This window comes from Dysidea avara, chromosome 4 (assembly GCF_963678975.1).
Source record: "Dysidea avara chromosome 4, odDysAvar1.4, whole genome shotgun sequence".
NCBI classification, from domain to species: Eukaryota; Metazoa; Porifera; class Demospongiae; order Dictyoceratida; family Dysideidae; genus Dysidea; species Dysidea avara.
In genome coordinates, this window is record NC_089275.1 from 43,939,269 (window position 1) to 44,011,357 (window position 72,089).

At 38.3% G+C, this 72,089-nt stretch overlaps 3 protein-coding genes and 3 long non-coding RNA genes across 12 annotated transcripts; 5 read left to right on the forward strand and 1 right to left on the reverse strand.

Annotated features, from left to right (window-relative positions):
* The first annotated feature begins 6,007 nt into the window (after positions 1-6,007).
* On the forward strand, positions 6,008-10,865 carry LOC136252301 (uncharacterized). Its single transcript, XM_066044711.1, has 5 exons — positions 6,008-6,084; positions 9,421-9,494; positions 9,656-9,741; positions 9,789-10,073; positions 10,126-10,865. The coding sequence occupies exons 3-5, from the start codon at positions 9,702-9,704 to the stop codon at positions 10,194-10,196; spliced, it is 396 nt and encodes a 131-aa protein (XP_065900783.1). The 5' UTR covers positions 6,008-6,084; positions 9,421-9,494; positions 9,656-9,701; the 3' UTR covers positions 10,197-10,865.
* Positions 10,866-13,147: 2,282 nt separating this feature from the next.
* On the forward strand, positions 13,148-28,798 carry LOC136252299 (NACHT, LRR and PYD domains-containing protein 3-like). Of its 4 annotated transcripts, none has more exons than XM_066044707.1 (6): positions 13,148-13,329; positions 14,531-14,593; positions 18,375-20,279; positions 27,357-27,433; positions 27,923-28,079; positions 28,325-28,798. In XM_066044707.1, exons 3-4 carry the CDS (start codon positions 19,278-19,280, stop codon positions 27,423-27,425), a joined length of 1,071 nt encoding a protein of 356 aa, XP_065900779.1. In that variant the 5' UTR covers positions 13,148-13,329; positions 14,531-14,593; positions 18,375-19,277; the 3' UTR covers positions 27,426-27,433; positions 27,923-28,079; positions 28,325-28,798. The 4 variants fall into 3 exon arrangements, with proteins under 4 accessions (XP_065900779.1, XP_065900780.1, XP_065900781.1 ...); XM_066044709.1 differs by lacking the exon at positions 27,357-27,433; XM_066044706.1 differs by lacking the exons at positions 27,357-27,433; positions 27,923-28,079; positions 28,325-28,798 and having other exon boundaries at positions 18,375-20,972.
* A 6,621-nt stretch (positions 28,799-35,419) lies between these two features.
* Positions 35,420-48,434, forward strand: LOC136252300 (WSCD family member CG9164-like). Its single transcript, XM_066044710.1, has 2 exons — positions 35,420-36,504; positions 47,998-48,434. Exons 1-2 carry the CDS (start codon positions 35,724-35,726, stop codon positions 48,327-48,329), a joined length of 1,113 nt encoding a protein of 370 aa, XP_065900782.1. The 5' UTR covers positions 35,420-35,723; the 3' UTR covers positions 48,330-48,434.
* Positions 48,435-62,595: 14,161 nt separating this feature from the next.
* LOC136254161 (uncharacterized) lies at positions 62,596-65,675 on the forward strand. 2 transcript variants are annotated; one of them, XR_010700343.1, is made up of 4 exons: positions 62,597-63,076; positions 64,110-64,167; positions 64,226-64,320; positions 65,394-65,675. It is a non-coding gene; the product is annotated as an uncharacterized lncRNA (long non-coding RNA). The 2 variants fall into 2 exon arrangements; XR_010700342.1 differs by having other exon boundaries at positions 62,596-63,076; positions 64,110-64,320.
* A 57-nt stretch (positions 65,676-65,732) lies between these two features.
* Positions 65,733-68,460, reverse strand: LOC136252297 (uncharacterized). The gene is made up of 4 exons (XR_010699453.1): positions 68,182-68,460; positions 68,015-68,132; positions 66,069-66,108; positions 65,733-66,019 (listed from the first exon to the last, which is right to left on the reverse strand). It is a non-coding gene; the product is annotated as an uncharacterized lncRNA (long non-coding RNA).
* Positions 68,274-69,696, forward strand: LOC136252298 (uncharacterized). 3 transcript variants are annotated; one of them, XR_010699456.1, is made up of 8 exons: positions 68,274-68,518; positions 68,572-68,800; positions 68,845-68,956; positions 69,009-69,087; positions 69,148-69,214; positions 69,266-69,414; positions 69,464-69,511; positions 69,566-69,696. It is a non-coding gene; the product is annotated as an uncharacterized lncRNA (long non-coding RNA). The 3 variants fall into 3 exon arrangements; XR_010699455.1 differs by having other exon boundaries at positions 68,572-68,956; positions 69,009-69,098; XR_010699454.1 differs by having other exon boundaries at positions 68,572-68,956.
* Positions 69,697-72,089: the final 2,393 nt, after the last annotated feature.

Consider the following 72,089-nt stretch of genomic DNA (forward strand, 5'->3'; position numbering starts at 1 on the left):
CAAAAGAATAACATAAACATGAGACTAAATAAACAGAAGTTAGCAGCTAAATTATTTTGATTTAAATTGAAGAATTTTGGTCACTATCACTGTGAAAAAGGTGGGATATAAGATGGTATTTCCAGTGGCTTATTGAATACAAATAAGCCTTAATATAAATCCTGTATTATACTCATGTTATACTTTAGTATAATACATGCTATACTATTACATATATGGTTTCAGTTTATTTACCACATTACCTGAAATAGCTTATATCTAGTATAATGTCCACACTATACCATCACATATATGGTTTCAGTATGTTTAACACATTAACTAAAGCCTTACATGAGATTGTTAGTATAATACAGGTTATATCAAGCTTTTTTGTATTCAATAAGCCACTGGAAATACCATCTTATATCCCTCTTTTTTCACAGTGTATCTGATCAGCCATAAACCATATTTGACATTTTATGATCATGACTTATAAGGGGAACATGTATTATGGTAACCCGGATCTGGTAACTTTTAAATCTGTCAGTGGCTGGGACTGCACCAATAATTTTACTACCAAATTTGGAAAGCACCCTGGAAAAATCCTGGATATGCCTCTGTTCCATTCTATATTCGATCAATTAAGCTCCACACAAATCTAAATTGTCCTCTTATTAAATTAAAATAACTATGGTAAGGTATACTATGACTGTCTGTATAACAATGACTATATTACATGTTTCAGTGTACCTGACAGTCTGGCATCAGTAATGCAGCATAACTTTCCTAGCCCTTTCCTTGTATAATATTTTCTATGACAACGATTCATTCGATGCAGAAAGGTTGAATGAAACTCAGGAAATTACATCTACCAGGCATAAAATAAACTGAATGTGTATCTGGATTTGCATTCAAACTTTAACTTTACTGACATAAATTATATTACTATTGTGTTATGTAACTGTAGTAGCTATGATATAATTCTTATAGCATTTCTGATAGCTATGCACTGGACGCTTCTGTCTTACCAGCTGCCAACAGTGCTTAGCTACAAATCCAGAATTGAGTAATTTCTGTAATAACTTTTATCACTAACAGTGATCATTAAATAAGTTTGATGACCTAGCCTCTTAAATGCAAATTATTGACAACTCTCTAGATTACTATTTTAATGATCAAATTTAACTGTCGTGGTATTGTAATCTATACAGTATGTATCCAACATGTTAAATGCTACTTTGATAAATAATCAATTTAAATAACATCTGTGGGTGTCAATCTCCTTAATAAAAAAATTGATTCTTTTAGAATTGGATGTATTTATAGCAGTCCTACATTTAATTTGGATGCCAGTGCAAAATCCCAGTGTGATTTACTTAGTGCAGCAACTGAATCTAGCTATCACCTGTTAATCTGTGGTGACTTATTATGCTAACATCAACAACATACGTTGGTGACTCTCATGCCCAACAGGTTATTATGATCTTTTCTTGTTGCCAACATGTTAATGAATCTACAAGATATAGACACAATCAGACACCTAACTCCTTAGATCTAGTTATCACTAACGAATATCAACCATATATGACTGGATTTGCAAAAAGCCACACATTTTAAATACCAACAAACAAAATGATGTTAACACTTCACTCCTTATACTGATAAACTTGCTCTTATTATCAACAGGTTATGTAGCTGTACAAAAGTTATGAAGCTTCAAAGCTCAAAAATGGGTCAAATTTTAAAAGGTACCTTTTTTTCAGATCCAGTCACATGTTGTATCAACCAAGACTTGGTCTCAGTGACTAAATTTTATGAACTCATAGAGGTGCAACAGACCAATCCCCAGATATACCATGTTGATTTTAACCTGCTTAACAGTTTAGCTTCTTCATTCAGTTGATTTGGAAGTATCAATAGTGTTATTTTTCTAATATGTTTAGGGATCATCCATTGTTTTCAGCACTTTCACAAGAGTACAGAGAGTATGCTAAGGGAGAGGGGGTAAATTCACCTGTATGCATTTTAAAATGTTGGTCTTAGTAGCACTGCATAAACTTTAGTGTTAGTGTTTTGTTAGCATGTTTAAGGTGCACGTGGCGAAAGCTCAGTTGTAGCTGGACTCTGAATCACTGTTTCATGCAGGAGCTGGCTATACAGCAGTGTACACAAGGCTATACATAAAAACAATCAGTATTCTTACAATGCATATGCCTAATGTTCTGAGAAGTAACAGGCGTATATATTGAAGAAAACTACAAAAAGATTAACACTGATCATACAGTAACTACCACATCAACATCTTCCATTGGGTAGGAGGGAAGGGGTATAAGCAAAAAGAGCACTCTGTGTATTTACTTGTAACAACACTGAAAATTATGGATGATCCCTTAGTACCGTTATATACCTATGCATGCTGGTGCTAAGAAAAAAACAAAACAAAATTCAGTATACATCACTCAAGAAGTTAAATCTTTAAAGAATAAAAGAACCATCTGTGGAATAGATATACCAGATCAAATCTCGTGCTGATCACTTATCATTAATTTTTGGAATTATACAAGAAACAGGATAAGGGCATGTCCAGCTATTGATCAAATAAAGATTAATGTTTTCCTTAGTCATGAAGATTGTAAGTTCCCTACAAAGCACTGGTAAAGCACATGGATGGCCAGCACAGGTTTTCAAACAGTGTGCATGTGCAGATCAGTTATGTGTCCCTAACCAGCATGGGTTTTTTCAACAAACCCATGCTGGTTAGGGACACATAACTGATACTTTGTTCCTGGAATGTCATGTTGTGCTCAACTACTACAAGCTTTAAATGATTGAACTCTATCTCTTCTCTTTACTGATATTGATTTTTGAAAAGCATTTGACAGCATCCTGCATGCTACCAGACTTTTACTGAAATGTTAAGTTCAAGCATCATTGCTCAGATATTAAACTGGCCATGGTTTGAGAGTTTTCTTACAGGAGATGTCAACTTGTAAAAATTAATGGTGCTTTGTCATCTTTGGCACAGGTTTCCAGTGGTGTCCCTTAGTGTCCAGCATATTGCTCTCCTGAGGACTATCCTATACTACAAAATGACATCAATATCTTGTTTGACTTTTGACTCATCAAGACATTGACTGTTTTATTTTTTTTAAATGTATGGTTTTACATATGTATTGGTAATGCTCCATACACTAGCAACTATATGCTTTAGAAGGAATTCAATTGGAGCTATTGAATAAGGGCAGCTCCAGGAATTTTGGTGACAGGTTTCCAAATTTCTGTTGCATGCACACTGAAATCTGGGGGCTCTGGGGGCATGCCTTCCCCCTCCCCCCTGAAAATTATACATTGTGAGATTGAATTTGATAACAGTTTTCATCCAAAATATTTAAAGCTGTCATTTTAAACACAATTATGTTACTTCTGCTGATACAGTATCAGAAGCAGGCTCAAGAGTTATATATAAGAGGTATGGAGTAATGTAAAAGTTGAAGCATTTGACGTACATATGTGGATCAATGGATGCCATTCTGGGTCATGCCCCCTGCCATGAAAAGCTTAAGGTGTTAGACACACTGACATGATTTTATACTATTTTACTCTAGTAAATAAAAAATAATACTAAAAATGCTGAATTTGATGATGTTTAGTCGTTAATAATAACAACAAATTTTAGTTTGGACTTTCTCTAAGGATTGATTATTATGATTATTATTATGATTATGATGTGATTTGGGTTGAGGCTTAGAAGCCTGTACACCCATTCAATTACATACATATAAATGTACATAAATTAGATGCAATAAACAAAAATTGAATGATTTGTTATTTTATACTCACAACAATTGGCACAATTATTATATCTTTCCTCTTTGTTGGAGTGATACTAAAAACGATAACAACAAACTAAACAAACATGCATATATAAACACAAAGCAAGACAATAGCAAACAATACACCAAATACACCACGCATACAAATAACACGGAATTACATAGATGACAAGAAATGGCTTTTTGTGTAGTCTCAAAAGTCTCTAAAAGAGTGAAGTTCTTTAATGTCGGCTGGCAAGTAATTTCACAAATGAGTTGTTTTGTACCAAAAAATCCTTAAATTAGCTACATCTGACCAGGTTGGCATAATATGATGTTCTGGTAAATCTTATTGCCAAATTGAATCACAGGGAGAAGTGGAATTCCTCTTGTGGAGTGGTACTGTAGTACAGAAAGAGCTGAAGTTGACAAGGTGAGGTCCTGAGGGAACTTCAACTAATGTAAAATAATGATTAATAATATTCTGCAATGTGGTCATATTTGTGTACACAATAGATTAAATGAATGGCACAATTTTGTAATCACTCATTAAATTAAAGCAAGGAGGGAAGTAAAGCATAATATAAGTGAGATGATACATATACATGAAACTGACAAGGAGAAAACATCCTGACTGTCTGGCAGACTCCTGTAAGTGTTCGAGCATTAATCGGATGGCTGCAGCCGCCTAGGTCCAGTAATGGATTTTTCTCCTTTCTCCACCTTTTCAAACACACTTTTTGTAACAACTTTAACCAGGCAGTAGGACCAGCTGTCCTACAGACCTTCAGCACTTGTGCTGTAAAGCCTTAATAAATTTAAAAAATAAATAAATAAAAGTGAGTTCATTAAAAGCTTGCTGCAGTTTACAAGGTGGATACAATTATACGAGATCTTCTCACATACTTTTGAAACTTAATTGTTCACACCACCTTAGCTGGCTAACACTAACTCAAGATATTTTTGTTTATTAGTAGTACATAATGTGATGTTACCAAATTTAATACCTGGAAAGGGCCATGAGTGTCTATGTCAAACCACATAACACAGGATTCTTGATATTAAGTTATCTGTCAACCAAGTATCAATAACTGAAATTGCAGTTGATGATTAAATTTATAAGCAGCTTTCACTGGGGTTCTACCAGAACAAATTAGTGTGGTGCACTAAAAAATTAAGGACCCAGTTTTTCACTAAAACTGTGTACCTTTTTCAAGAGGGGAACCCCCTTCCTACAGGTTGGTGATCAGCTCAGTCAGATCAAGATCCGTTGTCAGTTGTTTTGTATCATCAAAGATGTGTTCAGGAGCATGGTTGACAATGAGCTGGCTGCTTTGCTGACTGACTTATTGAGTCAATAGCTAGTTATGATCATAAGCTTTTAAGATTTTTTAATAGCTACATTTCCCAATGCCAGGGTTTACACAGCACCAAATATAGTGCAGCCACAAAGTTTCATTGAAATGATAGCTACCATGTTGTCTCGCTTTATTAAAATACGCTGTTGCCATTGTTCCGGCAGTCACATGAATAAAAATACAACTTAGACAAAAAAGGGTACTGAAACAAAACTGGCAAAAAAAAGGACAAAATCGGCAATCGAACCCACAACCTCCAGTTCATGAGCCCAGAGTTTTAGCCATTGTGCTACATGGCTCCCAGCTACCCAAGTCTCTTAGTTTCACTTTATATGTCTCCGAGTAGAGTAACCGCCGGCTTCTACTATATATTGAAGACAAAGGTGAAGAAGAAACCAAAGCTGAACCCGACCCTAACCCTAACCCTAACCCCAACCCTTAACCCCAACCCTAACCTAGTACTACTTTTCGCGTCCCCTAAAGTTGAATGCTCGGGACAACCTACTAGATGCGTGCCGGTCTATTGAATAGTTCTACTCGGGGCATAGCATACAACTAGTGTGCTTGATGGTGAGAGAAATCTAGTGGACTACCGGAACAATAACCCTGACAAAATACTTCCGGCTGCCGGAACAATAGCAACTTCGATTAGCTAAATTTGCATTCCTTTTAATATCTAAAGATTCTCAGATGTAGAGATTCATGCTGTAGCTAGTTAAGTAGCTAAATGCATTATCACTGAATACGTATACAGTAGCATGATAATGGCAGAAGCTGCTCACATTCCAGCCTTAACTGAGCATACAAATTAACCGGTGACCGTGGGAGTATCCGAAATAATTTAGTATAGCTAATATTATTTTGTTTGGGCAGTGGCGTGGCTTTCTGGTAAAAAGATGAATGCAACCAATTGGCTGTTTTGGAAGATTTTCTAGGTATGCACTATGAAGCATATATGTATGAAGTATGATACACTTGTGCTAAGACTCTAGTGCCGTGTCTATTTTAGGCGGCTTTTGTATATTTTTCTCTGTGTTTGTTTCAGTCAGACACACGCATTGCACGTGTGACGCACGAATTCAACCTTTTTCTCACGCTCACACGCACAGTCATCAATCTCACGCAATTCAAAAGTTTCCTCAGCAGTGGGTGCTTGGTGCTAACTACGAAACCTTCGAGATGTGCATTATTTAGAGTAATTTATTACCCGTATCATGTGATCCACTGATTTAAATATGGATGTTACCGTACAGTCTATTTCTGGTTGGTTGACAAGAGAAACGAAGTGTTAAAAGTCACGTGCTTGAAAGTAGCCAATGAGATCAGTAGCCTTCAGTTTAAACTAGCGCCGTCCGCCTGGCTTGAAATTTCATTGGTTATTTCTATTCACGTGATATTTTTGCATTTGACTTACGTGGACAACCAACCTGAAATAGACTGTAATGTAGCATGAAGTAACTGAAGCACAAGTTATCAGACAGGAGACTTGATTCATAGTTTTGGGTTACCTCAAAATGTCATTATTTTATGGTAGTAGTTACTGAACCAAAAGGTTTTTTATTTTCGTGTCTAGTAGTTTCCCCGAGCATTTGACTTTAGGGGACACGAAAAGTAACATTAGCATTAGGGTTAGGCTTGGGTTCAGCTTTGGTTTCTTCTTCACCATTAGGTTACATTCTTCTTACTGTATTATAGTGTATATAGTGAGACTACTACGCAAGTGGCATTTATAAGGTAGAAAAGTAGAGGTAGTGGGTAGCTAGCAGCGGTAGCACAGTGGTAAGCCCACCGCCTACAGTTCCAATAGTCCAGGGATTGAGCCCAGGTTGAGTTTTGTAGGTTTTGTTTTTTTGTTTAGTGACCCTTTTTTGTGTAAGTTTTACTGTCGGTTCAATAGCGAGTCCGGCTTATTGAACTAACTTTCGGTTCAGTAACCACTGCCTTATTTTATGCAGTTTTCAAATAGTTTTCTGAAGTTGAGATTAGTTGCACATGATCCGGTGGCATGGGATCGTGAAACGATTGCAGACAGGAATGAATACGTTCAGAGATGTCTATGGATATATAATTGTACAAGGATTGTATGCAGTTCTCAGTGAATGGGATTATGCTAGTGCACATGAGACCAACCAGAAAGTAGGTAGGATTCTCGATAAAGCTCTACACATGTAGGAATCATGTTCCTACACAAGTGTAAAATTCCTTCTTTGCACTTTACCTCAAAATTATGATCTTATTTAATTTGGAATATGTTATACATAGAAGGTTAAAAAAGAAGGAAAAAATCATGTGCCCACATACCCTGTTTTTGCAGGCTGGTCACATATGTTTAACTTTAGGCTACTTGATAACTTGACCAAAGTCTCACACTATTAATTCAATCGTTAGTAGCCAGCAACTCCTGTACACTCGTACACTACAGTGAGACTGCCCTCTTTGATCTGTTACTATACCTTTGAGGTAAATCTTTTCCATCACGTACTGTAATGCCATGGATGTGTCATTCTTTCAACTGTTTAAACTTCTCATGATCACTGCACAGGTTCCTATAACAGATATCATGTGCCAGGACTAAACAGAAAAAAACCTACAGGTGCCAGGTGTGGATCCAAGGGGTAGTAGCAGAGGGTCTGGGGGGGGGGCAGCTCTCCAGAAGCTAAAGATGTTTCATGACTGAAAATTTTGATGTAGAGTAGTCTTATGAATAATATATTTTCTAAGCACGGGTTTTGGAAAAGGGGCGGGGAGCACCAGGGTAGTACGTATATGGAGCAGTGGGTCTGGGGGTTGCAGCAGCTCCCCAGAAGCTAAAGCTGTTTCATATATTTCAGACTAAATTTTGATGTACAGTGGTTTATGCACAAATGTCTAAATCATATACTGCTTTCTACTGTAAGTGGACTACATTAATCAAGAGTTGTATAGGATTAAGTGATGGTCATAAGTATTAAGCTTGCTATAGTATAGTATAGCAAGCTATAGTATATAGTGCTGTAGATTTTAGTTTTCATATTTGAGGACTCTCAAAATTGTTATGCGTGGTGATTGTTCTATTAGAGTATTTGACTGACTGCTTTATTAGAATATTTCAATCTTGTTTTACTTTTTTTGGGGGGGAGAGGGGGGCTGTGCCCCTCACTATTACCTAAGGAACCAATTTTTACAATTCTAGTGTATAGGGTTTGGGTTCAGTAGTCTCAAATTAGGGTTAGGGTTTGCATTCAGCGTTCGCTAGTAAATCTAGTTGGGGATTGGGTTCAGCTGTATTTTATATAGACCACCAAATTTTGTATTTAAAATTCATGATTCTGGCAGCTAGTACTGTGGTTGGGACTCTGATGCATTATGAAAAAATGAGTCAAATCTCTACAGTTTTTTACAAGCTTCATCACAAAATTTATCAGATCTCTAATAATTATATGCAATCCTTAATACAGTGGATTACTTGAAAGTTGTGGTGCAGTCACAAGAGACCCCTTTTCATTGTGCAATATTAACACCAGCTCAAATAACTACGAGACAATTATTCAACCACAAAAAATGTGAAAACCACAAAAACTTAAGGTAGCTAGTTATTAGTGCCTGGGCGGTATTGAAAAATAGCAAACGGTATACCTTCCATAAAAAGTATCATGGTATTACTAAATATCACGGTATTAATGTTAAAAGCCATTGGTATTAAAGTAACTTCCATTTACCTCAACAGAAGTACCAAATAACCATGGTAGCTCAGCAAACCTCAGGTACAAATTACCACAGACAAACTTGTTTACATAGTTTGGTTAGCTGACTACATCAACACCTGCCTACAAACATTGTCACATGTCTGGTTACCTTCTAAATATGGGATGAACAAGCCCACAGGGAGGTCAGACGGTATGTGACGGTATTAAAAAGAAAACAAGTGATATCAAAACTGGTATGACTTAAATATCACAGATTCCTAACAATACCAGTATATCGCCCAGCTCTACTAACTATGTGATACATAAGAAAATAAAACCATGTAAAATTCTGTTTTCACTTGTAACTGAAAATCAAATCATGATAATTCTGTTTTAGCTTTCAACCAAGACAATTTCATAACCACTAAAATTTCTGTGCTTACACTGTTTTGCTCTGTATCAATTGGCTCTTTCCTAGTCTTGCATGCCAGACCATTAAATTTTATTTTGTGTGTGTGGATAGGTAACCCCCTACAGAAAAGAGGAGGTAGTGGTCTGGCTAGCTCTTTTTTACTGTAAAGTTATAATTTCATGTATATTTATTAGAGCTCATTTCATAGCAAGAAAAGATTGCAGCGAGTGTCTCCCTATCTGTTTCACAGCAACCAAAAGCCAACAGTGTGAGTCTTATTGCCCAATAGCAGATGCTGAGCTACTGCCACTAGTTGTATTACATAAACCACAGAACAGTTCATGGTGTAAATAAATGTACGTTTAAGCATTAATTTTAGCTTTATAGCATTCTAACTCTTATCAATGTGTATTTATTATTTTATCAAAGCTTTAGGGATTCAGTGCACTGTTCTATTGTATCTTAATTTATACTAATGACAATGGCTACCTCTGGAGTGAGGATTGATGCAAGTGGTAAGTAGTATGACATGATCATTTAGACATTATCTATGATACTGTAGGTTGTGATCGTCCTGTACTGAGAGATCTAGTAAATCACGTGGTGCCATCAGTAGCGAACCACTGGTATGACCTAGGACTACAGTTACTGGACCCAAAATATGAAAATGAACTGGACATCATTGAAGCAGCTGATATGAAGAATGACACCAAAACATGTTGTAGGAAAATGTTTAGTAAATGGCTGAACACTGATGAGCTAGCTAGTTGGGATAAAGTGATAGAAGCTCTTACACTTATTGGACTGAACAATGTGGCCAGTAACATAAAACAATTGTTAGGACAAGGTGAGAAGAATTGTGTAAACTACAAAAACCACCTATTACCTTATGTGTACAGTGGGATATTCTTGGATTGTGGATAACTTCTCTATAAAGGACATCTATCTAGGCTCCGTATCAACAGTATAGTTTCACCCTTAAAAGCCTCAAGTTCAGTATCGACATTTTCCATATTTAGACACCACAAATTCATTTAAAGCATTCACTGAGATATTACTGGTAGACAGTTGGTAGACACTGTACCTGCATGATAGGACCTTTTGCAAATTAGCTGACTGGGTGACATGCCCCTTCATGATTTAGCTGGACCAGTAATGATTGAGGGACATTATAGCCTTTAATGATCTAGCTGTACTTATGGTGATTGATCATAAAGTAAACGCCTCTTATTAGTTAGCACAGTGAATAACAAATATGAATATGAGCTGTATAGTCCAGTTGTCTGAGGCCCACTTGAGTTGTTCTAATAAGACAGTCACCCTAATACAACAGCCATGTTTGATATTACAGGTTTTTGCAATTGAATTCATCGCCTTTGTGATTAATTTTGTCCCGGTTGCATTATAATTTGTCATAAATAAAACGGCTCCAAGAAACCAACTATTCATTAAGAGATGAATTATTTATGCCATGGAGAGTTACACTTGAGACACTATAAGGAAATTGGAGCTGGTAGTACGTGAAGCTGATAGCTGTCTAACAAGTTAATTAGCTTGCTCGCGAGTGACCACACCCATCACGAATGGCATATATAGTAGAGTTTGGAATGTTGTTGGATAGGCTGTAGAGGAAGAATGATTGCACCTTATAAAGAGTTGTTTACTACTGTTGTACTTGAACAAGCAGCTGCTACACCATGTTTTCATGTTTTCTCCAGCTGTCATTCTTGTTACGGATGAATTTAAGGCCACTCCAAATAAATTCTCTGTTTCCCGTCCTGGACTCAAGCATATTTGCATGCGGGCGGTCCATTTCCATTATTTCATTATAAGATGGGCAGCTTTTCAAGCCATTACTTGCCTGGCACAACCATAAAAAGCTGCATAAAAGCATGCTTAAGCTTGTTCCTTCCCTTTTAAGTTGCAAAAGTAGCACAAACGTGAAGTTTGTGCCGACTTCGTAACACTGCTGACACATGAGCTGACCCTGTTTCAAGATGGCTTTCACTGAGCCTGTCAGTATGCCAGAATAACCGGAAAATAATGGAAGAATACGGGATAATGGAATATTTAGAGCTGACAGTAACTAGATGCGGGCGGTGGACGGGAAACAGAGAATTTATTTGGAGTGGCCTAACTGCAAAACCGAATTTTATTGCAAAACGGACAAATTCTATTGCAAACGGGATGAATTCAGTTGCAAAACCGACGAATTCATTTGCAAACGGGACAAATTCAATTGCAAAAGTGACGAACTCAATTGCAAACAGGATGAATTCAATTGCAAAAACCTGTATAATAGAGAGCAGTCACACGTGTATATCACAGCTTAGCTATAACAAAAAAACTAAACAAACTAATAACAATGTAGTTAAAATTAATTAAAATGCCAAAGTAGGGATCGCTACATGTGTTTGTGTGTTATAATACCATCATTCATATATGACATATCTTGTATCTTGTTCCACTACTTTTTATCACTTGGATCACTACTTCATTTTAAACATAATGTAATGTACTGGGAATGTATGGGTTGTATCAAACAGATGGTACAGTTTAGTAGGCTAAAATGTCAATTAAGTGTTGCCCAAACTGCTGCCATTAAAATTTTTTGGAGAAACATCACTCATCAAAAGTTACTTTGAATACCTTCATACAGACAGCAAAAGACATTATACGTTTATATTGTGCTTATCATACCTATAAAATTAGGGTGGGATTTAGCTTTATTTTATATACCCTGTAGCTAACCTTACATTTATATAATATATATTATGATGGAAATAGCCATGTACATAATTGGGTCAGAAATGAGTTATACCAAAGTGTGCTAATCCTGGGGTCATGCATGGTTCGATTCCATGATTTAACTGTTTTTGCTGTAACTGAAAATTTTCAGGGGTAACATTTGTTTCTTCAGTTGTGTTACTGTACATTGCTTCTTACTGTTGTCCAATGCATAGGCGGTGGAGATGGGGGGCCATGGACCCCCCACTTTTATGAGACACTGTTTGCAAGAAAAGATCGAGATACTCTAACAGAACAGTCAGGATCTGGATACTCTAATAGAGCAGTCACAGTATTCAGAGAAGCAGTGTAGCAAGCTACTTAGCTACATTTGTGTAGTTAAGGACATATAATTGGTGGAGAGCAGCTATAGTCAGCAGGTAGTGACCTCTTTTTTTCTCTTTTTTTTGTTCCTCATTTTTTGGCCTGTTCTACTGCCCCTGGTCCAATGCATAATACAAATAGGAGCCTATTAATATGCAGTATATGTGACTGGATATTACGGGAAAACCGGTCTTAACTCCCATTTCAGCAGATTCAATATTTCACCAAGAACACGCAGCTACATGAATAAACTATCTAATGTCATAATCAAAATCGAGCTAGATTTGAGTGGTCTGCTTTTGCTGACTGCTTTTCCCAAGCCCAGTGGCGATCCTTACTTGTGGTGTGGGGCCTTAATGGAGCTCTGGTCAGCCTGAGGATGGCTGTATGTGTGTGGCTGTACAGCTACGTGGTGTTGAATATACACCTGTGTTATGAATTTCCTTTCATTTAAGCCTGTTTTGAGACTTGAATGACCCATAACTTGCCTAATTCATCCTTACACTTTCCTTTTCAATTTTTAAACAGCCTCTTGTCTTCCTTTTGGGCCCCTGCCTCCCTTCCCTCTTGGAGATCGCTTGATACAGCCAACCTCAGTTTAAAAAGTATCTAAAATGGTAGGAAACTCAGCTATTGGCTACTTGCACAGTGGATGCTCTGGAAGGTAAGAAATTGGTGTGAATGTGTGAAAATTTGGTACACATAGCTTCAACCATTGGTGAGCTACAATACACTGAATACTTAAAACCAGCATTTCTTAAATAGGCGACAAAGCCATTTTTCCCACATTGGGTCACATATACTGCATGTCTGACTTTATATATCACTGATTACACCAGTTAACCATCCGTCATCTACTGATGACTCAACTGATGAACCAGTAGCTACTGAGAGAGGAAAGAAGACGAAAACTATGAAGACCAAGAAGAAAATTATGAAGACCAAGAACGAAGGGACTGCAAGAATGCCAAGATTAGTCAGTGGTGAATCAGGTAACTAAATTAATTTTATAGCATTATACATAGTTGTCAGTGCTGACTATATCATATAGTATGATAGTACTGTATCATGCAGTACAATAATACTGTATAGTAGGGACCACAAAGGAGTGGACGTGGCCCACGAAATAACATCACTCAAAAACCAGCCTCAATTTTCCCAGATGACGATGAGGCAGTATTGGTTAGGATAAACTAACCCAAACAAGCTTTCAGATTGACCCGAAATGCTTTCAACAAGTTGTTATAGAATTTTAAAAAATTATTTAACAGAAGTTTCTACTGACTGACTGATGCCTTCAGACAAGCATAACTCGATAACTGCTAAGGCTATGGGCTTGGTTTTTTCACTGTTCAACGTCGCTTCGACCTGAGAGGTGCCTTTGGCATACCGCAATACATATAATGCATACTTACCAGTGTCCTCCTTTGTGTCCCATTCATCTTTGCTGACAGCGAAAAGTGTCAACTTGGTGGTAGCACATGATGGCTTCCCTTTGTAACGGAAATCATCCGTATTTTTCATAGTGACTATTTTGATTGCAGAGGTGCTTTTTGAACAGTTCAATGGGTTGAACATAGCTGACAACGAAGCGTAATGGATACTTCACTTTTCAGACGATGATTGATATAGCTGGGGCGCATGGCGCCATTTCAGTTGTGGAATGCGTGGGTTCACCAGTCATAATAATTATTTACAAAAAAAGTTAACAAACAAGTACACAAAAAATTTTGGAATATTCAACTAGAGTAGGGACTATAGCACATCAATAAAAATATTGAAACAAGCTGGAGTAGTGCATGATATTAAATCACAGTAAAACAATAAGAAGTATTATATCCCTACTGTGCTTTTCCGTTATGGTATCTTGAGCACAGTAGGGATATAACACTTCTTATTGTTTTACTGTGATTTCGTATCTTGAGCACAGTAGGGATATAACACTTCTTATTGTTTTACTGTGATTTAATACCATGCACTACTCCAGTTTGTTTCAGTACTTTTATCGATGTGCTATGGTCCCTACTCTAGTTTGAAAATTCCTAATTTTTTGTGTACTTGTATATTTTATAGTACAATTATTACTAATAGTGGCAGTGGCCAACATTAATAGGTCTGAACTTGTGCTGGTCAGTCATGTCAGTAGATATATAGTTGTATGTTGGTGGCTTGTGATGATGCTACATCTTGCAGGTTTTGGCATGGAGAAAAGAAGTGGCAATGAAACAGAGAAGTCACAAGAAGCCCATCAAACAGGTTTGATAAACAATGTGATTTTAATAGAGTGCATTATTGTACAATTGTATTTTTAAATTAAGGAGTGCTGAATCAGGTTATCATACAGCACAATAGTACTGTATAGTAGGGACGATGAAGGTGTGGGCGTGGTCCACGAAGAAAAATCTACCCAAACTCATCTTCAGAAACTCTTCACGGCCATGTCACAGTATTGGTCAGGTATAAACAAGCCCAAATGTGTCTTCAGAATGACCCAAAATGTTTCCGACGAGGTGCTACGAAATTTAAAAAATATATTATTTTAGTGAATTTTCTACTGCCTCACTGCCTGCCTCACCGCCTGCCTCACCGCCTGCCTCACTGATGCGTTCAGTCAAGCGTAGCAGAAAACTGGCTACAGCTACAGTCTTGCTTCTTGGGCGGAAACACTTCGAATTTTGTAGAGAAAAAACCTTTCACAATATTAAATACCTACGATGTGTGCGCTACTGTCTTACTGTTTTATCTTTGATCCTTCTTTATCGTGGCCATCTCTCATGGGTATGGCTTCCATCAAAGCATGCACACCACAGCGCCCCAACATATTGGAGTAAACGTGTAGCATAATTGTAGCAATCACGTGATTTTAATGTTGGGATACACCTCGGGATATGCTGCTGTCTTTATAACATCACCACTACACGTGTAAGGATTAGAGTGTGTTTGCTTTGGCTCGAAGGTGATTTCTTTTCCGAGTTTAAAAACTGGTAGTATATGACGCCTCTCTACAGACTCTATGGGTAGCTTTCCCAGAGCACTTTTCAGGTGTACTACAACTGAAAAACACCGTAGTTGGCCTCATAGGCTCGCATATCTCATTGTCTAGAAAGTGGGCGTGACCCATTTTTACGCAAAGTAAGGAGGCTTTGTTGAGAGAATTAGTGGAAAATAATACTGTAGACACACTATAAAACGGTTGAAAAGATACTTCTGTGGGTAATGTGTTGTTTAAAGCGGTTTGTTAAAATCCGCATCCTTAGGAATGTTTAGCTGTTTACTTCGAGAATTGCAGGGGTGGGGGGTGAATTACTAAATATGGTTATTGGATAAAAATTTACAAAAAAAGTACACAAACAAGTGCAAGAAAAAGTTAGGAATTTTCCATATGAGTAGGGACTGCAGCAATAAAAAGCACTGAAACAAGCTGCTGAGACAAAACACAACTGAATGATTGCATTTTAATCCCTACTTTAGCCTGCTATGATGTATGGTTAAAGTAGGGATTAAAATGCAATCATTTTGTCTCAGCAGCTTGTTTCAGTGCTGTTTATTGCTGCAGTCCCTACTCACATGGAAAATTTCAAATTTTTTCTTACACTTGTATATATAATTAGTTATTGCCATTCTCATAGTTGTTTAGGGAGACGAGAGTGCATATAGTCATTTGTGTAATATCATGTATATAGATGATGTCTTGGAGATCAGAAGTGATAATCAAAGAAAGCATTTTAATATTAAAATTACTACATATATATTGTAACTAGGATTTAGGAAAACCATTCAAACTTGCATCTCGGTACTTTCAAGACAGATTTCAACTCATAGACAGACAGATTTTTCAAGACAGATTTTAAAGATTTTATATCCATATGAATTTTCATGCACTTACACGAATTATGAAATTTAAACATTACCTGCAGTATAGTATGTTCACGTTGAGCTGAATCCTGTAAAACAGCTAAAAATTAAAAGTGGATTTTTTCTCAACAAAGTTAACATTTCAGCCAACCAGATGATTATAGATGAATTAGTATTCCTTCTATGTTGACTAAACTGCAGCAAAATTACTATATATGTGACCGGATTTCACATAACAAGGCTTCCACACACACAAAATCAAACTTACGTTTTTACCAGAAATGGATTGCTGGCCTAATACACTATTATATTCCACACTGTACTTCCTTCAGGACTGGCAAGTCTGGTTTCTGTGGCAGCTTTCTTCCGACCCTGTCAAAGCCACGAGTGGGAGATTGGCACCATTGAATGGCCATGGCTTTGTGATAATGGTGTGTAGTGAGCTGGGACTTCACAGAGAGCTCGCCAATAGTGTTCTCAGTCAATTTGGAGTGTTTTGAGGGTCATGGAGGGCTATGGAGAGCCCAAAGATGGCCTCTGGATTCCAATTGTCTTCTTGCTTCATTTTATACCCCTATATTAAGCCCACCCACCGCCCACCGCCCCCAACCCTCCCACCCTATTACTACCACCTGTGATATTATTACCCGCTCGAGAAAAGCTGCCCAAAACAGGGCTAATTTTGGGTATCAGAAATCCATACACCCACTCAGTGATAGCTAGTAAATAGATGCATACTTTGGTGCAAATTTTGTTTGCACAGCTGTAGGCACTGGGAAGTTATTACACAATGATTACTTAAAATTGCCATATCTCCTAACGAAGCTTTGTGCGTCGAAGCCGGGTTTTGTCAAATTCAGTCACATATATATATATACGTACAAGCCTATTTCCACCCTTGTACCACCATGCACTGTTTTTCATCAAGCAAACCAATTGTCCATTAAGGAAAGAAGTCATAGCACACATTTATATCTGAAATATATACACGTACTGCAGATACTAGTGTCTAGATATATACTGCACGTGTGTATGCTTATGGACTATTATTGCAGTAAACAGGCTACCATAGTTAGCCTATATAACTTGCTGTAGTTGTAGGCTATATACACTTACACAGCACATATCTTACACTTACTAACTGAGGTGATAAAATCATTCACATTCAGCAGACACCATGCATGTAGTGCGTCTTCTTTTACTTAAGTGTAATCCATTGCAGGAGTGTAGTTATCCCTATGTGCATGCATACCAACTTTATTTTACCTACTGTAAGTAAGACTTGGTTATGTGCAGGGATACTGTGCTGTGTCATTAGCCTGCAGCACATACAGTCATTGTTTCAATATATTGAGTATACACTTCAGTACAAAGTTTTACACACTTTATTTTTAAAATTTGGCTTGCACCAATTATGCTGGCATAATTTTGAGCACAATAGGTTAGCAAAAGCTTTAAGCATTATGCCAGCATAAGACGATTTATAGGATTTTTAATTAAAGCGCAATGCGCGTGTCACAAATACAGCAAAACATGAATACACTAGTACTGCACTTTAATACTGTATTTCATATCAAGAAAATATGCAATGTTATTACTGTTATTGTTTCTTGAGCTGATTATTCACGCTTTGCAGAAATAAGTTTGAGATACTCTAATAGAACAGTCACTTACTCTAATACAGCAGTCAGGAAAGGCTGGATATGCCAGCCAACTCTCTTGTTTTTGAAAGCATAATTCTGAACATAATAGGCTGGATTTTTGAGCATTGCTCAAAGCCATATAATAGGCTATTTACAAAGCACAATTGGCTCAAGCCTAACTGAAGTAAATATAGCAAAAGATTCTGCATGTAGGCAGGTACCAGTGCTAAGTTGAGGAACGTTGTTAAGACGTAGTCTGACAGTATAGCTCCCTATAGCTTAAGATTCAGAGAATTATAATGAAATTTTGTGATAAAATTCACTCAACTTAATTGTAACAACAGAAAACTTGGTCAAATGTACAATATTATTATAGTATCGTCTGTGTGAGAATAGCTTTGTTTACTGGATGTTTGAGCAGGTTTTACAAAATGGTTCCAAAATGCATAGTAGACAAAATCTTATTTTCACCACTTAGTTTGACTTTATCCATAAATACACATTCCGGTTGTAATGCTGTTTGCATATATGTTCTATAGGATGCAAGCAGTTGGAGAAAGCTACTGACAATATTAAGGCAAGGTACCGACGTAAAGGATTAGCAAAATCTTCAACAGAACAAGATTCATGGCCTCCATTTCATGCCAAATCCTTCACTAACTTAGCACTAGTACACAAGAAAATTTCGCAGCTGCAGGTTAAAGAAAACACAACAATGGCAGCTAGGATACGCACCAAGGGAAACATACACAAAATGCATGAACTAACATCATCAATTAAACTAGAAAATATTCATCAAATGTTCACTCCTATCACTTCAGAAGATCAATGTCCTATGCGTATCCTAATAGAGGGTCAACCTGGAATTGGTAAAACAACACTGGCTAAGGAGATCTGTTTGCAGTGGGCTAGCAATAAACTGCTCATGTCAGATAAACTGCTTTTGCTATTGATATTAAGGGACCCAATTTTACAGAAGATCATTAGCACAGAAGAGCTGGTGAAATATACACTACCTGCTGATCAGGAACAACCTGTTTTGAGTTACTTACGCAACGTGAATGGAACTGGAGTGACCTTCATCATTGATGGATTTGATGAACTCAGTAATGAACTACCCCACACATCTTTGTTTAGGAAACTTATTGAAGGAGACATTCTACCTAATGCACGAATAGTGGTGACATCAAGACCATCTGCTTCAGCTTGTTTACATCAGTATGTTGACAGAAGAATAGAAGTACTTGGATTTGAACAATCTAGCAAAGAACAGTACATCGAAGAATCACTAAAGAATTGTCCTTCTAAGTTGCAAATGCTAAAGAGACATTTTCAACTGTATCCCAATATTGATGCAATGTGTTATATACCTTTGAGCATAGCAATCATAGTGTATAGTGTTCCTGTGTCTAGCAGGCTCCCTGCCACAAACTGCTACTGAAATGTTTGCAAACTTCATCCTACACACAGTCTGTCACCATCTCAAGAGAACAGAAAAGATTGGTGAAGATGATCACATAAAATATTTACCACTGTCAGTCCAACAGACACTAACACAAATGGAGAAAGTGGCTTTTGATGGTCTTGTCAAAGACAAAATAGTGTTCACAATGGATGACTTACCTGACGATGATCCCACTTGTTATGGGCTATTACAATCTGTTGAAAGTTATTGTTCAGATGTAATTGGACTTCCAGTTAAATCATTGAACTTTCTACACTTGGGAATGCAAGAATATTTTGCTGCCAAATATGTTGCAACCTTACCAAAATGTGAGGTATACGCACTTTTAGATAAGTCACTGTTTGTTACTGTACTTCATGATTATTACTATGATGATTTGCTTGATGATGGCATAACTGATCATTATCTTGATTCGGATAGTAAGGGTGTCCGCTTCTCTAACATGTGGATCATGTACTTTGGTTTAACCGGTGGACAGTGTAACGCATTAAAATGCTATGTGGCAACACATAGGCAAAAGAATTACATACGTCCTCCCGTGTCACAAATTGCTTCTTCTCAAAGAACATCAACTGCTAATCAAAAGGCATCTTTACCTATCTCACAGGACATCTTGAATGACTCAGTGAAAGTTCTTTACTTGTTCCAGTGTTTACAAGAGGCCGAGGATGTTAACTTGTGCAAATGTTTATCTGAATTATTTGATAGTAGTGAGATTATCCTTCAAGATCATAGGCTTGTTCCTCACCAGATGGTGTCCCTGGGATTCTTCATATCAATGTTGCAAAGAAATTTGAAAGAACTAAACCTGAAAAGCTGTGCTATTGGAGATCATGGCATCTGTTTGTTACACCACTACCTTTGTGGAAATACACCAAGCAAACTAGAAATAACAACAATTGACCTTAGCGGCAATAACTTCACTGAAGCATCTTCACTACTGATTGGTGACATCATTTATCACATTCATCCTCAAAATGTAAATTTGGCTGGTAATAAAATTACTGCTATTAGAAACATTTCTACTGCCGTAATCAACACTAATACAGTCAAAACATTAACTGCTAAATACAAATACTCAAATATTTGACTCCAAGTATGTAGGTCCAGTTCAGGCTCTGTTCACATGTAGCCTTCATATGTTGTGGGCTTATATTTAATGCTCAAAAGAGTATCATATTTTGTTATGGCCCTTAGTAATAGTTCCATAGAAATTTTGTGCCTCAGCATCTGTAGTGATGAAGTCGGCTAACACTGAACCACCTAATACAGTAGTGAAATGTAAACAGTCAAAATACATATGGTACGTGACCATGTAATTGAAGACTAAACAAAAGGCAAAGCGCAGAAAGGCAGACCCTTGTTGGAACCAGAAAAGGCAGGTTACTTTGTCATTGAGGAGTAAAATGGTGGCTGGACTATGGTCAGGCAGGACAGACAAAGCAAAATTCAGGTTTTGGAGACTTCTTAAAATTCAAAATCCGACGTACGCGACCATCTATAATGTTGTCCTGTTTTTAATGCTGGATTTGATGTTCAATATACATGTATGCATTGTAAAACATACATGCATTGTATGATGATGTATGTAATAGTTGTAACACACCCATGAGGTTTGTATCTGATTTGTAAAAGCGACACCTGAGGGCTGCAGGCACCAATTAAACTTTTACACTTCACCTATTCCATGGTATACCTATATACTCTTCAACAAAAAGTCTTTTTCTCTCATGCTGGGGAAAAACAAGTAACTCATAGATGTCTTGCTCAGGTACATACACTATAGTATACTTCATAGCAAGGGGGTGGCACTCTAATCTTCTCTGTACTCTGATCTAGTCAAAAGTCAAGCAAGAAATTTTCAGTACCGTACAGCAGGAATGTTTGACAAAAGAAAATTTTTGACGAATTGGTTACATACGTCAAATTTTAATTCATCAAATGTCAATAAGCACCTCAACACTGTTTATATTTGTGATTTCTTGCTTTTCGTTTCATCAAATCTGATTAACCGTCAAAATTAATTATCCTTTCATCAATATTTCCTGTTGTATGGTAGGTCACAAGGCAAGCTTCATTTGTAAAGTGTATACCACAATTGATGCTTTTAGAACTACGATATAACTATAAGAATTTGGTCAAGAGTCAAGCTGAAGATTGGAGTACAGGGTATACTTGGAGTACCCCCCCCCCCCCCCACCTGCAATGCTCACACACAAATTGTCACAGCTAACTATACATCATTATCAAGACTGAGTTCATAGAGAATGGAATACTTCAACAAAAGCATCACTTCTCTTACGTTGCTGGTAAGTTTATACTGAGAGATAGACTAGTCTACTTACTACTGTTTTACCATAGACATGGCCATGGGCAGGCTATATAGGTCACATTTAGAAACAGTCGTGTCGACAGTGCAATGCAAATCTACAGGCCCTCTTTGTATGACTCACCAACTCTTCGAGGGTAGTGGAACTCCTGGATATGTTTTCAGCAAATAGTCACCCTCTCGAGCTCATTGTTGGAGTCTATCGATATTTCCTAGGACCTCTCCAACCCAGAATTCGTAGGATTTACACTGGTACTATCAATCCCCCTACACCCGCTAATTCTGAAATCCTTTGTCACAAGTGATGGTATATTGACCACAAGTGACAGTTCTATTAGCGGTATATAACCCACAATCAGTATGCGAAGCCAACCTATTATCTTAAGCTATATGGATGTATAGTCCAAAGGTACATGTTGCGTTAGTATGGACTAACGGTCCTTACGAACGCTAGATTAGTGTACGGTAGGGGAATACGGAATAGTTTGGTACAGTCGATTGTAGTATTCTTGAAATTTCTCTTCCCGTGCCGTAAACATTCCGTGGGCTGGAAAACAATTTTTAGTGACGCCGGATTACACGTATTGAGGAAAAAGATTAGTGTGGTTCAGTTGCTGTTGAATCTGTGGCAAGGACAATAAAATTTACTTACAAGGAGCCTTATGGAAACACTCACGATAGCTACGGCATACTTTTTTCAAGAATTCTGCAATTGACTGTACCGGTATACTAAGCTTTGCGTTGGTTTTCAGTACACCGTGGCCTAGCACCTATAGCAGTTTGCGAAAGGTATGGGGGCCCGGCTGATTTCTTCTTGTGTGAGTAGCTACGTGTTGTGTACTTGGTTTTGTAAGTGATAGGGGTTATTGTAAGCAGACCAAGGGCCTGAAGGTAACACGTTCCTGTATCAGGCCCTTGCATGTATCAGGCCTTGTCCTTTTGTGTGTGCCCGCCCTCCTACTGAAAGAGCAAGATGCAATTTGACAAGCTATAGGACCAAATTGTGTACTTATTTATCCCACTAAGTAGGGACCTGCAGAAATTCTACTAAAGCCTGACTAAAATATACAGAAGAACCCCTCACATATGAAGAAGTTTTTACATGGGACGGACATAATTTGACTTAATCACAGAACACCTTGATGTTTTCAAATTAACCTGCAGAACTAATTCACCATGCTTTTGTTTCATTGTAACACTAATGAAGTGAAGGTTAATGGCTGGTCAAGACATCGAAATACCTCGTAGCATTCCCTTCCAAATAGGCAGTTGCTATTCACACGGTCACGTGTGAATAGCATAGAGCTATTCGCACGGTCACGTGCAAATAGCATGGAGCTATTCGTACGTGACCGTGCGAATAGCACAGAGCCTCGCTCAGAGCTATTCGCACGGTTACTAAAAGATGAGATGTAGTTGGCATGTGTGTACACAAAGATCCTTTACTATGGCATACATCTTGGCGGGGTGTATACATGCATGCGGGGAGTATAATGGATACGTCACCAAATTTGGTCGTGTAAGTCCCCAGGATACCTCATGCATGCACACGCATTAATGTGTTTTCTCTGCTGTGGACTGCTAGCTGTGGGTTGTGTACTTACACATTGTAAATTTGTACATATAATACTCAATCAGAGTTCTGTACTTAACACAATATAATATAATAATATAGCCATCGATGTAAAACATGCAAGCATGTCTCTGTTAGACCCAACTGCATGGATGGTAAAATATACGCAGTCATGAAGTTCATAATCAGTCAGAGTTTATAAACTGATATGGTAAAATTAATAAGTAGAGATTTACAAAATAGCACACATTGTAAAGTAACAGATTAATTAGATCAAAATAATCCAATAGGAGTCATGCAGTCTGAGTCAAAAACATTGCCAAATGCATCCTTGCATCCCTTATAGTTACAAAACCACATTTCTCCAACAACATTCGTTCTCTTTGCCTCTTCCAAAGTGATGCAAACGCAAAAGTGATGCAAATGCAAGAGTGATGCCATCCTACAGTAAACAAAGAAATTTATCATTAGCATACCAGCATAGACAAGGCTGAAGTTTACCTTAATTCCATCACATACATCACTTTCATTGTTTCTCCAGTAGAACAAGTAGCATCCCTTCATTTAGTTATTGAACTGTGGCTAGGGGGTCTACAACTCCAAGGAATCATGACAATCGACAGAATTCGATTCTAAAATTGCTGTAATACCTGACAAGCAAGAGTCAGCACCAGGATTCATTTGGCATTAATTGTCGAATCACAATGTCAAGACAATTGAACCTATAATGTGATAGCAAAAGTGACACACGCCAGGGGCGTATCCATGCAGACTTTTGGAAAGGGGGTCAAAATGGCATGCTACATTGTCTGGTTTGGTAAGGTGAGACCTCTCAAAAAAGGTCACAGCCTGCTGACAATAGCTGTCCACCCTACCATGCCACTATGCATTTATCACTGCCTAAAAAAGAAAATAAAAATCCTTAAGAAGCTCGCTATACACTGTTCTAATACTATGACAGCTTTATTAGAGTATCACGATCTTGGTATACTACCTTGGCCCCCTCCCTGTATCCCCCATGCCCGTCCCAGCACCCTTAAATGCAGTCCGAACATTTTCCTCCATGTGCGCAAACAAAATCTATTCTCTATACCTCAAATCTTCATTGTATACCTTCAATGGTGCACATCAGAGTGCTGAATCTATGCCAGATCTTGATTGATGTTGATCGTTGAACGTTTAATTGGACGAATTCCGTTCTTTCAAAGCTCTTTAAGATCATCGTAACTTTTGAATTTGTCTCCTATACAAAACGTCGGGAATGTGACGAAAGAACACAGAGAAAGGTCCAGAAAGAAAAGTCCCGCTCAAAGCCACGTGTAGTTTTCTGAGATGAATGAACCGTGTACTATCCATAAAATAATAACATCAAGTGACTGCCGTGCGAATAGCACGAAGCTAGTAGTACTGCGGTTCTAAGAGACCTTGCGAGACAACAAAACAAGTGAAAATCACGTGCACAAGATTTTGTCCAATCAAATCAATTCATTTTTGAAGTTCAAACAATAATTACCGCACGTGACGTCCTGTTGTCGCGCAAGGTCTCTTAGAACTGCTGTACGTGACCATGCGAATAGCCACTCCGTCCTCCATTCAATTCGCCATAGAAAAAGTAAGTGATTTTCAGCTTAAAATGACGCGGCTCTGATTTCCTTCTGCTATAGCTCATCTTAATCGCTATTCACTGTTCTTTCCAAATCTGGTTCAGAATCCAAGGTATCTATCACGTGTTGCGGTTTATTACGCCTTTTATTGCGAATCTCGTTATGTGCAGACTTTAACATGGCGCACGCCCGATCATGTGGGTTGAGTGCCTCATGGTCAACCGTGTTTTTTTTTGTGGGACAAAACATTGCGAGTGACCTTTGTCAGTTTTGATGACTTTCTATTCTCACTGATTCTACCGTTTTCTAACAATCCATAGTTTGCTAATATAGCTGTTTCACGAGACCAGCGAATTAGAAGACAAGCTCAGTGGCTGGATGATTGCTCTCATGATAGCTTTGAACGTAGCTAGAAGATAGATTAGGCCACTCCAATTGGTAATTATGTTTCTGGTCCACCGCCCGCATGCCTTTTTGGAGAATGTGAAATTTCAGAAATACATGGGAAAAATGCCCGCATCAGCTTTTTGAAAATCCTGGATTTCAGAAACAAATATTGGGCTGCAACAAGTATGCTAAATCATATGGATATATTCATTGCTTACTCTATGCCTGTGGTAATAGTGGCTTGGGTTTCTATTGTGCAATCCAGACAATTAGGCACCCACAAACATTTTTATGCATACTCCCATTGAGCCTTAAACGGATATTTCTGCATTACTCCGCATTTTATTGGCTTGTGTGAAAGCTGGTACAGTAGGTTTTCTTGGTTATCCTGTGACTGTTCTTTTATATTACAAAGGTACTATATATATATATATATATGTATGTATAGCTAACAGCTTCATTTATTTAAGACTGATAAGCATTCCAGCAACAAACACTAGAATCGCGTGTATTTGTATGGCTTCTCGTAACGTAGTGCTTGCTGTACGGTGAACAATAAGCCACCGCTACTGAACAGCCACGTGGATAACGTAGAAAACCAATATTATAATCCGTTTATGTACAAACTATTGCTGTATAAATATCGGTAGCGATATCGGTCCTCATACTGTTCTGTACCGATGCCGATATTGGTAAAAATTGCCATATTGGTGGCCGATATTTTGGCCGATCCGATTATCGGTACAGCTCTAATGTTTATTAAGTGCACCTATCAGTATCATACCCAACCTACCTATCATGTACTTCAAGTCAGGCAGTGGTGGGGAATTGCAATAGTAATTCACTGCTGGGGAACAACCTCATGTTGCAAATCCTGTACCTGGAAATCTGCTTACTGGTGCTTGTTGCAAATACCTCTACAATGGGGTGGCTCTCAAATATATCCTGTACTCTGAAGTTTGTCCTTAATTAAATTAGTCAAAATAAGCCTTGACCTTCAGTGATTTTAAATTGACTCTGGACCATATTTTAGCAAATTTACAATCACGAATAATATTGATCATGATATATATACAGTTTACAAACTGTGCTTGTCCTTTGACCAACTGCAAATATCTAGCCGACTTGACTTTTGCTTTGACTAAGTTATTGGAGTAGAGGATATATTGAAGTACCATCCACGTATCTCTGGACAACTTGGATAAAAATACCCACCCACTGCCCAACCTGGGGTGTATAAGGTTGCAGTGCATAATAAAAGAAGAGTATTGTGGTGTCTTATTCTTGGTTGTTGTGAGTTGAATTCATGAAATATTTTTGATGTCATATTATGTTTTGTCTAGATTACGCACGTTAGGAAATGTTCAATTGTCACCTGTACAGCTAATACCATACGGTATGTTCTCTTTTATTTTGCATCAGGAGTGCATCTAATCCTATGGACAAGGGAGCATGTACCTCAACGAAATTCAAACATGGCTGCTGACTACTATAAAAGTAATTTTAAAATTCCTTATTAGGATATTTATATTGATACACACACTCGAGTACATGCTGGCACCACTGAAACAAAGATATGGAAATGGAAGAATAGTAGCGCAGGCATAACAAAAGAGCCTTTCTTTATTGTCAAGCAATGTGAAATTACTCCTATTGACTATTTCAAGTGTATTCTTCAATTCGACAGCCTTCCCTTCTGTTGTCACACAACAAACACAATCTGATAAAGCGGTGGTCTGTTCTGTACATCCCTGTTGTGTGTAAGGATGATGTAACCATGATATATTACATAGTAACACTAGATGCCATGTCTGAATTTTGCCCATATTTTGCCAATAGTGTATGGAGAACCAGCCTCCCTTGTCCATAGGATTCAATCGATTCCTGATTGCATACACTACATTTGCACTCACTCTCACAATCAAACATAGACATCACTTCTACAGCTAGTCCAACACATCCATATTGAATAATTATTTTCATATTGTACTCCTTAAAAGTGCCAAAGGCACGAACTACGTAACATGGCAATCAAGGACATCAGCTTTTAAATTGTTTTCTTGTTTCATAATAATGAACATGTATGTACAGGCTTCCTGTTATTATTTTCACAAAATCAGGCTGACTGATGTGGATGTGTTAGTTTGTGCATCTGTTCTGTAGCTGGTAGTTGGTGTCACCGTGCAAGACAATGGATCTCGCCAAAGGCAAGGCAAATCCACTCACTCATGACCTCAAAGGTGAAATGTACGGGTTGCTGGGTGTATATGAGACTACACACACTACTCACACCACAACACAGCCCACAACTTCAGTTTAATCCAATTAACAAGTGTGAGCATGCAGTAAAGGGGTCAAGCAATGGTAACATAAATAAGGGAGCGTTATGGGTCCTCACAAACATTATTGACTCTTGTTGTGTGATTAAGAGCCTTTGGTAGAATACAGGGTGATGCGGACATGTTACGCTCCCGTATACCCCTTTTGGCTCTGTACAAGCAGAGTCATGCCTACACTCCTTTGTGCTACTCAAGTGCTTTGAGCTTGAGTCAGCGCAGACAAATCCTTCTGGGGCAGGACTAACAATCCTATGTATGTGTAATATACTATGTATGTAACACAGTGCACACCCACTTGACACACACACACACTACATACACAATGCCATATGCTACATGATTATAACCAAAAAATTATTATGGTTTTAAGATTTTTACTTTCATGTATAGGAGGAGCTGACTTGTTGACCTACACCACAGCACTACTAGGCTGTTACCAAGAGTTAATCAGCTATTATTAACTCTTAGTCTACCATAAGCTACTGCTAGTAATGAAGAACAACCTCCCCTGAACTTTATTGAAAAGTCAGACACTCTTTGTGTTAAGGTAAAGACAAATACTTATAAGAAATATATAGGGGCTTGTTTTCAAAGGATTTGATATTTCATACACCATGGCCATATCTTCAAGGTCAATTTTAAAAAGAGTTCATATTGTAAAGTAGCGTACTTAGATAGTATCTCTATAATATAATTTCTTCATCAATTTAAGGTGTCCAGAATAGAAACATTATTTGAATTGGACCTTACGTACATGCATCATGAAGTAAATACATTGTGTTGTCTTCTTAGATCAAAGTAGAGTGTGTGAGACATTTATGAACCAATAATGTGAGCAGTTTCTCCTGAACTACGTATGACAGTGGTCTGACATTGCAAAAAAGGGTTGAGTTACATGGTAAACTCTACCGGATATCCTGATTATGTATCATCCATACTTTGATGAACACTAGTCAATAAACTATTAACTGGAAGTCCTATGATTGGTAAAGACAGCTGGATGTATGCAGCCCACACAGAACAGCCCTGGTTATCAAGCTAGCAGTATTACACCAACTCTAATTGAGAACAAATTTGAATAATAATTATTTTACTGGAGTGTAAGTGTCACAACTACAGAAGTGAAAACCATTGCATTGTAAAATTCAAATATCGTAGTCCTCTGGGTAAGATTATTGTTCTTGTTGATATTGAATTTGTTCCCATCCTTGAAAGTAATATTGCAGCTCTATGGTATATTATAATATAATTATATTTACTATTTTGTACATAAAGTGTTGATCAATTGTCTTTCTATAAGAAATAATTATACTGAAACACATAATAATATTACTCTTTTCCTACAATAAGCAAACTGATGTGTAGGTCAAGTTGTGAGGGACCACTTAGGATCTAGAACGGATTAATTTCCAATTCAGTGAAACTAGTAGGATTAGGATTCGCTGATTGTAACAAGAGTTAATGTGGTACAGGATACAGAAATCCTTAAACTCCACGAAAAGTTAACTCTTTGATTATAGCAGACCAACTGTACATTTGGGAACTGTTATATGCCTTTTAATGGGTTTAGAAGCGTTAAGCCTGCACCTATTATGTTACTTTTGCCTAATTCTAGCTGGCTGGATGGAGTACATAAAAATTTTAAGCTTGTGTTCCACTGGGCATTTGGAATCTTCATACTCAGTGTACTGTTGTACCCCCCCCCTAAGCTGTCACTACTGCTGCTACTGCTTCACAAAAAGACGACCTATAATCCAACATTTTAGTAGTTTCTATTGCATATAACGTGTTTCTTCTGTATAGGTATCTCAGATAAAGGGATACTGTCCTGTAATTCTATTAACTGACAATTTTTGTCATGGTCATACAATACTACTGCAGATGTCATTACTGTGTCAGTCGTTATACTGCTCTGAGTCTTCACATAACTCTGACGAATTCACAGTCTCAGCTATTTGACTTACTGGCAGGTCGATCAGTTATGACAGAAGATATATCTTCTTGTGCTAGTTATTTGTTCCTGATCTATAACACTAATATCATCTTGCAAGCTTGACAGTTGCTGGTATTTGTCTTTCTTCCCCACATTCACTGTCATTGGGAGTTTTCACCACCAGTGAGGCATCTAATTTGTGCATGGAAGTGCTATTGGTAGTTGTCCTTTGCAAAACCTACAAGCATAATATCAAACCTAAAGATGCATACATACATGGTTAGAGCTTTTGATGGGACAAGTTTCATTACGTACCAAGAGTTTATAATTTGCAAAGGTCATGGAAAATGGGCAGTAAAGTCGTATATAGCACATCACAATCTTTGAAAACATTTAAAAAAAAAGTTATTTGACATGCAAGCTTATATTCTTCTGACAAACTGCACTTCTTAACCTTCAAATGTTCATACATTATTACCATCATTATTAGCAGGGGTTAATCTAGGGGGCAGGCAGGGGCATAGGCCCCTCTGGGTTACTATTGCCCCCCAGGTTTATACCTAAAGCCTTGAGAAATGGAAAGATTTAATCTATCCTAAAATTGTATAATCGAATGGTCAATATTCAATGGCATCACAGTAAAATTTCAACAAAATTGAGTATATTTAAACCTACTGTAATTTTTCAAACTTTTCCTGGGGGAGCATGCCCCCAGACCCCCCTAGAACCTGGAGCGGCTTACTTTGCCACACACCCCAGCTTGATATTCTCCTGATTACCACATACATACAAATTTTCAAGGGATGTAATTTTTGCTTTCCACAAAATTTTTATCCTCGAAAATATTAAGGTTAGCTTTATGTTTTCTAATAGAAAACGTCAGCGAAAAAGGACTGATCCCCAAAAATAAATCGCAAAAATCTTGAAATCTGTTGATCCGCAAAAAAATACGTACTTCAAAAATTTGTACATATAAGGTAGGTATCTAAAGGAAGTGTCTAACTGTCTGTGTCTTGCATAGTGGGTGAAGTTCCAGATGGGACATCAGTTGCCAACTTGTGAGTCATGTCACAGCCTCCTGTGGGTTACTAGTCCACCTGAGTAGTGTACTAGTGTCGGTTCACTGGGTAGACATGTAGTGTATAGTGTTGTGCCAATAATCAGATTGGGTTTTGGAAAACCGTATATCTGTTAGCTGTATTATATTGGTATTGCAATGGCACCATGACAGAAAATGCGGCAAGGTTCGGTAAGACCCTTTGGTAGAATACAGTGTAATATGGGCACCTTAGGGTTAGTTAAATACCAGTAGTGAGATACCTCTACTAAATATCAGGTGTCCTATTAACCGATTCCACTGTACAATACATTAAGTAGACCTGTACACACAAAAACACAACTTCAAAAGCAAAGCCTTCAGCAGCGAAACACAGCTACTGCCACCCAGTGAGCCAGCACTGGGATTCCTTTGCACCACTCAGGCATTCGAGTCTAGTGTAAGCACATCCTCCTGGGGCAGGACTAGTAATCCGCAGAAGGACCGTCCAGATCTCACGCAGAGAGGTCACAGAACCCTCACAACGACCTTAACACCACTTAGACAGCTGGGTATTTTTCTTTCTTTTTTTATTTTTATACTGGCCCTAATGGCACTCCCTTCCACCTCCACGTCTCTAAAGAAATAAACTATGAAATTTTGTTGGGAATTTGTTTCCCCAGTTAACACCAGGTATCCATTGATGTTACAGCTGGGTGGGCTGCTTCCCCAGTTGACACCAGGACACCAGGTCCCAGCCCATTTATGCAGCTGGGTAGAATAGAGCAATGTGAGTAAAGTTTCTTGGCTCAAGGAAAAAACAACACCAATGTGGTATAACCAGGCATTAAACCTGGGACCTTTGGATTACCAGGCTGATGACCTAACCGCTTGGCTATGCTGCCTCACACATTTACAAAGACACACACACAAAAAGAAACGGTAAATCCTTCAGCTACTGTACCATGCTTGCATGCAGTGTTGTACTGATATGAGATTCTCCTGACAACTAATACTTTCATGTCAATAAGCACAGCTGATCTGATATAGTACTGCATGCCTATTTTCAACAAGTATTACAAAGTACCAATTTATAGTAGCAGTAGTACTACAATAATAGCAGACCATACATTTAAGCATTTTTTAATGCAAGGAAGTTGGTTAAATCTGTTGATTAGGGACTAAAGGTATCCATGATCTGGACCTCTGATAAGACCCATCGCCTTACACACACATGCACTCTATTTAACAAGTCAAGGGGAATCACCAATATAAATATCCAATAGAGTCAGGTATTTTCCTCAAGGAGGGAGGGAATGGCATTCTGATATATTCTATACTCCTGTTTATGTCCTCGAAGTGAAAGCCAAAAGTCAAGCTAGAATTTTGCAGTTGGTCACATTTTGCAAACTGTATAATCATGATCAATACTATTCGTGAATGTAAATTTACTAAAATTTGGTCAAGAGTCAAATGCAATTTTTAATGAAAGTCACTGAAGGGTCTAGGCTTATTTTGACCACTTTGATTAAGGATGAACATCAGGGTAAAGGATATATTTGAGAGCTACCCCATTGTAGAGGTGTTAGCAACAGGTGTCAGTAAGCAGATTTCTAGGTATAGGATTTGTAACATGAGGTTGTTCCCCACCAGCAAGGCCAGAGGAGACGGTCCGGTTGGTCAGGCTTGAGCCGGACCAATAATCTGGAGTTGAACCAACTAGCTGACCAGCTCGAACTACATTACTCTCATGCAATCTTTGGACGATCACATCTACATGTAGCTACGTAAATTTTACAGCTGTTATTGAAAATGCATGACACGAGTAGTTACCTAATTTCTCAGCCTAACTAAAGCACAGAACTACACGTATAGTATCTCAAATTACCTTACAGTACAGCGTAGCATTCGTATCGTTTCGTACAGAAATGATTGTGGGTTCTATACGTACAGTATCACGTGTGCTGACAGTTGGCATTTATCACGTGTAAGGCAGGTGCCTTCTTTGATTCTAAACCAGCACACTTATATCACAATTCAATCTTCATAAAATAATCATTAGCATTCCTTGGCTTGTCTCTCTTGGCTTCTTTTACTGGGCGAAGGACTGGCAGTGAGTCAGTGACAAACCAGATGACTCATTCCGCGGCAAGAAGCTGTACACCCATACATTGCATGGTGGCCATCTGGATGAGATGTTGAGTAGAAATCACTCCTCTTCAACTACCCACTCGTCCTGTCGAGATACCGAGCAAACTCTCTTCACCCACATCGCGCCATTTTAGAAAACTGATTAGTCTCGTGACTGTCCACCAGTATATTTACGTGATGATCCGTTCACTTCATACAAACCAGTATAGTAGTATATTGTATTTTTGTAGCTGTGTAGCTTTTTATTGTAGCTGTGTGAATATTATATCCTAGCTAAAGGGGACCATGCTGCGTGGGTTCCCTGTGAAATTTGGTGGGAAAGTTGCAAGTTGCTAGCCAGTTTTACTTTAAAATTTAGCATCAATTTTAAATTTTAAGGCATTCAGACCTTTAAATTGCAAAAATTCTGCAGCTCCTGGGGGTTGCACCCCCAGGCCCCCATGAACTTCTAATTGCTAGCTATAACTAAATGAACCATACAGCAAGTTTCATGCTGTGTTCCCTCACCCCTGTATGTCAGGTCTACATATAGTATAGAAAGTCTGAAGAACAACAGATAGGCTTGAGCATATTTATATAGCTAGCTAGCAGTGAAATGTCACTAAAATTGCATATATAAGTGTCTAATTTTCAAAAATTTCCTGTGGGGGCATGCCCCCAGACCCCCCTAGAATGCTCATGCTTCGCACTTCGCAGAGTGTGCTTTGCACACTGTGCAACAGCTCCCCTCTCATTGGCATGTATATAGTAGCAATTTCAACATTATAGTCAATGGCCTGACCAACTCAATTTTCCCTCCTCCAGCCCTGACCAGTGAACTACTATTGCAATTCCCCACCACCGCCTGACTTGAAGTACACGATAGGACTAGGCGTTAGGGAGAGCACATTAGCACTCCGTGAAATTAAAGCTCACGTGATCTCACGTGACCTGATGACGTCACACAAGCCCACGTTGTGTGATACGTCATCGTCCGGGTGCATTCACTCCAGACTTGCAGCTCCAAGGCTACATCAAGTGTGAATTTCAGTGCATCGATTTTATACCCCTCCTAGCTGAAATCGATGGTGGGTATCTATAAACAACGTCTTGAAAACGTTTTCAGACTGTACTGAACTTAGAAAATAACTGAAAAGTCTCGAGCGAAAAAAAAAGTGAACTACAGTGGGAATCGAACCTTCGACCACTTGATTTCAAGCCTCATGCACTACCGCTTCGCTACTGTGACTACTTGTATAATATTTACTAATTCTAACTATAAAAGTCTAACACTATTGAGCCCTAGTAAAGACACTGCAAGCCAATTCAATTGCAAGAGCTTTCTATCTTTACTATCTTTACTATCGACTTCTGGATTGCTGCCTAACCCTAACCTCGTACATATATTTTAAAACTATTTCCTAACCCTAACCTAATATTACTACCCGTATCCAGTTCCCTAATCCTAACAGATTAGAAATGATTGCCTAACTCTTACCCTAACCCTACCTAGCAGATTATAAATGATTGCCTAACTCTTACCCTAACCCTAACCTAGCAGATTATAAATGATTGCCTAACTCTTACCCTAACCTAGCAGATTATAAATGATTGCCTAATTCTTACCCTAACCCTAACCTAACAGATTATAAAGATTGCCTAACTCTTACCCTAACCCTAACCTAACTTTTACTACCCGATGTGACATTAAAGCTAGTCAGTTCTCTAACCTCGAGACGAAACAGGCTCAGGAAAGTGTTCCTTCACTACCATTCTAATCTATAGACTAAATAAAAGACTAACCAGTCGTATGAACATCCGTACTGTATTCCGCTAGGCATTTCATCATTACCTCGTGGCCAGGAAGACCAGACTAATCACGTGATATAGATTACGGGATATTTACGGTATGCTAATGTGCTTTCCCTAATGGTTACTCACGATAGGTAGGTTTGGTATGATACTGATAGATGCACTTAATAAATAGAGAAAAACTTTGCTGTTGTTGTTGTTGTTATTATCTACTTTACCAGTTAGGCACTGGAGGGTGTACACAGAAGGCAGAGCCTGTTAAAAATACACTGGAAACAAATCTGCTTGTATTATACATAATGAAATTTCTTGTTTTGAAAATGATTTATCCAGGAAAGTAATACACTCAGCTCTGTACATACACAAGCTTATCATGTTAGCCGGGTGTACTCATACATGTATTTAATAATATACCTTGGTGTACCTTCTACGTTCAAAGCTATCACGAGAGCAATCATCCAGCCACTGAGCTTGTCTTCTAATTCGCTGGTCTCATGAATACGGTAGAATCTGACTGAGAATAGAAAGTCATCAAAACCAAGGTCACTCGTACAGGCCTGCCAACCTGGAAAGTAAAAAAATCTTGAGATTTCTGTACCTTTATTGTAGTATTGCAGTGTGTAGTAAAAAAAAACTGGTAGATGCTATGCTGAGACCAAAAAAAAAAAAAAAAGGTCTCGACTTTTTAAACTTGAAATCCGTGACATTCGCACTACAAACCGTGAGAGTTAGCAGGCCTCAAAAACCATGAGATTCGATCTGCTGCCCTTGAGCAGGGTAGTGAAACCGTGAGACTCACGGTAAACCCGTGAGAGTTGGCAGGCCTGCTCGTAGTGTTTTGTCACACGAAAAAACACGGTTGACCATGAGGCACTCAACCCACGTGAGCGGGCACACGCCATGTTAAAGTCTGCACATGACGAGATTCATTTTTAATTAACGGATAACTTGTTGATAGAGAATAATTTTCCTTTTAGATAACGGAGTGGGTGTTTGCACAGGCAGCAGTCTAATAAGAACTGATATAGCCAGCAAGTGTTACAAACGGCGGTTCCATACTCATTACTGTGGCAGGGGGCGGTGACCTGGCGGTGGACCGTTGAGACGGGAAAGGAGTAAAGGTAACTGGTTGGACGACATCATGTGGTTTGTTCCAAGGACGATCTGTTCGCTTCAGACCTGTTTTCGTCTATATATATACTCTGCTACGGTGTGTGTTATACTAATACTACTGTACCAATCCAACGTAACTGTCCAGAATAGCAGCTCCGCAGTCAAGCATGATAGAAAGGCTGCGGTCAAGTCCCAACATAAGTCTGCAGTCAAGTCTCAATGGAAGCCAGGGGTCAACCAACAATCAAAGTCTACAATCAAGTCTAAATGACAGTCTGGAGTCGAGTCTCAAAGTGGATAGTCTGCAGTCCAGTTTTAACGAAACAAGACATGTGCTTGAAATGCTTCAGAAAAAAGGCATCATGACAATTGGTGGTGGTCACTATGTTGGTCGGTATAAAGCTTTCCGTAATTTCACTGATTCTCAAATAGACAACATTATTACAGCATTTGGAATACCTAACCTAAATTCCTCAAACTTCAAAGAACAAATACTGGCTTGTACTGGTCTAACATTAGTGAACGCAAAGAAGCCTGTAAACATAACAACTGATGGAAATGTGGTTATGCCTAAACACTTTCAGAAATGTAAGAGTATGAGTTTTCAGAAGACTGGTAAAACTGTTGCATTATTCTGCTTCCCTGGATCAGGTAACTCATGGGTGCGACAACTAATAGAGACCACTACTGGAATTTATACTGGTACCTACCAGGATTGTGATGATAGTTATATCTTTAATGGAATGATTGGAGAAGGAGTTTATACTGATAATGTTATTGCTGTTAAAATACATTTCCCTAACACTGATGATCAGAAGTGGTTGGATGAACGTAGTATCATTTACGTTGTCAGAAATCCATTTGATGCTATCCTTGTTGAATGGAATCAACAGAAATCAGCTTCGAAAAATCACAACATGGCACATCTTTCTACAACTACTGTGTTCGGTAAGTAGTATGCTAGGTATGCAAAACAGATGAAAGCATGCATGCACGCACGCACATGCGTACACGTTTGCACACATACCGTAAAGTCAGGTTGTTAAGCACATGCACTTGGAAAAAACTTTTTCGCCAAAATCATACTATCTGTTAGACGCATACGCCTATTAAATAATTATGGTGCGTGTAACACGGAATCACTACATTGTAGTAGAGTAGTTAATAGTTTGTGCCGGTCACCACGCCAGTATGTAAGGGTATTTGACTCCATCATGTACTGGGTGAAATCCTTTGTGATGAACAAGATTATCACTATCCAGATGGCTGATTTGCTGTATACATAACAAAGAAAAACTTCAAGGGAGACGTAAGCGCTTGAGGAGACATTCATTTTCAGTATTTTCACAGTTTTTCTTGCAGTCTCTTGCTGTGTGTAGCTCTATCGTCGCATTTGGCCATGTGCGCTTATCATCCATGGTTAATTACAAGAAATGTGTATGCGCTTAACAAATAATATGCGCTTAATACGTAGATACATGTGCTTAACAACCCGACTCTACGGTACATAGATGCACACAATATACACATGCATGCAGCCCAAGGGTGAAGTTATATGTATACATTAGACAAAACATGATAAACTACTATGTACCATGCTTGTAGCAGGCAAATAACCTTTGTGGAGACCAATCACCCAAGCTATTATGAGTGACTATTTTGTGTTCTCTGTAATGTGAATGTAGTCTGTGTCAACGTTGAAACTGGATCAGGTCAACCAGGGCACTTTTTGTCCTGGTCATCCAGGTCTTACCCGCTTTACAGATAATCTGGATCACATGTGAATTAGTTTAGTGATGTGGAATTGCTAGTCTTGCTGCAGCCCAGTTACTTCCATGAGCCACGCCCACATATCAGGACTATTGTTTGTATGCATGCATAAATGGAATCAGTTGCTGTCCTCTCTAGCATGGAGCCATGCCCATTGCCTGCTAGTTTTATATACAGCGATATAAGTGTGACTGTTCTATTAGGGTGAATGCTGTATTAGAGTATCTTGAGTCAGCTTTTCACCTACCATGGATGTGTCACTATTCATATTTTCACTGTGCTAGCATGCATATAGCTAGACCAATAATAACGGGGTGCATCATCGTGATCGAGTAAACGCATTGTTAAAATGTGTGGTCGCGGTGCTTGATCGTTATTAATCAACCAATAGGCGTGGTCTTTTTTTTTTTTTTTACTGTGTAACAAATACAGTGCACATAACATAATTATGATGGCTGAGTACAAATAAATGTCAGTGAAATGTCTTTGAAATTGGTGTCGAAGGGTGGACCATCCCTCAATTGTACCTCTCTCCCTTAAAGTTAACGGAATGGTAGTCCAGAGAGAGGGTCTTGAACCTATCATAAAGTATAAGTATCTACAGAACATAACTGTGCTTAAATAAGTTTGTGGATTCCAAATATGCTGCTCAAGGAAAGTGTTGATAAGGAAAATTAATGCCTTAATATGGTTTCATTGCATGAAGAAGGACAAAGACCATCCTGATTGGAGATAAAGGGAAAGACAAGGCGCAGAGGGCACGTACTTGTTGGAACTCCAAAAGGCACATCCCACTGGTGAATTTGTTATTGTGGCCTAAAATGGTGGCCATGTTCTGCCTCCAGCCTTGCAACTGGTCAGATAGTCTAGACTGGCAGATGAAAATTTGAGTTTCAGTGCACAGCCCGTTATATAGCATTACAACCGTTATACAGCATTACAAGCAGTACAAGAAGCACCTCTCCAGTCACTATGAATAATATGGACAATTCTTGTTATAGAGGTGATAGCTAGTCAGCACTGCCATAGTGAAGCCATGATGCATTACCCCGTATCAACACTTTGCACTGTCAATGAAAAGAAATGGGACATAAAGGTAAATCCATGATGCATGAGTATTATGGTATTGTGAGACTGATATCAATACTTTAATTTTTTTGATAGGAACATGCATTCCCCTAACCTACTGTACTGTATGACATAGTAGTGGATTTCAATTTTGTCACAAAAGACAGAATGTTTTATGCTATGTTACGAGTTGCACATACAGACCAGCATTGAAACCAGGGTGCTACTGCTTACCCAGATAACCCACTGACCCAGATAGCAGGGTTTTTGATAATTAGACTATGGTACGCATAGTATGCTTTGAAGTTTGGTCGTTAATGAGGTATTTAAAATCACCCGCGAGTAGGTATCTAAACTGGTTAGATACCTGTGACAAAAAAGTTTGTCACATGTATGCGTCACGTGTTTTGCTGGATTCCAGTCACAACAGCGATCAGAAATCATTGCTATTGTGTGAAGAAAACATAGCTGGATAATAGAAATGATTGTATTCATCTAGGAACCCTACCAGTGAGTTGTTTTAACACTAATTCGATCAAGAAGCTTCCATTATTGGCAATGACCAGAGCTGCATGAGCCATAGTCTAAATTGGTTATTGTCCTAATCCACGGTATTCACCGAGGTGATTATTGTGCCATTCCTCAGGTATCTAAAATAACGAAGATACCTGGATTTGTGCAATAATCTACACTTATTTTGACTCTGAGCCAAACTGGCCCAACCCAAACATCTACTGCTCCACCAGTTTTATACCACTTGGCCAATCAGCTTATGTTTGATCACAAAGCTGAACTAGTCCCGAGAAAATTGGAGCAGCAGCCATGAGTTGTATGGGTCGTTTTGTGTTCACACAGGACCTTATCAAATACCCTGCCAGATAGCGATTTGGGTCAGACCCGGATTTGACCTGCGATTAGTTAAAGCATTACATGCACTAAGAGTTACGTTTTAGGTGCTTGGTTAGTGTATCAAATAGTAAAGTAGCATTGTTTACGTAATTATCAGGAATTCTCCCAAAAGTGATCCTACCACCTAAAATGCTGCCTTTAAAAGAGACATCTTATGTGACGAAAGTCACCTACATTAGCATCAAATACAGCATAAAAAAAACACAAGAAAACACTAACAGGCAGCTGGATATAGAATTTCTTTAAAAATCATAAATGTGACCGAATTTTGGAAAACCGTCGATATACGCACAACAGTACTTTTGTAATAAAACGTTTTTAAAAACTATGGGTAAAAAATGCAAGCTCCAGAAAAAAAATTACGCAAGTTTTTATCGCCTCGCTGGTGGGAGAATTAAGCCGCCAATGGATAAATCCTGGGAATCATCGTGTTCGCCTGTCCATGGGGAGTACAAAAAGCTTTGTTTCATCTCCATACACGAACAGATTCCAAAGTTACAGACGTTTGTTTACGTTGCGATGACGAAAGAATTTACTGACGATCATTTTTCAGTGAATTTGCCTTACTTCTCGAACAAAGAAGCGTGCCTGGGGAAAAAACTATACCTTGGTGGATGCACAAATTCATGACGAACACAATGAGCCAAGATTCAATTCTGCTCGTTGTTGTATCAGTAAGTTATGATGGTTTATGTAAGCGCTTGTAGATTCTTTTCTCGATAGTTTCTGTACATATCAAATTATCTGCTCGTCCGGCTGTCTAGTGCTGTATTTCCAACACTGCTTAACTTAGGAAGCTGAAACTTGGCTAGTCCATTCCTCTGTCCCTGCAGAAAACAAAGAAAAAATAAAATTCATTTTGAAAATTGTGCGGATATCGACGGTTTTCTAAAATTAGGTCACAAATGTCATGATATTTATAATAAGTGTGTAGTTTGTAAAAGTAAGCAACTAAGTTATGATTACAAAGAAGTTAGCTAATGATGGGGGAGTTGAAGGTGTCTGCACCATCTGATAATCTGTTACCAATATTAAATGGGGATTTAGTAATATTTAACTATCATTCTTGAAATATTTCAATAATTGGATAGTCACACATGACATTTTACTGACTTTTATATGGTAACGTTCCCAACATTCCTTACCACTGAATGTGTTGACATAATATCCTTAAGTGTTTGTACACTTTTTGTACCATGACTGGTGGAGCTACACATACACACAAAATGGCACCAAACTTATCATAAAATTAATTTTCCATCTGAACATGTGCCTTAACTGAAAAGTGAAGAGGCCTCTACGCTTCATTTTCAGCAATGTTCAGCCCATCACACAGTATTACAAATGAAGAACTTTATGAGAAACATCTCTGTATTCAATCCAGTGAGTACTAAAAAGCACACTACTTCTGTTATAAACTTGATACAAGGGTGTAGCCAGGGGGTTCGGATAGTTTGGACGAACCCTCCTTGCTCTGTACTACTTTTGAGGGTCACATTGCGTTAATGCTGAATCATCGACAAATCAAGTATTGCATCACGTGATTGGTTGTGCGCATGATGCTTGGTGAAAATGACGAAGGATTGTTGGTTGAGACATAACATTAGGTAGCAACTGTGATAAACTTGAGTGGTTGTGTTATACATGTGTCAGGTTAGTAAATAGTTGATGTATATTTGCATGATGGATGTTTTGTTTATTTTGTCACATGTTGTGGGCACATGATGTCTCAAATATTTGGTGAAGTTACTAACCATCTCAACAGGAGAGAAAATGTATACTTTGAAGAAAGTATTGTCAACTAATTGAGGGCTCTCGTGTGTTAGGAAGTTGAAGTTGGCTGTCAGTATGTTGTCTGGAAGTGAAGATTAGTTAGTAGCTAAATGTGATAGGTTTATAAGCTGCATTAACAGTAGAGTATAGACTTTAGCTAGTTAGATACACAAACAGCACCTTTTAATGCTATTGCTAAAGGGCACATTTTGTGTAGGCATCATTTTTGTTCAAACGTGGTCCAGGGGGAAGCACCCAGGCCTTCCCCCAAAAACATTTCATGCACTTCAATCTGAACCCCTTTCCAGAAAATCCTGGCTATGCCACTGTGATAGTCAGCACATGGAAGCTACGTATTATGTTCTACCACAAATCATCACCTTGTAGTTAGTGAAAAGATTTGAGACACAAAGGATGACAAACTTTAGGTCCATGAGTATGTTCTGTGGTATGCCAAAGCACCTGTTTGGCTGAAACGACATCAAAAGTAAAAAATAAAGTAAAAACGATGCGCTTTCTTTTCAGCTATATTTTCTGCCTCTTATACAGCATTACAAATGAAGGATGGTGTAAGAAGTGCCCAAACATCACTTTGGAAATTATGAGTGATTCTCATGATAGCTAATGCAGAAACCATTACCATTGCAAAATAGTAGTAAAACGGTTCATCTCGAGTGTAAGTGATGTCTGACAGTGTAACAATTGAGCCTGTAGTATAGTTGGGGTATGCTTAGCTGAATGCATCAGTTAATTAGCTAGCCAGTCAGTCAGTTAGTCAGTACAAACTCTGGTTGATTAAAATATGTTCTGTAGTAACTCATCTAAAACATTTTGGATTGCTTTGAAGGAATCATGTTTGGGACCAATACATATTGCCATGTCATGATGGAAAGATGAGACCGGTTTAGGGAAAGCAGAAATCTTCATAATCCCTGCTAAACAGCACTACCATATAACACCAAGTGATGATATTCCTACTGGTCATGGTTTATGGTATTAAATTTTGTTTATTTATATACGTATATAGTATATGTAAGCTGAAGCAGTGTGGCAAGTGCTATGACATAGAGTGGGCAAGAGACAAAATTAATATAGTACGAGATGAAGCCAAGTGCTGCATTTCATTTTAAGACTATTCTTTTCTTACAAGGGGTGGGACACCTTCACAATCTGTACGTGATTTGAAATCATTCCTGTGATAGTTGCTACATGAAAGACTTCGAATACAATAATATATATCACGTGTTACATGTGCGCATGCGTGTATCCTAATATATGTTACATCTCCCTTGTTGTTTGAGTATGCAATCATACAATTACAATAAATATGTGCATTTAAAATGTGTGTGCATGTCAGAGTTCAATAGTTTGTGTCAGTGTACCTTGCTGGTTTCCGAATTGTTCTCTGTGATCTGCGGAGTTGTAAAGGGGGTGAAGGTACACTGTTTTGTCCTGCTGGCATTTCAGTCTCAGTGGTGTCAGCTTCATTACTAATACTGGCATCCTCTAGCCAGTCATGCTGTGATCAGCTTGGTAGTGCCGTTTTGCATTCAGGCTACTAGGTGTTGGTTTAAGATGCCATCGGTTTTGTCGGTATCTTTGTCTTCCTGGAGTATTAACTATGTATGAACGAGGCCCATCTTGGCTGATGGCAATAACTGTTGCTGGTTCCCATTTCCCTTTTGCTCTCATCATCACTCTGTCTCCCACCGCTAATGGTCTTAGAGTTGCTGTGTGGCGGTCGTAGTAATATTTTTGCCGTGTTTTCCTTTGTCTGAGTTCCTTATGTACAGCCTGTGGGTTGATGAGTTTTGGTTGCAATAGTTTGGTTGTGGTTGGAAGCAGGGTCTTTGTCCTTCAGCCCATGAGCCTTTGTGCGGGTGATCCTAATGTGTCTGAGATGGGGGTATTTCGATATTCAAGCAGAGCTAAGTATGGGTCCCGATTGTCTAGAATGGCCTTCTTAATCAGGTTTTTTGCTGTTTAGACTACTTTCTCTGCCATGCCATTGGACTGTGGGTAATATGGACTTGCTGTTTGGTGCTCGAATCCATATTCTCGTGAGAACTGTTTGAACATTGTACTAGAAAATTGTGGGCCATTGTCTGTTATCAATTTGTCTGGGACTCCATGTCTGGAGAACTGCGATTTGCAATGTGTAACAATTTGCTTACTAGTGGTGCCGTTTTGGAGCAAGTTGATTTCAATAAAGCCTGAGTAATAATCAACCATAACTAGATACTTCTGGTTGTTGATTTCTCATTGGAGGTTTTATTTCACTAATTGCTTGTGTTTTCTTGGGATCTGGTTTCAATCCGTCTTTAGTCAGGACATGTCCCAGGTAAGCGATTTCTTGTTTCTTAAATTGGCACTTAGTTTTGTTCAATTTCAGGTTTCGTAGGTGAGCTCTGTCAAGGACTTTAATTAGTCTAGAATCATGTTCGGCCTCGTTTGTTCCCCATACCAAAATGTCATCAACCACAACTTCTACACCTTCAGTGTCTTCAAACATTTCTGTCATCACTTTTTGAAAGATGTCTTGCACAGATGGTAAGCAAAACGGAAGGCGTTTGAACATGTAGTGACCAAACGGGCTGTTGAATGTGCAGAGTTTGGCACTTTCTTGGTCGAGGCTGATTTGCCAGTATCTTGAGCTGGCGTCCAGAACTGAGAAGTAAGTTGTCTCTGGAATCCGTGTTATTACTTCTTCAATGGTTTGCATGGGATAGTGCTCCCGTTGAATAGCTTCATTCAGATTGCAGGGGTCAATGCAGATACGTAAAGAGCTATTAGGTTTGGTTGTCACCATGCTGTTCACCCAGCTGGTAGGCCCAGTGACCTTTTCTATTACATCAAGGCTTTCCATGCGTGCAAGCTCTTCCTGGATCTTTAGATGGAGAGTAATGGGTACACGACGGGGTTGATGGATTATGGGTGTTTTGGTTGGATCAGGTGGTAGTGTACATCTGTAATACAGCCCAGGCCTTCAAACACATCATAGTATTGTTCAAACGAGGTTACATGATCTTTGGAAACTGTGTCTATGCATTGTACAAAGTTCATTTTAATGCATGTAATAAGTCCTAGAATGTTTGGAACGTCGTGGTATATGACTTCAAATTCATTAAGGTAATGGTCGTCTTTGTGTTGGCACGGTATTTTGGCTCTACCACAGGTACGTAACTTATAACCGCCAAATGCTACCAGGCTGGCTGAAGATGGTTGCAGTGGATCTTTGCATACTTGGTGGTATAACCACTGAGGTATCACATTGCATTGAGCGCCAGTGTCAATCTTGAAGGTGGTCCTCTGGTGGTTCATTAAAAGAGTGACTGACCAATCCTTTACTTTGTGAGTTTGTCCAAGTGTCCCAATGAACAAGTCATCATCAGGGGCGTAGCCAGGGGGGGTTCAAAGGGTTCGGACGAACCCCCTTTTCAGAGTTAAGTTTTTTAAATCGTGATACTGGTTAACTAGAACTGAATTAACTTACACAAATCCACTGAAATGGGTAGCTACAGGTCTTCAGGCAGAGGAATTCAAGTACCTCTACTCGCTATTGCGAATGAATTTATAAGAATACACATGTTTACACGTGTACACGGCCCCAGACCCCCGCTGTGGAGATTCTATACTTAGGGCAGAACCCTCCTTTTGGAAATCCTGCCTACGCCCCTGTAATGGCGCTACTTTACGATTAAACGAACCCAACAGAATTGTATGGCTGTTTTCGCAACGATTTTAAGCGGCAAAGGGGTCGGGCGCCGCGAGACTACTGAGGCCTGGGAAACACCTAACTTTCAGACTATGGACCATGTACTGTCACAAATCGTACTACAATGGACGCATTTTACGAGTGGGCTCCCACGTCTGGAGTGCAGCCGGGCTAGCTCACAGCAAGTATCCAACTGCAGGGGCGTAGGGAGGGGGGTTCCGGGGGGTTCAGGAACCCCCCCTGTAAAATTTTGACTTCTGCAAGCAGGATCCTAACACACCATTTAGTGTGGCAGGACAAAATGAGTGAGTAATATAGTGTAACGGCACAGCACAACAATTGATAAAGCTTGCATTCATCTCTCAAGGAAGGATTTACTGAGGTACATAGAGCAGCCAGGTATATACTCTAATAGAGCAGTCAGGTTTATATTCTAATAGAGCAGTCAGGTATACTCTAATAGAACATGTATGTAAATATATCCATGTCCATATGAAGTTTTTCAGACATTCTAACATTAAATGCAAAACTTAGCATGACCTTATACGCTATAGCTTTGGTGTGCAGTGTTTAAAGATATAGAGCTCCAGTAGTTTATCACTTGTGTTATGCAAAATGAATTCATGCTATGCATATTTGTATAGTTATATTGTTTTGATTGTAAGTCATTCCATTTGTATCAGTGGATTCATGGCTCTTATACCACAGTGAGATAACTATCACTTACAGATTACTAGTATGTGTCTCTATGTGTTATGCTGTCTGTTTCCACTAGGTGGCTTTATCTAGTACTACCTTCATCGCGGGGCACTTATATGCATCACAATTAATGTACTTTTGCGTAAAATATAGCAATTTGCTGAGTTTTGATTCATTAAAATATTGAAAGTCTCTGAGCGGCTGGGGGCTGCACCCCCAGACCCCTGCTTCTGGTAACTCAATGCTGGTCTGGAACCCCCCTTCAAAAAATCCTGGCTACGCCCCTGATCATTGTCTGGTGCCTCTTTTTGGATACTGTAGTGGAATAGTGGTTGCGATTGGGTTGCTCTTGTGCGACACACTTTGGCAAAGTGGTTTCTTCGGCCACATTTTCGACATTCGGCTCCGAGTGCAGGACAGACTTGTTGCTTGGTGTGCCAATTGCCACAACGGTCACAGTACAGTTTCTGAACTTGTTTGTTCTGTGAGCGTATTCCATGGATGGCTGGTGGGTCGTTGGTTTGATCATTGGTGAGTGACTTCATTTGGGACAATGTTGTTTCATTTGGGACAATGTTGTTTCATTTGCCCTGCATATGTCAATAGCCTTCTGTAGTGTTAGATCGGGTTCTCTGAGGAGCCTACTGAGCATTTTGTCACAGTGTATGCCACACACTATTCTGTTTCTTATTAAGCTGTCCTTCAGGTCTTTGAACTCACATGTTTGAGCTTTGGTCTTTAGGTCTGTGACATACTGGTCAATGGTTTCGCCGTCACATTGGTTGCGAGTATTGAACACGTGTCTTTCCCACGTGATATTTTTCCGTGGCACACAATATGCTTCGAACTTCTCCAGGATTTTCGCTACTTTAATTTTATCATCTGCATCTTCCCATGAGAATGTGTTGTAGACTTCTAGTGCATCCAGCCCAACCACGTGTAACAGTGTCGTTGCTTGGATTCCTTCACCTTTCGAGCTGAGGCCACTTGCCAGTGAAAAAAGTTTGAAACATTGTCTCCACTTTCTCCACGCATCAGAAACGTTGCTGCTGTCTAAGTCTAACGGATCTGGAGGAGTGAGCTTATCCATGTGATAGTTACTACACGAAAGACTTTGAATACAATAATATACATCACGTGTTACATATGCGCATGCGTGTATCCTAATATATGTAACAATTTTGTAATTTGAAACCTGATTTGAAATTGGATTTGTGATTTGAAACTTGATTTGAAATTTCATGCGTGATTGCTGTAGTGTGATTTGTAAGGTTGTTACTGGGTTCTGATTCTTCTGAAGAACAATAGTTCACGATTAAAAAAACTAATTGCATATTCACAGTGAGCTTTGTTGAAATACAGTTTCAAGTATTTTAATTATTTGCGTGGGCAAGATCACTTGAGTGCACAATAAGTGTGAAGTGATATAAAACTTTAATACATAGGATAGTTGTGAAATCCATCAACTTTACTACGTAGATTCACCATCACTCCTGTCCAGTCTTCTGGTCATTTAGTGTTTTGATATAATTATTACCTCCATTCGTTAGTGCATTACTTGCAGTGGCATTTATACAATTTCTTGTGAGCAACCCTTCATCTAGGAGGGTTAGGGGTGGGGGCAGGGTGGTGTATAGGTCAAAGCAACCCGAGGGGACTTGGGATGTGCTCCCCCAGAAAAGTTTTGTATTTTATATTCTCTCCAATTACTTCTGGTACCTGAATGACCAAAAGTACCCACTGTTTTAGATGCATTCTCAGGTACATTTCTCAGCTACTGTACTTTTGCTTAACATTTAAGAAGGTATGAGAGTTTGTCAGGGGGGAAAGCACCCCTTCCCACTCCCCTTAAATAAATCCCTGGAGGTGCAAAATTGGAGCATATATAGAATTTTGTGTGGGGAGATCAAGGTGAAAACTGTTCTTTATTTACCATATCATTTTACACAGCTACAGTTCTACATATATCAGTTAGTTGTAGAATAACACATGGACAATTAGTGTGTGATTGCCAGATAGAGGTTCCCGGACAATAATAGCAAATGCATTAAGGTTATGGATTTCACAACTACTTTGTAAGTTTTGAATTGTTTGGTGCATGCTGTATACCTCAGGTTGAAGACAGCTCTACCAGTTGTAGTAGTGTCTTGCTTGTGCTATCAACAACTATACAGCTCAAAAGAGTGATCTTGAGATGAAATATTGCAGCTCAGCAATTGGTGTTTTGCCAAATCTTTGCATGCTACAGTGCTCCCTCAATTATCTGACCCCCTTGGGACCAAGACATGTTCAGATAAGAACTTTCAGATGATCATAATCCATTTATTTATATACAGAGCCCTGTTCAAATACTCTAATAGAACATACATTGTAGATAAAATACTCTAATAGAGTATTCTACTTTTCAGATAACCAAGTGTTCAGACAATTGAGGGAGTACTGTATACTACTTCAGCATTTGTGATGGTACTTTAACTCTTAGTTTTATGTTTACTGTTTTGCAACAGGTAAGGCCTGGATTGCTACGGTAACAAAATATTCCAAATTATGGCGATTGCACATAGAAGCATATGCACATTCAAACAAGACTCCAATATTGGTACTAAAGTACGAGAACTTGCTAACTGATTTACATACTGAATTGAAAAGGATGATGGAATTTATGAAGTTTCCCTACACAGAAGATGACTTTCAGTGTACCATCAATTCTACAATTGAAGGTTTTCACAGAAAACACAAAAAGACAGCTGACCCATATACTCCAGAACTAAGAAAAGTTGTAATGGAACAAGTTAATTTGGCCAATAAAGTATTACATCATTACAACATAAGTTATTGATGAAGAACCAATTGAAGTACATTTTCACAACCAAAATACTGTATGGCACTTACTGCCAAAATAAAGTATTATTTATTTGTTTATGTGTATATACTGGTGTAAATAATTCTGTACAGAATAAGATTTCTAATTTATTGTAGTAGTCTGTGATTCGGTGTAACCAGTAGTGATTTTAGGAAATCCTTTTGGTTGTCACACTACATTTGATGAATAATGTAGTTACACAATATCACGGCTATATACTTGTAGATGTAGTAAGAATATATTTTATAGTTATAGCACGTTTACAAGGGTTATGACAAAAAATATATATATATGCAAAGGGACGTACACAGGAATTTTGAAAAGGGGTTTCCATTATATACAGCTAAGTAGTAGTTGTAACATGGGCACGAGTGATTTGCCTGAAATATACACACGAGCACGAGGGCGCAGCCCGAGTGCGAGTGTGTATATTTCAGGCAAATCACAAGTGCCCATGTTACAACTAATATATTCCACTTGGGTGAATCACCTGCAAGTGTACATGGAAACTGCTGGAATGCTTTGCGAGTGTATTTATATGGGACCATGTGACTTTCGATTGTGGGCAACGTCGTAAGAGCAACGACAAGGCACTGCTGAGAGGCCGAACGTAAGTGTATCGTCACGAGCATGCAGATCGCTTCGATTGTGGGTACGCAATTAAACACAGGAAGCCCAAATACGAGCTGAACAGCTCATAATGAAGCTTAAGTGCACTACAAAGTACTTACTATACTAGCCATGAATAAACTAAAGCAGTGAATATGTTTACAGCGCTATAATGGCCTAGCCAATTAAGCGCCACGCCCAGTCACTACGCGTGTGTGACATCGCACCAGGTGTCAAAACGGCAATGTAAAGACGATTCAACTACACTAAAGTACTTACTTTACTAGCCATGAATAAACTAAAGTAGTGAATACTATTAACACTAATGGCCAAATCAATTAAGCGCTACACCCAGTGTCTGTGGGACATCCCCACGTGACTATTGAATGTAACATGTTTAATATAAACTAACCTGTGACCTTCTTCATTCAGTAAAACAATGAACTATCTTCTTCCCCAAGTCCATGATCTATGCCTTGGCTCACTATACAAAAACTAAAACCCACTATCGATCCTGTGAAGTGTCGCTATATTAAAGGAGAGGAGATCACACAGTTTCATCAAAGAATGAGAATGCTTGGAATGCATTAATGAGAATAGGAGGTAGTATATACAAGTTATATCACTCCTAGGAGGAATATAACTTGTATATACTATACTACCTCCTATTCTCGTTACTGCATTCCTGAGCAGTGCTATTATACCACTTATACACCTTCTCTTCCCTTTGAAGTGAGGTGTGAAAGTGGTATATGTGACTGTTATTTTATATTGCCTTAACAGTTTATATTAGAGTAATTTAGTGTCATCAGGAGCATATTTAGGATGGTTCCTAACAAAACAATCAGACATAGAGTACTCTAATAGAACATTCATATAATGGAATATATGGAATAACATAAACATGAGACTAAATAAACAAAAGTTAGCAGCTAAATTTTGATTTAAATTGAAGAATTTTGGTCACTATCTGATCAGCCATAAACCATCATTGACATTTTATGATCATGACTTATAAAGGGAACATGTATTATGGTAACCCGGATCTGGTAATTTTAAAATCTGTCAGTGGCTGGCCATGGTACTGCACCAATAATTTTACTACCAAATTTGGAAAGCACCCTGGAAAAATCCTGGATATGCCTCTGTTCCATTCTATATTCGATCAATTCAAGCTCCACACAAATCTAAATTGTCCTCTTATTAAATTAAAATAACTATGGTAAGGTATATACATTGCTGAACTACTGAATTACTACAAAGAACTTAGAGAGCTGAAACAGATAGCAACTTTTACTATCCGGATATCCTGAACTAAATCTTTCTAAATATCCGACATCATCACTTATCATACGTACTATGAAACATAATATATTTTTGCCATGAACCCACTTGCTATACTAATAATTTATGGTAGATCAAAAGCAAGAATAGTATCCGTAAAACGATTGGAATTGTGGTATAATAAAGTATAAGCTTTAAATTTGTATCAAACAAATTAAATCATAATGAATTTGCTTTAAATTATTAACAACTATCTTGATGGTTTCAAATTACTGTCCAGATATTGATTTACTAACTGGATATCCAGATATCTGTTTCAGCCCTAGTGTGCATGCACGTGTAGTATAGCTTATACATTCCACTGGTTCTACTATGACTGTCTGTATAACATTAGCTATAATATGTTTCAGACAGTCTGGCATCAGTAATGTGGCATAACTTTCCTAGCTCTTTCCTTGTATAATATTTTCTATGAAAACAATTCATTCCATGCAGAAAGGTTGAATGAAACTCAGGAAATTACATCTACCAGGCATAAAATAAAATTGAATGTGTATCTGGATTTGCATTCAAACTTTACTATAACTTTATTTGAATTCATACTTCAGATCAGAATAACTTATAATTATTGGCTTAAAATATTTGGTCAGCGGTGAGCCATATAAACAATAGAGAAAATTTTAGATTGACATAAATTATATTTAATTTGAAATGTGTGGAGTATCCCTTTTCACAAATCTAATCACATAATTATATCACTATTGTGTTATGTAACTGCAGTGGCTATTATATCGCTCGAAATAAATAGCATTTCTGATAGCTATGCACTGGACGCTTCTGTTTTATCAGCTGCCAACAGTGCTTAGCTACAAATCCAGAGTTGACTAATTTCTGCAATGAATTTTTTCACTAACGGTGATCATTAAATGTGACCGGATTTGCGAAAAGGTACCTTTTTCACACACAAAATTTGACCCATTTTTTGAACTTTGAAGCGTCATAACTTTTTAATTATAGCATACCATTGCCTGAAAGTTTTCACACGTGTGGCTATGGTATCTGGCTGCAATTTGATACCAAGTGTAAGTTAATCAGTGTAAGGATTCAAATGTTACATTATTTTGTTTGCTGGTATGTAAAATGTGTGGAAAAGGTACCTTTTCGCAAATCCGGTCACAAATAAGTTTGATGGCCTAGCTCTTAATACAAATTACTGACAACATACTCTCTAGATTAATAATAAAAGTTGTACTGTTGTGGTATTGCAATCTACAGTGTGTATCTAACATGATAAATGTTACTTTGATGTCAATCTCCTCAATAAAAAATGATTTTTTTTTTTAGAATTGAATGTATTTATAGGAGTCCTACATTTAATTTGGATGCCAGTGCAAAATCCCAGTGTGATTTACTTAGTGCAGCAACTGAATCTTGCTATCACCTACTAATCTGTGGTGACTTATTATGCTAACATCAACAACATACGTTGGTGACTCTCATGCCCAACAGGTTATTATGATCTTTTCTTGTTGCCAACATGTTAATAAATCTACAAGATATAGACACAATCAGACACCTTAACTCCTTAGATCTAGTTACCACTAACGAATATCAACCATATATGACTGGATTTGCAAAACGCCACACATTTTAAATACCGACAAACAAAATGATGTTAGCACTTCACTCCTTATACTGTTAAACTTGCTCTAAGTATCAACAGGTTATGTAACTGTACAAACGTTATGAAATTTCAAAGCTCAAAAATGGGTCAAATTTTAAAAGGTACCTTTTTTTCAGATCCAGTCACAAGTTGTATCAACCAAGACTTGGTCTCAGTGACTAAATTTTATGAACTCATAGAGGTGCAACAGACCAATCCCCAGATATACCATGCTGATTTTAACCTGCTTAACAGTTTAGCTTCTTTATTCAGTTGATTTGGAAGTATCAATAGTGTTATTTTTCTGATATATATGTTTAGGAATCATCCATTGTTTTCAGCACTTTCACAAGAGTACAGAGAGTATGCTAAGGGAGAGGGGGTAAATTCACCTGTATGCATTTTAAAATGTTGGTCTTAGTAGCACTGCATAAACTTTAGTGTTAGTGTTTGGGTAGCATGTTTAAGGTGCACGTGGCGAAAGCTCAGTTGTAGCTGGACTCTGAATCACTGTTTCATGCAGGAGCTGGCTATGCAGCAGTGTATACAAGGCTATACATAAAAACAATCAGTATTCTTACAATGTATGTGCCTAATGTTCTGAGAAGTAACAGGTGTATATATTATCTAATCCAAAACAGCCAAGCTGTAAAAAAAGTGTGCGGCCCTCAGAAAGGCTATGGTGAAAAAAGATGTGAAATCCAAGGTGGCGGCCAAGAAATGGCTGTGATGGTAGGTTAATGGTAAAAATTTTAATAATGACAATTCAGGTAAATTTTGTGAAGCGGCACAAAAATTCACTTGAATTGTCGTTATTAAAATTTTTACCATTAACCTACCATCACAGCCATTTCTTGGCCGCCACCTTGGATTTCACATCTTTTTTCACCATAGCCTTTCTGAGGGCCGCACACTTTTTTTACAGCTTGGCTGTTTTGGATTAGATTTCATTTCTTTTTGTATTTGTATACCCCAAAGCCGGCCTATGGCCAGCTTTGGGACTTTTTTAACCTATGTTTTTTTTCTTTACTACAGGAAGAAGTAAAGATGAAGTAGATATACTTTAAATATTTTATCAGTAAATGTACAAATTATATATATAATACATATGTGACCGGATTTGCAAAAAGGGGCCTTCCACACACATCCAATTTGCCAACTTTGACAATTGATAACTTCAGATTGAAAGAGCTATTGCCTTGAAATTTGGGCAGTGGTGATTTCTTTGCAGCTGAACTCTCCACATGATGGTTTCTTTGTAGCTGAACTCTCTACAAGGCAATTTCTTCTAGCTGATCTCTCTACAGGGAGATTTGTTTGTAGCTGAACTATCTACAAGGTAACTTCTTCTAGCTGATCTCTCTACAGGGTGATTTGTTCGTAGCTGAATTCTGTACAGGTGATGTGTTTGCAGCTGAGCTCTTTACAAAATGGTTTCTTTGTAGCTGAACTCTCTACAAAGTAACTTCTTCTAACTGATCTTTCTACAGGGTGATTTGTTTGTAGCTGAACTATCTACAAGGCAATTTCTTCTAGCTGATCTCTCTACAGGGTGATTTGTTTGTAGCTGAATTCTGTACAGGTGATTTGTTTGCAGCTGAGCTCTTTACAAAATGGTTTCTTTGTAGCTGAACTCTCTAAAAGGTAACTTCTTCTAACTGAACTTTCTACAGGGTGATTTGTTTGTAGCTGAATTATCTACAAGGTAATATCTTCTAGCTGATCTCTCTACAGGGTGATTTGTTTGTAGCTGAATTCTGTACAGGTGATTTGTTTGCAGCTGAGCTATTTACAGAATGGTTTCTTTGTAGCTGAACTCTCTACAAGGTAATTTCTTCTAGCTAATCTCTCTACAGGGAGATTTGTTTGTAGCTGAACTATCTACAAGGTAACTTCTTCTAGCTGATCTCTCTACAGGGTGATTTGTTCGTAGCTGAATTCTGTACAGGTGATTTGTTTGCAGCTGAGCTCTTTACAAAATGGTTTCTTTGTAGCTGAACTCTCTACAAAGTAACTTCTTCTAACTGATCTTTCTACAGGGTGATTTGTTTGTAGCTGAACTATCTACAAGGTAATTTCTTCTAGCTGATCTCTCTACAGGGTGATTTGTTTGTAGCTGAATTCTGTACAGGTGATTTGTTTGCAGCTGAGCTCTTTACAGAATGGTTTCTTTGTAGCTGAACTCTCTACAAGGTAACTTTTCTAGCTGATGTCTCTACAAGGTGGCTAGTTTGTAGCTGAACTCTCTACATGGTGGTTTCTTTGTAATTGAACTTTCTACAAGTTGACTTCTTCTAGCTGATCTTTCAATAGGGTGATTTGTTTGTAGCTTCACTCTCTACAAGGTAACTTCTTCTAGCTGATCTCTCTACAGGGAGATTTGTTTGTAACTGAACTCTCTACAGGTGATTTGTTTGAAGCTGAACTTTCTAAATGATGGTTTCTTTGTAGCTGAACTATCTACAAGTTAACTTCTTCTAGCTGATCTCTCTACAGGGTGATTTGTTTGTAGATGAATTCTGTACAGGTGATTTGTTTGCAGCTGAGCTCTTTACAGAATGGTTTCTTTGTAGCTGAACTCTCTAAAAGGTAACTTCTTCTAACTGATCTTTCTACAGGGCAATTTGTTTCTGGCAGAATTTTCTACAGGGTGATTTCTTTGCAGCTGAACTCTCTACAAGGTGGTTTCTTTGTAGCTGAACTCTCTACAAGGTAACTTCTTCTAGCTGATCCCTCTACAGGGTGATTTGTTTGTAGCTGAACGATCTACAAGGTAACTTCTTCTAGCTGATCTCTCTACAGGGTGGTTTCTTTGTAGCTGAACTCTCTACAAAGTAATTTCTTCTAGCTGATCTCTCTACAGGGTGATTTGTTTGTAGCTGAATTCTGTACAGGTGATTTGTTTGCAGCTGAGCTCTTTACAGAATGGTTTCTTTGTAGCTGAACTCTCTACAAGGTAACTTCTTCTAACTGATCTTTCTACAGGGCAATTTGTTCGTGGCAGAATTTTCTACAGGGTGATTTCTTTGCAGCTGAACTCTCTACATGGTGGTTTCTTTGTAGCTGAACTCTCTACAAGGTAACTTCTTCTAGCTGATCTCTCTACAGGGTGATTTGTTTGTAGCTGAACTCTCTACAAGGTAACTTCTTCTAGCTGATCTCTCTACAGGGTGATTTGTTTGTAGCTGAACTCTCTACAAGTTAACTTCTTCTAGCTGATCTCTCTACATGGTGATTTGTTTGTAGCTGAATTCTGTATAGGTGATTTGTTTGCAGCTGAGCTCTTTAAATAATGGTTTCTTTGTAGCTGAACTCTCTACAAGGTAACTTCTTCTAGCTGATGTCTTTACAGGGTCACTAGTTTGTAGCTGAATTCTCTACATGGTGGTTTCTTTGTAACTGAACTCTCTACAAGGTAGCTTTTTCTAGCTCATCTTTCTACAGGGGGATTTATTTGTAGCTGAATTCTTTACAGGTGATTTGTTTGCAGCTGAGCTCTTTAAAGAATGGTTTCTTTGTAGCTGAACTCTCTACAAGGTACCTTCTTCTAGCTGATGTCTCTACAAGGTCACTAGTTTGTAGCTGAGCTCTCTACATGGTGGTTTTTTTGTAACTGAACTCTCTACAAGGTGACCTCTTCTAGCTGATCTTTCTACAGTGTGATTTGTTTGAAGCCGAACTCTCTACAAGGTAACTTCTTCTAGCTGATCTCTCTACAGGGAGATTTGTTTGTAGCTGAACTCTCTACATGATGGTTTCTTTGTAGCTGAACTCTCTACAAGGTAACTTCTTCTAGCTAATCTCTCTAAGGTGTTTTATCATTCTCCGGGGTCTCCTGTTGATGTTTTGGAGAGCCTCAATTGTTCATTGGCATCCATTCGGGACAGTTGCACCCCGCTGGTGTTGTGTGGAGATTTCAACATCCCATCCATTGATTGGTCTCTAACTTCCCCTGTTGTATCATCTACCAACAGCAATTTTCTCTGTTCCATTGTGCAAGATCATTTTTTAAGCCAGCTGGTCAACTTTCCCACCAGGGAAAATAATATTCTTGACTTACTGTTTACAAATCAGCCTGACTACGTTACTGCTGTATGTCCATCAGATAATCTACCAGGAACTGACCACGAATCTGTTGAATTTACTTTGTGTGTCAATCCTCCAAGGTTGTTGGCTAACAATAGAGTGTTGTATAATTACAAGAAGGCTGATCTCGGTGCCTTCAGAGAGCTTTTATCCTATGTTCCCTGGGACCAGCTGGACTTCCACTCTGACATTGAGGATGCTTGGACTTGTTGGAGAGACTTGTTTTTCTCTGTTGTTGATTCTGTTGTTCCTACCTCTAAGTGGAAGCGGACTAAGCTGAAGCACTGGTTTAGTGAGGAAACTCTTCACCTTATTCGTGTAAAGCGTCGTCTCTATCGCAAAATGAAACATTCTAACTCTGATGTTGTAAAGTCTAAATACAAGGCTGTTAACAACCTTGTTCGTTCTAAGACTAGACAGGACACTGCAGATTACATCTCCTCTTTATCAAATTCCTACTCTGTTAGTGCCAAGAAATTTTGGAACTTTGTTAATTCAGTGAAAGGGTGTCGTCAGCCTCCTCCTCCTCTTAACTGTTCCGGTAAACTCATCTCTGATGATCTGGAAAAAGCTACTATTTTTAATGAATATTTCAATTCAGTTTTTACAACTGAAGATTGTTCTAGTTTAACATCTCTACGTGAATCTATTCATTTTCACCCCAAACTGATAGATAATATTAAGTTTACTACTGAGAATGTTCATGAGGAACTTGTCAATTTGCAACGGGATAAGGCTTGTGGTCCAGATAGTATTCCAGCCTACCTGCTTAAAGTTGGTGCTGACTTTATTTGTTCACCTTTGTCTAGAATTTTCCAACTGTCTCTAGACTCAGGATCATTACCTAGAGACTGGATTACTGCTAACATAGTCCCTGTTTATAAAAAAGGCGACAAACACCTTTCTTCTAACTATCGTCCTATAAGTCTCACTTCTATTGTAGTGAAAGTGATGGAAAGAATCATTCATCGTCAACTAACCTATGCTCTGGAGTCTCACAAACTTATTAGTGAATCCCAACACGGTTTTCGCAACAAACATTCCACCGTTACCCTCCTTGTCTCCGCTTTTGATGACTGGTCAGCTTGCCTTGAACGACGTAACTCTGTTCACTGCCTCCTCCTTGACCTTGCTAAGGCCTTTGACTCTGTTCCACATCAGCGACTGTTGCTTCGACTTGAGAGTCTGGGAATTCATGGAAATCTGTTGTCATGGCTAAATTCATTCTTGACTAAACGATATCAGAGGGTTGTGGTGAACGGTAGCTTTTCTGAATGGCTGCCTGTCAGATCTGTGGTGCCCCAAGGATCTGTTTTAGGCCCACTTTTGTTCCTACTGTATGTTGATGAGCTGCGTAAGGTTTCCCAACACAGTATCATCAAGCTCTTTGCTGATGATATTGCACTTTACAAGGAAATTGTGTCTTCTAATGATTGCAAACTTCTCCAAGATGACTTAACTGCAATTTTTGAATGGTGCAAGAAATGGCTATTGAAGCTGAATCCCTTGAATGTGATAGTATTTGTATTTCTTACAAACGTGTTCCTCCCTTGTGTGCTTATTTTCTGGATGGTCAGCAGATTTCACTGAAGTCAGTAGTGAGATACCTGGGTATATTCATTAACTCTCAACTCAAATGGGGTGATCACATGAAACATCTAGTAGCCAAAGCATCACGGTCTCTGAATTACTTGCGCCATACTCTGTTTTTATGTTCTGCATCAGTCAAAGCAACTGCATACCGGGCTGTAGTGAGACCTATTCTGGAGTATGCTTCCCCAGTTTGGTGCTTACACACTAAGAAGGATGTGACTAATTTAAAAGCGATCCAACGTCGTGCTGCCCGTTGGGTGTGCGGTAGTAGATGGGATACTATTAACCATAACTGGTCTAGGTCTTCAGACTCTTGCCTACAGGAACTTCATTGGCCAACTCTTCATACCAGAAGATCTTACTTTTCGACCAGTCTGACTCATGATATTTTACATAATAGAGTTGCTATCCTATTTTCTAAGTATTTTCAATTTTCTACCACCGTCACTAGATCTCATCCAATGTCGTTATTTATTCCATCCTCCACTATTAACTCCCGGCGTTTTTCCTTTTTCATCAACTCTCCCTTCCTATGGAACACCATTCCCCATCGTATTCTAAAATTGACTAATCCAGTTGCGTTCCGGACTGCACTTCATCGTTTTCTTTTTGCATAATCTTGTAACTGTTTTGTTTTTCAATCCGTGTATTCTAATGTTATTGTTTTGTGTTTTGTTTTTGTGTTACTGTTATGTGTTTGTTTTTTGTACTTGTATGTTCTGTATGGGGAGCACGTTTGCAGGCTGTGCCTTTTGTGTACCCATGTCTTTGACAAAAATTGATAATCTAATCTAATCTAATCTCTACAGGGAGATTTGTTTGTAGCTGAACTCTCTACATGATGGTTTCTTTGTAGCTGAACTCTTTGCAAGGTAACTTCTTCTATTGATCTCTCCACAGGGCGATTTGTTTGTAGCTCAACTCTCTACATGGTGGTTTCTTTGTAGCTGAACTCTACAAGGTGATTTTTTCTAGCTGAACTATCTCTTTCCATAGTTGCATGAACTCCCTACAAGGTAACTTCTTCTAGCTGATCTCTCTACAGGGTGACTTGTGTGTAGCTGATCTCTATACAGGTTTCTTATTTCTAGCTGATCTCTTGAATTCTCTTCAGGGTAACTGCTCTATTAGGATGACTGCTCTATTAGAGTATCTCGATCTCGCACTTGCCGCACCAAGTTGGATTTCGTGTTATAACTCCGTGGCTTTAAGTCTGATTCTTCTACACCATTGATGAGCCTTTCTAAGATGATTACTCCATCTGTACAACGATTTTCAAAGCATTGCCCTAAGCGGTTTATCTGGTAGGCGTGGCAAGCAGTCGTTTTTTTATTAGCTGATCTCGATTGCGTAATTGTTACACACTGTTGGTTTTTTCATTGTATCTTCCTGGTTTTTAGCTCGATTTCTTTCAAACCACAAAAGGTTTGAGGTTCAATAGTTAACCTATTCACCCACCGATTTTCAGCTTCTTCCCATACGCGGTTTACCCTGTAGGCGTGACAACATATTGGTGTTATTTTTCGTGAATAATCGCTCATAACTCTTTGCCTGTTTATCGTATTCCAGCCAAAGTTGGTACCGAGATGCGCCTTTATACCCCCCTTCTGTGTGCCAAATTTCAAGGCAATCGGATATGGCGTTCGAGTTGTATAGCAGTTTTTGTAAGTGTGCGACAAGAAAAAGAAAAATAAGAAGAAAAAAAAAACGAAGAAACTGAGCCAATTTTTGAAGTCGCATATCTCGGGAACGCGCGAAGCGATTTCGCTCAAATTTGGAATGTGGAGTGCTGCAGTTGAAGGGAATGTCCACAGCAAAAATCGTCTTGTTTCATCAAGGAAGCACAGAGCTACGGAGGTGCGAAAATTGCGTTTTCTTTCTTCCTGTCAATATACTCACGGGTGTTACGCGCCGGCTTCTTGGGCTGCACGACACACTACCGTGTGTCTTGATGTTGAAGAAAACCACAAAAAGATTAACACTGATCATACAGTAACTACCACATCAATATCTTCCATTGGGTAGGAGGGAAGGGGTATAAGCAAAAAGAGCACTCTGTGTATTTACTTGTAACAATGCTGAAAATTATGGATGATATACCTTTATATACCTATGCTGGTGCTAAGAAAAAAAAATAAAACTTATACATCACTAAAGAAACTAAATCTTTAAAGAATAAAAGAGCCGTCTGTGGAAAAGATATACCAGATCAAATCTCATGCTGATCACATATTATAAATTTTTGGAATTATACAAGAAACAGATAAGGACATGTCCAGCTATTGAAGGCAAACTCAGATAAGGATTAATGCTCTTAACAATTTTTCCTTGTCAGATGTAATTTTACTGGATAATTGATCCTTATCTTTCTTGTAAAGAGACCGCGCTGATGGCATATTGGACACTTGGTTTTGGGAAGCTGACAATATAGATTCTGGAACTGCAGAAAATCATTGCCAAGGTGGAGATGTAAGCCCAATTCCTACAGCCGTGGATCAGATGATACACAGATACAGGAAAGCAAACTAAGTTCTCTTGACACGTGAGAAACACTGGGACAACAAATTTCCGGATAGTATAGGATCACCCGAGTAGCATTCCTTGGAAGCTGTAGCCATTTCTTAAGGCAACGAGTGACCATAGACTCAAGTTGTTTAATATAGTATGGTTAGTATTTGCATCAACACATAGATGGAATCTTAACAGGGATAAGATGTAGTTCCTGAAGAGTCCAGAGCTCATAGTTATACTCTCCCCTAATAGGAAGAGAATCAGTAGCTGTTAGTAAACCAGTCAGAAGAGAAGTCATTTTCTTGTTTGCAATAGATTTGGTAGCTGACAAAGATATGTTGTGACCCATATGCGTATTTGTCCTGTACGCGTATGGGATATCCCATACGCGTATACCTATACGGGCTTTCTATACGCGTATGGGGCATCCCGTACGCGTATGGGATACCTATATGCGTATGGGGCGCCCATACTGGTATGGGTCACCAGCTTAAATCGATATATTAGCTAAATCCTTCATCCAAGGAGATGATTTTAAACCTTCTGCGGGTTAACCAACTATAGCTAGCTAGCTGGCTCTATATAGTTAGGCCACACCAAGTCAAACCTTAGTTTCTGGTCACCCGCCCGCATGGTAAACCTGGAACCCTAGTTTATGAGGACTATTATTAATATTACAGGTGCTTAAGTGCATGTGACCCAGCAAGACACTTATTTTTTACTGCAAAAGATCGAGATACTCTAATAGAGCAGTCAGGGATTCCAATAGAGCAGTCACACTACTCTTAACTCTAATATTAGGTATATATGCCACACTAATAAAATGTTTCTAACTATAGCTAGTTTTGTCCTTGATTATATAGCTGTTCAGATTATAACTGTTACTAATACTTCTGTAACCAAAGTAATTTCAGTAGCATTAACTACTAGTCCATGCATGCAGATGGGCCATAGCTTTAACTTTATAATTCAAATGTAGTCCTCTAATGATTAGTCTAGTAACTTCAAATTCTTTATCACTGAACACTGCAGGGGTATGGAAAGCCGGCAACATTCGGTGAGCTTAAACTTAAACTTTTCCATAACTAAAATTAGATTGGCAAGTAGAAACCCTTATAGTTTAAACATTCCCAGATGATCACTAAAAACACTAGTCTGGAGCACTCAATGACTCAAAACTTTGACAGTTACTTTTCTCAAGGTTTGCTGAATAGAAGGCTGGAAAACACATAGCTAGTGGGCTAAGACTTCAAATTTGAATGAAGAATTTCTGATGTGAAAATAGAAGTTAAATTTCATTTTGGAGCATGATCATTTGAACAACTTAGCTATAAGTCATAGTAATACTTTCCTGACATAGCTAATGAGACATTTATTTCACTTGGAAAGCATAAGTAGCTACATGAGCAAAACATTTCCTATAGTATATTCTAAATAAATAAATAAATATACTTAAATGCTATACATCAGTGTATAGCTAGCCATGATCCATCAACAACTTTCCTAGTGCATTGTTTGCCGAAGCACAACTACTTATGTTGCCGGTTGGTTAAGTTTGACTAAAAACAAAATCAACATGAATTTGCTAAATTGAGCAAATAATAGTACCATACAGTATATTGTCACAGTAGGGTCTATAGTCCTGAAGTCCTGATCATCCGCCCGCCCGCATCCATTTGTAGGCTTGGGAGTGACCAGAAACTAAGGTATGACTTGGAGTGGCCTTAGCTACAGAGCTACTCAAGTCCTGACAGTTTCATGCAGTGGCGAATCTAGATGGGTTTCTTTGATTTTATTTTATTTGCTTTACAGCATACATACAACAAGATACATACTATTATTATTTATTACAGGTAATTTATAAGGCTAAACAGCCTGTTACACCTGATCAACAGGTAAAAAAAGTACAAGTAGACTAATTACATACATTTATACATAGTGTTAGATGAATATTGGTCAATCAATTTCTTAAAATCATCAACTGATGCTGCACATGCTACTTCTTGGGGTAAATTATTCCATGGTTCAACAACTCTTCTTGTAAAAAAATATTTCCTGGCATCTGTTCTTGAAAAATATTTAAATAGCTTAAATGTATGACCTCTGGTATGGGTAATGGGTGAAAAAGTAAAAAAATCAGAATGGTCTATATCATACTTATCATGTAGCATATTGTAGACAGCAATCATGTCACCTCTATAACGTCTATAATGTAATGATGGCAAGTTAAGTACTTTCAATCGTTCCTCGTAGTCAAGATTTCTTATAGATTTGATCATTCTAGTTGCATACAGTATAAACATTAGTAGTCCTTAAAATCTATAGTGTATCCTGAAGGTCCACTGGCATCCAGTTCCAGTGGCCAGAAGTAGGTACACTGTTAAAAATGAAGTTTGAAGGTTATACCATGGAGTATGACGGTTATCCCTACCTTGCTGGTATAAAAAACGCTTGGTATGAAGGTTATACTACATGGGATGAAGGTTATCCCTACACGTTGGTATAAAACTTCACAGGTATAACGTTTATACCTTCGTGATGTCCTTATTCCGTTTTCTTCCGTGCATTTACTACGTATTTCAATCTAAAGCGCAGCGCGTCATTTTTATGCGGCGCTTGAACCATAGATTATATCGGTGTCTATTATCTATGATTATATGATTCGTTACTATGCTGCCACATGGGTGCTTTGGCGGACCAGTGTCACGATTTATCTGCTTAATGGATTCAAGCACAGAGAGATAAAGGTGGAATACCAGTAAATACGGGACACCTAAGTGGTTTGTCAGCTTCCCGGGTACCCAGCTGCCCTTGGATCGCCTTGGATCACTGGAACAGATGTAAGAGGATTAAAAGCGGTAGAAATATGATACAACCAGTCCTTTAAAATTGTACATTTCATTGCTCCTGTTGATATGAATCCGTGAAATTTTGTGGCAGCCGCTATAAAATGGTGTAATATTTTGATTCATGTAAAGTGAGTGGGACAACTATTAAAACTTTGTATGCATGTACATACACATTGCACAAGGAGGTGCCACAGGGACTAGTCTGGCACCGCCGCAAAAAGTGAAGTACAGATACTAAATGATTTCTACCACTCAGATTTAGTAGTGCGTGTCAATCAATTTTGCACACAAATCACCTTGGCAACGCAATGCTTTTGAAGGGTAATCATCTGACATAACTAGTAGATACATACACTGTCTAATTGAATTCCTTTTGAAATTATTTAGTATCTGTATTTCACCAGCTGCAGACCCTTACTTTTGCGAAGGGATGGATGACATGAAACTAACTTGCTGCACAGTCTACTAAAGTCGATATACAATCAAGACAAGACTTGAGACTACACGATATTGCTACTAGTAACAATGAGTCAAAATCTCAAGGCATATACGAAGGGTTCAAATGTAGTGTGCAACACAGGCCAGCATGATACTCCCTTGCATATACATGCATGATCGGTTTAAAAGTGAAATAAAGCTAAGCAGTTCAGAGTGACTAGTGCAGGGTACACAGAATCCCTTATGACATCATATTTACTTCCTCGGCCATGTCTTTTAAATTAAAACTTCGTCGATTCTTATTTTCTATGTAATTGTACTGCTTTGTCTTGTTTTTGTATTTATGTTATTGTACGGTTTCTGGTGTATTTGTGTTTATTGTACGGTTTCTTTTTGTTTTGTTGGGGACCACCTTGTACAGGCACTAAGCCTTTTGTGTACCCTGTCATTGACGAAATTGATAATAATAATAATTATTATACAACCAAGTACTAAGAATAATAAGAAATGTGGTTAACATTACGTCATTGATAATGAATGAATAAATAATAAATAAATAATGTTTGAAAAAACTACGAGGCCTAGAGACATGAACTAAGTGGGGATAGATTCGCCTGTGAATGAAGGCACAATCGTATAATAAGTATGCCTGTTCGTGCTGATGACTTTACCGTACGTGTAATTCTATATAACGCCCGGCATCACACCCTTGTTTAATTACAGATTGCTCAAAGGAGAAGATTAGTAAAAGTCCGAGGAGAGGCCAGACACCACTTTACTGGTAAACAACAACATTACAAGTATGTTTAAATGTTTGTAACTGTGTATTTTGTGTGCAGGATATGCGCTCCAGGCGTTGTGCAGTGAACAACCAGCTGATGACCAGTTGGGATACCAGCTGATGTGCTCATAAACAACCAGCTAGAACAGCAAGGTAATGAGTAATGTAATACTTGTACTGGTAGTTGTATTATACATCTTCATCCTTCATCTGGCTTGCTAGCGGCTGGAATTATTTTCCACTGGACTTATCTACTACTCTACTGCGAGTCTGTATAATAGCTAAACTAGAAGCCAATGCAGTGCTGCATATACAACAATGTGTAACTATCTCCTGTATGTTGTGCATGGCTGTATGCATAATATTATAGACTGATCACTGTGCCAATGCCACATCGCTGATATACAGGTACATCACCTGTGGCCTCTAGTTACAACAGAGTCTGTTGTGCCATATTGGCTTGATTGGGATCAATTGTTAATTGTACCTTCACCATGTCCCTTGTTCTACATAGCCTCACTTCACTGCTGAGTCATCTTGAGAGACACGTCACACCTACAATATATAGCTACTTTCGATATAGCTTGGGTTTTGTTGTAGGTTGTGTTTTAGTATTGTGGTTTTCTGATGCCAGTTAAACTCCCTTGCCTGTGTACATATGCCTATGTATCATTTCCACCGGTACACGCATACTGCTCTGAGTGCTGCCTATGGCACTGTTTATACTTTCCCAATGGGTAGGTTGCAACGTTGGTGTATGTACTTGGTTGTATGTGACGCGGTCCTAGAAAATAATAATAATACTTTTAATTTCTTACACACAATCTTGTATGCAACAGAGAATATCTACTAGGTACATGAGTTTAGTACTTCCAAGGCAGGGGCAGGTTTCAGGAAACCGCTTTACATAAATTCAAACCACAGGTATACAGAAATCATGGGATCTTTCATGAAATAGGAGCCTTCGCCTTGTATTAATAGTGTTTGTCATGCAATAGCAATGCTTGTTCTGAAGAATATTATTTGGTGAGATACTCTAATAAAGCAGTCAGGCAATTATAATACTCTAATATAACAGTCACTTAGCTGTAGAGAAAACTCTTTTCAAAATTACTGCATGTGTACGCCCTGCAAGATGACATGATAAAAGGAAGCGTTGCTTGTAATATTTGTGTACTTGTACATATTAATAGTGTTGCAGGGTGAACTGTTTATAATTGTTGCAGGGTAAAATAAAAGAGGCATGAATCCCAATGAGCAGCTTGTTACTACCAACTGGATTGAACATAGCTGACTCTAGAGTCTGATCAAAGTTTGTAACTCATCAGCTACGTGTCAAGCAGTTGTAAAAACTATTCACAAGCAAGGAACTCTACTGAAATATTATTGCATGACTCAATGAACAGCATTACTTGTGATCACAATGTTATAGCATAACTAGTGTTTGTGTTACTTGTACTTGATTTGTTATTTCAATGACCAAGGGCTATTTGGTATACTAGCACAGTTTGCAGAATACCTTTCGTAAATATAATTCCTAAAGGGAACTAGTGGTTACCTACAAACAACTTGAGAGTTCCACACTGTATGTAAATAATTCATCATAATGCTGCTTGACAATGTACTGTAATATAACATGTTCGGTCAGTTATAGTCTACACATCCATGTTCCTTGCAGATGATAAGCACATACATTATCACAACTTTTGTCAAACCACAAACACATTATGGAGCATTACTATCATCTAGTGACAGTTGGATATTTAAATGTTCTCTTCCTTCACAGTTCTTATGCACCCCTCAGCCCTTGGCCCAATATCTTTTACGCTATGATTTCAGTTTCTCAGAATGCCTGTGAATAAGAAAATATACATTTTAATTCAACGAAATAGTCCACATACCTCTCTCAGTGCTATTACATTGGCTGAACATAATTTGACACTAAACAAACAAGAAAGTAAATCATGAAATTTAATGATAAAATAAGACTCATATCTTTCCTATTAATGCACTACAGCCAGTCCCATATAATTATATCATAAACACTGTAGTTGCTAGATATGGTGTAGAGCCATACAACAGAAATAAATTCCAGGTTTCACAGGAACTCCTAGTACAAAACAGTGAAGCAAAAGCATTTTACAGCATTTCTTTTAACTTGAAATCTATGTGGAATATATCAAGAAAAGAATATCTCAAGTTGATCCCAAGGAATATGATTTTTGGTCTTGTAAGTTATAGTCACCAGTCTTGTGGCTAGGGTAAACACTTGCCTGAAAGTAATAAGTGCCCGGGCCATAATTGACAATACAGTACTTGAAATCAGGACATGTACCTTGACACCATTAATGGTCTCATTTGTAGTTGTTTAGACCTCTCAGATTAGGACACTTTGGGTATACTAGCATCACTAACGTGCTAGTTTCGTCCCTGATTAGGAACAATGTATGACACATAATCAACAAATGTTTAAGAAATTACTGGCTCAGTTCTACATACTACACACATGCACACACGCGTGCACAGCACACACACACACACACACACACACACACACGGTTGAAACAGGTCATTTACGTCACATTTGTCTGGGGCTCAGTGGGTTACCTGGGTAGGTAATCCAGATATGACCCGTTTTATGGACTGACCTGTATTGAGGCCTGGGTAAAATTTCATGAAGTTTTTGCCTATTATGCTCTTCAGTGTTCTCAATGTGCTCAAAAACATTTCTTACAATTATATTTGAAATTTTTAATCAGTGAATGCTCAATTAGAGTAATTGATTACAAAGTGACTGTTGTATTAGAGAGTATCGATCTAAGGAGCTATGGGCAATGCATTGGAGTGCTCTATTGCAGTTTCCACTAACTGCTCTATTAGAGAGTATCAGTAGCATTCATAACATCCACCTAATATGCTAGCATTATGCTGGTGTAGCACTCCAGCCTATCAGTAGTGAGCCACACACACGCACGTACGCACACAGTTTAATAGTTACCAATGTGTTTAATGAGCAGCTACAGTTTAATAGGAAACTTACAATTAGTCCTCAAACATGGATTAAGGCAATGTATTGAAAAGCCTTTACAGAAGATCGAGATACTCTAATAGAAAAGTCTGATGTACTCTAATAGAGCAGTCAAAAGTACGTACTCTTATACAACATTCATAACAGAAGACAATTTTAAAAATGGGTGTTAAAATGTTCACATTTAAAATACCTATATCATTTTAATTGGAAATGTACTTGGTCACTACAATATATACCTGACCAGCCACAAATCATGAGGAACCAAGTACAAATTAAAATAGTTACTATTCATGAAATCAAAAATCTAGTAAATTTGAAGCACTTTCTAAATCTGTCAGTGGCTGGGAGCACAGCCCCAGATCTCTGTACCTCACTGCTAAATCTGGAAGCCACTTTGGAAATATCTTGGATACGCCCATGGAATTGATGAACTTAAAATAAGCAACTATTGTAATTACTTTGTTTGTGGTTACAAATTGCAGCAAGCACTGTGACAACACTGTCAGAACAGACTCCAGTACACACTCAGGTAGTACTAGCACAGTTGATTTCAGATTGCTTTTGAACAGTTCACACACATGGCTTGCAAACGTGCTCTACTTGCAGTATTTATATATACTCCTGGCATTGCTTGATGATAAAGGGGTGAGTATTTATTGTGCTAGTATTTAGTTTTACAAGTAAAGGAGCTAGGTTGCAAACAATTAGCTCATATGTTCGAACAGTCATATTGCAAATTATTCAATTGCATGCAGAAAGTAATCTGAAATCGACTGTACATGATCACAAAACACTAATATAGTATTTATGTCTCACTTTAGTTTTACTGCATTAGTCACAGTAGATTACTAATGGAGTTAGACTAGGAGAAGAAGTTGAGGAACGGTGGCTTGCCTACCCATATACTCAACTGAACATTTTGGATGATTCTGATCTACAAAAGTACAGGATGAGATAATGCTCTAGAGTATTTATACCCTTACTTTACTTAGAGTCTCCCGCTGGCAGCATGCAACCACTGATGCAACGAGATAATCTCCATTTTCCATTTAATACTCACTCCCCGTGACGTAGCGTTTACGTACGTTACTTAACGACGAAAGTTACCGTGGTAACGAATATTACTGAAAATTCCTCTGAAAGTTCGTTCAGTTTGTTCATAAAATAAACTGGTTTTGGCAAAGAAGATATTTGAAATTTTGTGAGTTATTATGTCTACAAGAACAGGCAGCTTGACTAAGCGGGAGGGTTTTGCAATGCGTTTAACAGGAAGGCTGTTCGCAACTGACTGAAACAGCTGACCTACTGAAGCATACGAAGGTGACGTTTCTACTAGCAGTATTCAACTTGGTGTACAATAATTTGTAATTTAGATATGGAAAGTGCAGCAAACAGTTTATCTACAGTGCTGTGGAACCACTGGCTGACGGACTGGCGAGGCGGTGCTAAAGTTGCAGTCTCATGGCTGCTTCAAAATGACTGGTACATCGAATAGTGAAATTTCAGACAGTTGAATCTCTTTAATTCTGAGTTTAACGCCTAACTCAGCCAGGTGACGAAGCCACATATCTAACCTCAGTATTCCAGCTGTTACAGCAAAGTGTGAGCGTTTACAGTGGATAGCTGCCATTATGTACCCTTTACAGAACACCTGACATCATGCCAATCCTACCCGCTGAGTGTAGTGTGCATGCTGATATGGTTACGTTCTGCTATGTGCACGGTGGCAGCCAAGTAATCTAGGAGACAGCCTCGCAGGTTAGTTACACATTCCTATTATCAGTTACATACATGCAAGTACACCATGCAGGTATTGTGTCTGGTAATTGATGACTGCTTGTTGTAACGCCAACATGCTTTTCTGCACTGAGTCTTGACAATTAACCGAGGTATGGACGTGGTAGATAGTTGAATAAGAATTGCCGTCATCTCACATGTTATTATTACAGGTTGTAGTGTGTATGCTCCTGATATATATTTCATGATCATCTCCATCATATATATTGTATACAAAATGTAAGTATTACAACAACTGTGATACTATAATAATACGACTTGACATTCTAGTGGAGTTGCCTTTGATAACACACTGTAATGGATATTGATTGCCCAGCAGCTATTCCTGTTACTTGAAAATTATAGTAGCATCTGTCTTGCTGTTAACGCCACTACTGTCAGGTGGAATTCACTGTTGCAGTACAGATTGACGACAAATTGTAAGCATAGAGTGTACCAGATTGTTATGTAAATATAACGTTCTGACAGGTTCTGTGGACTGCACATGAAGTGTTGTTAGCTGTTCACAATATTAAGGTATGGTGTATGTTTGAATAAGAAGTGTAACTATATTGCTTGTCAATGCTGCAGATCATGCTGGTCCTAACATCTCACGAGCACTTCAGAAGTTAGAGTTGACTATTTGAACAGCATTTAATTTCTGTAATTGAAATACATAATAATTATTTTAAATACTAAATAACAATTGGGGATAACCTTTATACTAGCATAGGGATAACCTTTATCCTACCTATATGGGATAAAGGTCATACTATTGAGAGTTGGGATAACCGTTATCCCTGGATTTGGTATGCTATATGTGTCAGCCACTTTATCCCTGTTTTGGGATAACCTTCTAACCAACTGTTTTAACAGTGTAGTTATTAAGATTATAGTTATTTGTTCCTTATATTATAGTTACTTATATTATATAAAAACTCATTTCGACATAATCCCTTTCAAACTTAGCTGAGTAGCTATAGCAATTCTAGTAGAGACTGAGCTGTTTTAGAAATTTATCAAGAAGAAGTTACCTTGTAGATCGTTCAGCTACAAACAAATCACCCTGTAGAGAGATCAGCTAGAAGAAGTTATATACCTTGTAGAGAGTTCAGCTACAAAGAAACCACCATGTAGAGAGTTCAGCTGCAAAGAAATCACCCTGTATAAAATTCTGCCACAAACAAATTGCCCTGTAGAAAGATCAGTTAGAAGAAGCTACCTTTTAGAGAGTTCAGCTACAAAGAAACCATTCTGTAAAGAGCTCAGCTGCAAACAAATCACCTGTAGAGAGATCAGCTAGAAGAAGTTACCTTGTAGATAGTTCAGCTACAAACAAATTACCCTGTAGAGAGATCAGCTAGAAGAAGTTACCTTGTAGATAGTTCAGCTAAAAACAAATCTCCCTGTAGAGAGATCAGCTAGAAGAAATTACCTTGTAGAGAGTTCAGCTACAAAGAAACCATCATGTAGAGAGTTCAGCTGCAAAGAAATCACCACTGCCCAAATTTCAAGGCAATAGCTCTTTCCAATCTGAAGTTATCAATTGTCAAAGTTGGCAAATTGTGTGTGGAAGGCCCCTTTTCGCAAATCCAGTCACATATGTATTATATATATAATTTGTACATTTACTGATAAAACATTTAAAGTACATCTACTTCATCTTTTCTTCTTCCTGTAGTAAAGAAAAAAAACATAGGTTAAAAAAGTCCCAAAGCTGGCCATAGGCCGGCTTTGGGGTATACAAATACAAAAAGAAATGAAATCTAATCCAAAACAGCCAAGCTGTAAAAAAAGTGTGCAGCCCTCAGAAAGGCTATGGTGAAAAAAGATGTGAAATCCAAGGTGGTGGCCAAGAAATGGCTGTGATGGTAGGTTAATGGTAAAAATTTTAATAATGACAATTTAGGTAAATTTTGTGAAGCGGCACAAAAATTCACCTGAATTGTCGTTATTAAAATTTTTACCATTAACCTACCATCACAGCCATTTCTTGGCCGCCACCTTGGATTTCACATCTTTTTTCACCATAGCCTTTCTGAGGGCCGCACACTTTTTTTACAGCTTGGCTGTTTTGGATTAGATAACTTGTACAGCAATGGTAAGCTACAAGCTTCAATCTGAGAAAGCATTCCGTTCCGCAGTTTAGTCCATCATTCCGTTCCGTTCCGTAGAATAGACCCCACCTTTAGTATAGCAGTAGTTTTTCCAAGCTGATCTCTCTACAGGGTGGTTTCTTTATAGCTGAACTCTCTAAAAGGTAACTTCTTCTAACTGATCTTTCTACAGGGCAATTTGTTTGTGGCTGCATTTTCTACAGGGTGATTTCTTTGCAGCTGAACTCTCTACATGGTGGTTTCTTTGTAGCTGAACTCTCTACAAAAATAATTTCTTCTAGCTGATCTCTCTACAGGTTGATTTGTTTGTAGCTGAATTCTGTACAGGTGATTTGTTTCTTTGTAGCTGAACTCTCTACAAGGTAACTTCTTCTAACTGATCTTTCTACAGGGCAATTTCTTAGTGGCAGAATTTTATGCAGGGTGATTTCTTTGCAGCTGAACTCTCTACATGGTGGTTTCTTTGTAGCTGAACTCTCTACAAGGTAACTTCTTCTAGCTGATCTCTCTACAGGGTGATTTTGTTTGTAGCTGAATTCTGTACAGGTGATTTGTTTGCAACTGAGCTCTTTACAGAATGGTTTCTTTGTAGCTGACCTCTCTACAAGGTAATTTCTTCTAGCTGATCTCTCTACAGGGAGATCTGTTTGTAGCTGAACTATCTACAAGGTAACTTCTTCTAACTGATCTTTCTACAGGGCAATTTGTTTGTGGCAGAATTTTATACAGGGTGATTTCTTTGCAGCTGAACTCTCTACATGGTGGTTTCTTTTTACTGTAGCTGAACTCTCTAAAAGGTAATTTCTTCTAGCTGATCTCTCTACAGGGTGATTTGTTTGTAGCTGAATTCTATACAGGTGATTTGTTTGCAGCTGAGCTCTAAACAGAATGGTTTCTTTGTAGCTGACCTCTCTACAAGGTAATTTCTTCTAGCTGATCTCTCTACAGGGAGATCTGTTTGTAGCTGAACTATCTACAAGGTAACTTCTTCTAACTGA

Coding starts and splice junctions, on each gene's coding strand:
- LOC136252301 (XM_066044711.1), top strand. CDS start 9,702: ATGACAATGGCTACCTCTGGAGTGAGGATTGATGCAAGTG. Junction 9,742..9,788: donor AGTGAGGATTGATGCAAGTG/GTAAGTAGTATG, acceptor ATGATACTGTAG/GTTGTGATCGTCCTGTACTG. Junction 10,074..10,125: donor AAAACAATTGTTAGGACAAG/GTGAGAAGAATT, acceptor TTATGTGTACAG/TGGGATATTCTTGGATTGTG.
- LOC136252299 (XM_066044706.1), top strand. CDS start 19,278: ATGTTTGCAAACTTCATCCTACACACAGTCTGTCACCATCTCAAGAGA.
- LOC136252300 (XM_066044710.1), top strand. CDS start 35,724: ATGATAGAAAGGCTGCGGTCAAGTCCCAACATAAGTCTGCAGTCAAGT. Junction 36,505..47,997: donor TTCTACAACTACTGTGTTCG/GTAAGTAGTATG, acceptor GTTTTGCAACAG/GTAAGGCCTGGATTGCTACG.